This window comes from Gossypium arboreum, chromosome 5 (genome assembly GCF_025698485.1).
Source record: "Gossypium arboreum isolate Shixiya-1 chromosome 5, ASM2569848v2, whole genome shotgun sequence".
Classification (NCBI taxonomy): domain Eukaryota; kingdom Viridiplantae; phylum Streptophyta; class Magnoliopsida; order Malvales; family Malvaceae; genus Gossypium; species Gossypium arboreum.
Window position 1 is genome coordinate 36,273,175 of NC_069074.1, and position 72,089 is coordinate 36,345,263.

Below are 72,089 nucleotides of genomic sequence, written 5' to 3' on the forward strand. Positions count from 1 at the left end.
TGTGTTTGTCTCCTTTTTCAATTTTTGTAAAATCCCGCCTCCTTTTTTCTTACATGATTTTTGAATGGCTTTTTATAGCCATCTTTTACATGATTTTCTATTATTTCTTTTTCTATTTTGTAGGTGGTGGTGGTAGACAATGGATATCAAAAATGGGAGGAAAAATGGGGCAAGTGGGAAAGTGGCTAGGTGGCTAGGGTTTCTTGGTTTTTTTTTGGGGGTTAGGTTTTTCTTTTTTTTTTTGGGGGGTTAGGTTTTTTGGGGGGGGGCTTAATGGGCTTTTGAATTGGGTTTAATATTTGGATTTTGTAATGGGTTTGGGTAGATGTAAATGGGTCATGGGTTAAGGGTTTTAGTGGGTTTAGAGGTTTGGTTGGGTTTTGATGAAATCGGGCCCGGGCAATTTGGGCTTCTACACGAAGATCTTTCAACTTACCCATTCCCTTTGGCATCCTAGCTAACATTGGTCCCCTGAGATTGAGATAATTCATGTTGATTGTCGAAACCATTTTTTTGGAAAAACGGGGGTCGACTTGATTTTAGAAACGAAAACGAAAAAACAGGAGTAGCCACCAATCCTTTTTGATGAGGTGTGATCGGGTCACCTCGTAAAAGTGGTTATTTTTAATAAATGTTTTGATTTATTTAAACCACGATTTTGGTCCACGAAATTAAGAAAGATGGGTTCGGAAGTCAGTTCTGCACGAGAAAGGATTAACACCCTCATAACGCCCAAAATTAGTACCTAGTTGATTAATTAGTGTCTTAGTGTCGAAAATTTGAAAACTTGAAAGACTTTAAAATACGATCCCTCTTTTTATAAAAAACACTCGAATGTTAAAGACCTTCTCGTCTCGAAGTAATAAAATGTCACGTCCAGTAAGTTAAGACACGACATCTCGAACTTTGAGAATGAGCTTGCCTTTATTTAAAATTCGTGTAGTTTAACCCTTTTTTTAAAAGGATATTTGATTATTTAGGGTAAACGAGGAAAATCGAAACCCAGTAAGTTAGGGCACGATCTCTCGAACTTCCAAATACCGAACATTGCCTTTATTTACAAAAATCTTATCTCGAGGTAACAAGATGTCATATTCGGTAAGTTAGGGCACAACATCTCGTATTTCTGAGAATAATTATTTTATTCAAAACTCGTATTGCTATTTAAAAGAATATTATGTTATTTAGGTTAAATGAGGAAAATCGAAACCCAGTAAGTTAGGGCACGATTTTCTTGAATTTCCAAATATAGAATATTGCTTTTATGAAAGAATTATTTTTGTCGGGTAAAGGTTAATATAACATAAATTCGTAATAAAATAAAATAATGAAGAATGAACAAACAAATAAAAATTTCGATATTAACAAACATAACAGAATAAAGATAGACGCGAATGTGAATGATAATGATAAGAGCAAAAATAAAAAGAATGAATAAAACGAATAAGCTAAAATATAAAGGAAATAATAAATAAGCTAAAAATATTTGAAATTTAAAAATAAATAGTAGAAAATAAATAAATATTATGCAAAACTATTTAAAAAATGATAGTAATAGTAGTGATAATAATAATAGTATGAAAAATATAGCAATAGTAAAATAATGATATTAATACATAAATATAAATAGAGATATAATACCTAAAATATAACAATAACAAAGATACAAATAGGCAAGAAAAATAAATAGATAAATGAAAACTAAATAATAAGAAAACAAATATAGGTGAAAGTATAATAATAGTAATAATACAATAGTAATAACAATAATAAAAAGGGTAATAATAATATATTAAATAGTAAAAGAAATAATAGTAACAGTAATTTAAAAATGATAATAATAATAATAATAATAATAATAATAATAATAATAATAATAATAATAATAATAGAAATTAAGGAATAATAATTATATCAACCATATTATAAATAATAAATAAAAACAAAAATCATAACAATAAAATATAAGTAATAGTAATGATAATGGTAATAACGATAATAAATAATAGTAGTAGATAATGAAAATAATAATAGTAATAATAATAATGAAAATAGTGAAAATAATAATAGTAAGATAATAAATATAAGTAATAGTAAAATAATAATAATAATAAATAAACTAATTAATTTAATAAAAATGACTGAAATAAAAAAAAGGACTTAATTGAACTTAAAATGGAAGTTCGGGGTCAATTTGAAAATAACTAAAAGAGAAAAGGACCGATTTGAACGTGCGAATAACAAGGAGGGACTAAAGGAGAAAATATCCCCACCCCCTAAACTCAGCGTTTTACGCAAGACCAAAATGAAATCAAAACAAAATTTCGGGGAAAAATTAAAAATAACGAAAGATTTAATTATAAAACTATAAAAAAGCAGAAGGGCTAAAAGTGCAATTAGCCCTTCCACTAAAAAACACTCTGATCTTCCCTCTTAGCGGGTCGGGTCAGACGGGTTAATGCAAAACGGCACCGTTTTGGCACCTGAATATCGGGCCCAAAACGACGTCATATGGGCATTGTTATAAAACTTAAAATTTTTAACAAAAAATTCATTTTATCCTTCCAAAACAAAAAAAAAAAAACTAAAAACCCTCCCCTCTTTTCTTTCTGCAAGCCTAAGATCTGGCGAGGAATTGGTCGTCATGCCGCTGCGTTGTCATTGTCGCCGCCATCGCATTACCTGATGGCAAAAAATAAAAAAGGTATGTTTTTTTTCTTATTTTCTTTTATATATATATTTATTCTGTTTTTTTAAAAAGAAAAAATAAAGGAAATATGTATATATATATTCAAAGAAAGAAAAAAGAGAAAAGTAAACTAAAAAAATCGATACCTTTGCACTATGAATCAGTTTTTGATTAGCTTGCTGTGTTTTTTGTTTGAATCTGTTTTTTTGTATTCAAAAATGTCCAGAGAGAAAACATTTGATTTATAATGGCTTTTATAGCCATTTACAATACTTTTTAATCTATTTTATGCTTGCTGTCACTGTTGCTTGTGTGCAGGTGCAACTTGAGGGCGGTGGACATGACAAGGCGGTGCTGCAGGCAGCGGCTGGTCAGAAGACCCTAGGGGCGGCAGCGAGTAAACGAGGGGGCTAAGGTTTCTTTTCTTTGTTTAGGTTTTGGGCTTTTAGAATTTGGGTTAGGGTTTGTTTAATTTGGGCTGATAGTTGGGTTTAGGTTTGGGTTGGTTTTAGGTTTGTATTGGGTTTGTTTTAGCCCGGGCCAAAATTGGGCTCTACAGCTGCCCCTCTTTGCTTGTTGTCGTGTAACGAGAACGGAGTAAAAACTTTTAAGAAAGACTAATTTTGCCCGATCTCGCCGAGTCTTGACTTCTTAGGTGCTCTTCTTCTTCAGCTAGCCTCGTTCCAATCCACTGCGTCTTGTTGCTTCGATCCACTTCATGCAACTTTAGAGGTATAGGACTTGTTGCTTTAATCTGCTTCACTGCAACTTCAGGAAAATAAGATTTGCTATCTTTACTCTGCTACACTGCAACTTTAGGGAGATAAGACTAGTGACTTCAACCTACTCCACTGCAACTTAATGAAGATAAGGTTTGTTTTGATCTGCTCTACTAAAACTTTAGAGAGATAAGATCTGCGATTTGTAGCTTCAATTTGTTCCACTACAACTTCAGGGAAATAAGATTTTCTACCTTCAGTGCACTCCACTGCAACTTCAGGGAGATAAGACTAGTGATTTCAACCTGCTCCACTGCAACTTCAGAGAGATAAAGTTTGTTTTGATCTGCTCTATTGCAACTTCAGAGACATAAGATCTGTGATTTATAGCTTCAATCTGTTCCACTGCAACTTCAGGGAAATAAGATTTGCTATCTTCAGTCTGGTCTACTGCAACTTCAGGGAGATAAGACTAGTGATTTCAACTTGCTCCACTGCAACTTCAGGGAGATAAGTTTTTTTTTGATCTGCTCTATTGCAACTTTAGAGAGATAAGATCTATGATTTATAGCTTCAATCTGTTCCACTGCAACTTCAAGGAAATAAGATTTGCTATCTTTAGTCTGCTCCACTACAACTTCAGGGAGATAAGACTCGTAATTTTCAGCCTGCTCCACTACTGCTTAGGGAGATAAGGCTTACTGTCTGCTATCTGCTCCACTATTGTTTAGGGAGATTAAATCTGTAATTTTCAGTCTGTTACCCTACTGCTTAGGGGGTTAAGGCTCACCATCTTCGATCTGCTCCACTACTGCTTAAGGAGATAAGATCTGTAATCTTCAGCCTGTTACCTCACTGCTTAGGAAGTTAAGGCTCTTTGTCTTCGTTCCGCTCAACTACTGCTTAGGGAGATAAGATCTGTAATCTTCAGCCTGTTACCCTACTGCTTAGAGGGTTAAGGCTCTCTGTCTTCGATCCGCTCCGCTATTGCTTAGGGAGATAAGATCTGTAATCTTCAGCCTGTTACCCTACTACTTAGGGGGTTAAGGCTCACCGTATTCGATCTGCTCCATTGCTATCTTATGAAGATAAGATCTTTGAATTCATCGATGTCGCTACACCGTCCTCTAAGGATATGATTTGTAGAATTAATTTCATGGGCCTATGTTTAATGCCAAATAACTAGGATGCCATGATCAGAATGAGTCAAATGCTCCTAACTAGATGAATGATATGAATACAGAAATGTCATGAGAATGATTCCTTGTTGAGTGTTTAAGGCGTCATCGCTCATAGTTCATCAAGGCTTTATCACTGACATATTACACCGCCCTCTTGTTTGGCTAGCATTTTTGACAAAGCCCGAAGAAACAATCACATTTTGTTCAGCAAGCTTGCCCTGCTGTAATTGCAGAGTCCCTTCTAGTGTACCTTCTCGGATATAAAGTTTGTACCTCCCACTGAAACTTCAGGGGAATAACATTTGGTTTCATCCATCCATCCTATTGCAACTCAAAGGTATAGGATTTGTATCATATTATATCATTTTTCTTTTCTCGAGAATGATCCCTTTTTACACTTGGGTTGACATTGCTCGTTATTTGTTGAGGTTGTATCGCTGATGAAACATCTTGTCTTTCTGTTCAACCAATAAAAAGTCCAAAGAGATAATCATCTTTCTCCAATATCTCCAACCCTTAGGCTTGGTGAGTTCTAAACAATAATCCTGTTTCAGGTTCCTGTACCATTTAGAAACTTCTAGAGTAATACGCAGAACCTCTTTTTTGAAGGTATTATTAGTCCATTAATCATTATTTCAATACAAAATGCTTGAAAAAGATCATAACAATGGATAAGAGAGAAAATAATTGGGAGCATAGCTCGAAACAAATATGTTAATCAAAAGATAGCAAACGTAATAAGAAGGAAATTTATTGAGACGTATCTTGAAAAGAATAGGGTAATCAAAGATAGAAAATTCAAAATAGGTAAAATAAAAAGCTAGATGCCCTAGATATCGCTGCTTGAGCTTCTTTGTATGCACTTCTTGAAGACTATTTTGAGCTCAATCTGTGTTTAGGGGATCCGGAGTACTTTGTCGATGCCCCAAGCCGTAGCATACTTCTTCATTATTAATTCAAGCATAGCAAGACTACTGTATGCCCCACTTTGATCCAAATTTGAGCCGCGCTTTTTGGGTTTGCAACTCAAATCCCCTTTGGTCTCAAGGCGCCCTTTGCGGGTTTTCGCCTTGGCCTCTTCCTTTCTTCTTATTCTTTTCTATTTTTTTATTTTTAAAAAAATTGATGACTAAATCTGGATTTATGGGATTGGGTAGGTTCTTGTCATCCATCTTAGTCAAAATCAACACTTTTCCAGAGAAAACCTTCTTTATCACGTAAGGTCATTCCTGATTCAGCATCCATTTTCCTCTAAGGTCCTTTTGTATATGAAAGATCCTTTTCAAAACTAAGTCATTCTCATGGAATTCTCTGGGGCAAGCCTTCTTGCAATAAACTAGCGTCATTCGTTTCAGATACCTTTGACCATGATGGATCAGGTTTGCTTGATCATATTGCAACTAGACTCATCCAATTATTGACTTAATCGAAGCTTGGAGATAATGAATCTCGACTTCAATAGGCAAAATCACTTCTATTTCATGAGCCAATGAGAAAGGTGTTGCCTCAGCGAAGGTCTTGGCTGACGTTCGATGAGCATAAAGGATAAACGGTAACTTCTTTATGCCAATCTTTACCAGTCTCGGTTATCTTTCACGATCCTTTTTGTTGTCTTTTTTACTTTTTTCTTCTTTTTTTTATTTTTTCTTCTTTTTTGTATGTGTGTTTTTTTTAATTTGAATTTGATAACTATCGACTTTGTAATATTGGCATATGAAGTTACCTTCACCCTCTTAGTGAAGTAATCGACGACCACAAGGATGAATCGGTGTTGGCCAGAAGCTTTTGACTAGATCAGCCCCATAACATACATGCCCCACATAGAGAAAGTCTATAAAGAAATGAAGGGATATATGAATCTTGTCTCCATAAATTTGGCATTTACGACATACTGATGCAATTCCTTTCTATGGTGGGCTAGCAGAACCCGAATCTCATGATTAATCTGGCTAACATAAAACCATTAGTATGTGTCCTTATTATACTCGTATAGACCCTTTTTTGGCATCCACAGGCTTTAGTAGCCCAAGCATATCTTGATACGATCATGCGAAAATATCTTTGAATTCTTGACATCTCGCTTTGTCTCTGTAGTGGTATAAGCTCTGATCCTCATCTCTTTCTTTTCTCTTAGGTTCGCGATGTCTATTGCCCCTTTGTAAGGTAGGATCTATTTTCTATCTTGTTCTACCATCCTTAACAAATCGGGAGATAAGTTATGATCTCTGTCATTTTCAAAGTCCTGAGATCCCTCTAAACATATATCTCACCCAAAAGGAGACTCTAAGTTAGTGTCAGTGTCGCTCATGTCGTTAATATCTGGGGATCTGTTGTAGGTACGAAGGAAAATTCCAAAGAATAAATGATTCTAAGGATGATTATTTGTATGGTATGATCATGAATAAAAGAATACATGAAAAAAAGAATCTAAGAATAATTGCCTGTATAGAATAAAAGAATATTTGCTCGAAATGATAGCAAATATGCATTTTATTAAAATAAAGAATTTGGACACAAGCCTGTTTCATAAAATGATTCTTATTGCTTCTAGGCTTAAAGCAACAAGCGTGTTTTGAATATTACTCTAAATTGGCTTTAAGAAATACAGGGATCTCTTCTACAGTCCCATTGTTCAAAACACTTCCCGACTCATTAGGGCGAATGCTTGATCAATTCTATTTTCCAATTCCTTCTTTAGATATGGCATTGATGCTCCAATTTCCAAACATTCCTTCTGGGCCATTGACCTCTTCAAAGAATTCCAGCTCTTTTGATTAATGTAATGCATGTGATGAAATGCAATGCAAATGCATGGGATGAATGCAAAAAGAAAGAGAGGCGTTGATTCTGGATTCAATTCTATTAGAACAACTTTTCTAGAAAATAAATTTCTTTACATAAAACGGATTACATATGCGGCATTGCGCTCATATTCCAAGCGAAGACACCGATCCTTTTCATATCCGGATGTTATGGTCGACTCTTGCAGATTTTCCAAAAGATGTATCTATTATCTCCTTTTCGCTCGATCTGGACTGCGGCCCATTGCTCATTTATCCCTATGATGCTTGTTAACTTCTTTAAGACATGGTGGCTCTTGAATAATCTTTGTTGGCTTGAATCCTCAGGTGATGAAGCAAAGTCGTGTATTCTTTCATGAACTGTTAGCCTTCTCTTGTTGTTTACTAGGTGTTATAGGCCAATTTTGGGCCATTCATAAATTACTCAGCCCAAATACATTACATCAAACCCCAAGACCCAAACCCGGTTGGCCCATTACAAAACCCAATTATCCCTTTAACCCTGTTACAACCAATCAACCCAAACTACCCATTTAACAACCCAATAACTAAACCTACCTGAGCCCACCTAAGCTAACCCAACCTAACCCAAAACCCAGAAGCCCAAAACCCCAAGACCCAAATCAGAAACAAAAGAAAAACCTAACCCTAATCACCCTTAGCCGAACCTACCCCCTGTAACGCCCCAATTTTCAGGAATCCTGTGAATGTTGGCATAGGTTAAATTATGTTAGTGGGCCTCTAGAAAGCCCAAGCTTAAGATAGAACCTGGTAATTTTAGTTAATTTTTGTTCCATAAGAAAAAGGGGGTGAAATTATGAAATAGGACCTATGTGAAAATGTTTGAAAATGCTATAGGCTAAATTGAAGTGACCAAATAAATAGGAGTGCAAAATAGGAGGATTTGCATGACAAACCTCCCATTTTACATGAAGTGGCCAGCCATCATGTTGTTGTAGACAAAATGTACACTTGATATCCATAATTTATGGTATAAATTGATACAAATTGATAATAGGTTAGGTAAATGTTCCATGATAATGGGTTAGGTAAATGTTTCATGATAATGGGTTAGGTAAATGTTTCATGATAATGGGTTAGGTAAATGTTTAATGATAATGGGTTAGGTAAATGTTTCATGATAAGAATATCATGTCTTTTGTATTAAAGAATTAAATGGATGAAATATGAAGTTTTATTAAAAGAAAAAGGGGTGAAAAGAACAAAGTTTTGTCCATCTTTGTTCATCATAGCTGAAAGTTAGAGAAGGGAAAGGAGAGGAGAAAGCTCTTGAGTATTCGGTCATTAGGAGGAGGAAAATTGAAGGTAAGTTCTTGGTACCTTGCTTTTATTTTGAGGTTCATGAGTTCTTCTTGATTCTACCTTAACTCTTGAAGTATATTTTGATTTTTGGTTGTGTTGTGAGCATTTGGTCATGAATTAAAATAAAGGAAATGGTTGTTGTTTCATGTTCTTTTGATGAAAAATGGAAGATATGTGAAGTTGAGCCAAACAAATGAGCATGCATGTGCCTTAGATGCTAAAGGGAAAAATCGGCTAACATGTTGTGCTTTAAAATGATGAAATGGAGATTATGCTTAAGTAAAAATCATAGATATGTGATGATTGATTGGTGATATACATGTTTAAATAACATGCATGCAAGATAGGTGTATGAAAGAGTGATTTGGTAATAAATCTGCTTGGGACAGCAGCAGTAACGTGACTTTTGAAAATCACCATAAATTGTGGGAGATGAGTTAGAAGCTGCATAAATTATGTAATTAAAGCTTATTGAGTCTAGTTTCTAATGAAATAAACAAGAACATATTTTGAATTCTGTACAATGAGAAATTTGATTCGTAATGAAGAGTGGTCAGATTAGTCAAACAGTGAAACATGGGAGACTTTAAGAAAAATCTGGTATTGATTGGCCATACTAAAAATTCTGAAACTTTTATGGATAAAAGATATATGAGTCTATTTTCAGGGAAAATTAACGGCACTTGATTTGGAGTTTCGTAGCTCCAGTTATAAATAATTTAGTGACTGCTGCTCAGGAAGACAGCTTGCAGTGAAATTATGATTATGTGGTAAACATTGACAAAAATTTGTTAATGAGTTGCTTATTGATTTCTTATAAGCTCACTATGATCTGTAGGTGTGGTTGGCCGAATATTGTAAGGGGTTAATACGTAGTTTGTATTTGAATAGTTAGATTAACGTGTTAGTAATCCAATTGTAGGCGGTTCGTGTCTGGATCTCGTCAGCATATCGTCGCAAACAGGTGTGTAACTAACACCCTCTTTCTTAGCCTGGATCGGCAAAAGTCGAAAAGCCAAAATGCTGAAAACCGGTATTTTGTAGATTTGTGAGTGTGTGAATGCTCGTGAGGTAAATCGATTAATGTTTTTGGTAAGCTGCAAAATATGGACTGCAAAGTGCATGATTTCTGTGCCCTCGATATTTTTGGGCTTAATGGGCCAAAATTGGAATGATGGGCCAACGGGCCCAATTCGGTAAGAACCCTCGGTAGTGATTCTGTTAGTACGTGAAAGGTAGGAATATCCATGAAAAACTTTAAAATAGATAAATTACTGAAATACCTTTAAAAGTGAAAAATTTGCAGTTTTACCCCTAGGAGATAAATTACCGAAATACCCATAGGGTTAAATTGACCTAAATGCATGTTTGACTGTTGTTATTTACTGCATGCCATGTTGTTATTATCTGATGCATGGGACTGGGATATTGACGGAGGAAGTACTGAAAGTGGCTTGTCCACGTCTTGGAGGCTTTGCCTCAATTATTGATAATCGAGCAAGCAAGGTCTGCTCGTGGAGTGTTAATTTGGGTGGGTTGAGCTATTCCCCACATGGAGTGTATGGCTGGTACGGGTGGAGTGTAGTGGTTGGTGGGTTGAGTAGTCTCCCCAAATGGGCTTGCATATGTTTACTAATGTTGCATGTATTTTGAAATGGGCCTATGGGCCATACTGTTATCTGAATAAGGGGCTAAGGCCCAGTTTATTGTAATCTGAAAAGGGCTCTGGCCCAGTACCACTGTTACCCAAATGGGCTTGCATATGTTTACTGATGTTGCATGTATTTTGAAATGGGCCTATGGGCCATACTGTTATCTGAATAAGGGCTAAGGCCCGTTTATTGTAATCTGAAAAGGGTTACGGCCCATACCCATATTACTGAATGGGCTTAGGCCCAATAGGCTTGAGTGACTTGGGCTTTGAATGGGTTTTCCTTACACACCGAGTTTCCCAAACTCACCCCTTTATTTTCATCCATGCAGAAATCCCCAACCATAGTGGGCTTGGAGTCGTGAGGGAATTCGGAGTGGCCACCCGCTCGAAAGTTTGATTTTCTTCGGTGAACTGGACATCCTTTTAATTACGTTTGAGGTTTTGGGCTTTTAAATGTAATAAGGCCGCTTATTTATTTTTGATGGTTTTAATATGTATTACTAAGATAGGTAATACTTATTTTAACTGTTGAAATTGGATAGCTTTAGGCGCGTTTTCAAAAACAACAGTTGATTTCAAAAAACACGACAACAAGCAAAGCTTCCGCAATGAAAGTATTTTCCAAAATTAATCACTTTTCCTAAAAATGACTTAATCAAATCGGTTTCCTAGAAATATCCATGACGTTAAGGTGTGGCAATGGCGGTATGCATGTCTAGGATTGGATCCGAAGGGAGCTTGGTACTTAAGCAGTCCGATGGACTCACCACCTCTTTTCCGGTTTCCTACCTGGTGCACAGCTTCCATTCACTTTAACCTATAATGAAATTAATCTTTTGAATATCAAGTACAATTTTCTGGACTTAGAATGGAAATTTTTTTTTACGTTTTTGATGTGGCATGCCGGATCCGGCCATAACTTCTTGGCTGGGTTTGGGGTGCTACACCCCCACCTGCCCTCTGACACCAGCATCGGTCACCATCCCCTGGCGCCACTAGCTCTGCTCCACCGCCCCAACACCTACAAGATAAGACAGAAATAATAGAAAATAGATGTAAAAAAAGGGTTATAAAACCCGAATCAAAATGTTGTAAAAGAGGGACTTCTTCAATTCTTTGAAAAACAGTTGATATACAAATACTACAATCTTAACACAGAGAACAATTTTTCAAACACCACCAACATCAGAGAATCAGGAAACCAAAAATTGAAATAAAAAGAACCAAGGTGATTTTCTTTTTTTATTCTCGAATCGACTTACATTTTTTTTATTTTCTTTTCCTTTTCCATCACAAACAATACTAAAACATATAAAAATATAAAACAAATATTTAAAAAAAAAGAAAAAAATACCTTTCCGACCACTGTGTACGGTGGTCGGCGCCAGCGCCGACGGTGGTCCAGTGACAGACCGGTGACCGGCCTCCTGGCCGGAATTCCCTCTCCCTTTCCCTTTCTCTCCTTTTTTTTCTCTTCTCCCCTCTCAAATGATTTTTTTAAAAGATTTTTATCTTTTATAGGGGACCAAAACGGTGCGTTTTGGTCCCCCGGTTTAAACAAAAAAGGCGCCATTTTGGCCTCGGGTCGGGTCGATCCGACCCGCTCCAGCAAGGATCCGCGTGTTTTTAAAGCGGAAGGGCTATTTGCGCATTTAGCCCTACTGCTTTTTTGTGCGTTTACAATCAGATTTCCTTTTATTTTCAATTTAGTCCCACAATTTGTTGCGCTTTTAAATTTGGCCCCCAATGCTGCTGCGTGTTTTGATTGAAAGGGTTCATTTCCTTTTTAGTCCCCCCACTATTTGCACGCGTTGAAATAGGTTGTTCTCTTTTCTTTTTTTTTTTTATTTCAGATTTTCCCTAAACTTTGTTTTTAATTCGAATTTAGTCTTTTTTGTCATTTTTGCTCTCAAATTAAATTTGTAATATTAATTTTATTTAATATTAATATTATATTTACTATTATTATTTTAAATATTAGTGTACTTTGTATGTATATATTATTATTATGTATATTTTAGTATATAGATATATTTATGAAGTATTATTACTAGTTGTTTATAACATTATTATTCTTTAATATATTATGCATATATTTTAATACTATATTATATATGTACATTTTTATACTATGTATACATACTTTTAATATTATATTTCATATGTATATTCTTAACATCATATTATTATATATATCATGTACAAATTTTTAATACTTTATTACATATATATTCTTATATATTATATGTATATTTTAGTACTATGTTTTATATATCTATGTTTTTAATACCATACTATGTATATATTATTTATATTTATTATTAATATCAGTACATATATTTTATTACACGTATATATATATATATATATATATATATATATATATAAAACTTTTATTAGTATTATTTTGTATATCATATTATTCATTTGTATACATTATATATATATATATATATAGATATTTTTAGTACTTATTATAATGTTTTCTTATTATATTATTGTGCATATTATTTTTATTCATTTCTTCATTATTTTATTTATATTTTTAATACTCTTATATTCTTATATTATGTATATTATTATTTTATTATACATATTACGTATATATGTTCTTTTAAAATATCATACTATTCATGTATTTTATTATATATGCTTATTGTATATGTTAATTTTAAATATATTATGTATATATATATATCTATATTAGGTACCTATATTTAGAATTATTATGTAAACATCTTTCATCCCTATGCACATACATCTTTCAATATATATCATTATGAATATACTTTAACATTAATAGTTATGTAAATTTTTATCACTTCATGTATATTTGAATATTATATGTAGTATATTTCCGACATTATTACTAATTATATATATATATATATATGTATAAGTATATATTATGTACATACTCTTAATGTCATTTTTACATATGTATATTCATTGTGTTCTTGTATTTGATACTATTGTTATATTTAATATCGCGTGCATTGTCATTGTCTTTAATAGTATTGTCGTATGTATTATGTGCCTTGATGTATTTCCAACTATTATCTTTCGTTTCCCGCCCATTTTTATACATTACCTCATTGTTCATTATTTCAAAATATTTATTCGTGTTTTCATTTATTTCAATAAGCAAGGCAACGTATCGATTTAAACACTATGTCATCGATTTCATCGTTATGTTGGGTGAATATCAAGTGACTCGTGTTAAAACGATATGTCCTTCTCAAAAACATAAAAATTAAAATTTCTCATCTTTTCAATTGGATCACGATTAAATCTCACATTGAACTCGTATTTTTGAAAATCAAGACAACTCGTGTTTATAAGATACCAATTTTGGGCGTCGCGAGGGTGCTAATACCTTCCTCGCACGTAATCGACTCCCGAACCTAATTTTTATTTGGCTTTTAACGTAGACCTAAACTCGGCCTTCTTTTTGTTTTAAAAATAAATTTATTAGGTGTCCGATCATACCTATAAAAAGGATCGGTGGCGACTCCCCTCTTTATTTTAAAATCAAACTTTAGCTTTCAAGTTTTCAATAAATCGCCACAATTAGCGACCGAGATATCAAAAAAAAATTTATGTCGTTACACTCGGACCATATTCGGACAACCGTATTATATTCCACTTTATCAATAAATTCATTTTCCATGACAAGCTTTTCTATTAAGCAATCGAATGTGACTCAACACCTCCTTTCTATGATGAAAATGCAATGCAATCAACACAAAAGAAAACATGTTAGCACAGGAGAAATAAACAAGATAGAGTACCTATCCAAGTGACCGCTAGGGGTTCGAAGTGGATCTACTTAGGGTGGGCTCTTAAGGCTTGCTATATGGGGTTTGGTTCTAAAGAAAGGGTACCTGAACCAGCAGATTCCTCAATCTTCACCCATTATAGGCTCACATAGACCGAGTTTGGTTCAGGGGAATACATTTCCCTATAGATGTGTGGAGATGAAAATCTCACAAAGACATAGGTACGGATGTATCCCAGAAGCAGTCTACTAGCCCATGCGGAGGTGAAAACCTCACAAAGGCATAGCTTCTCACTCACACTTAAATGGGTAAGATCGACCAATCATGCAATGCAATATGCAGAAAGATGCCTAAACTCAAACCAACACAACAATTATAAACAACAATGATAAGGATCGTAACAAGGACGAATGAAAATGCAACGAAAGGATCTCTTACGATGAAAATGCAATGTGATCGAAGTAAAATCAATGCATTAGCACAGACGAAATAAAACAAAACAGAGCATCTATCCGGGTGACCACTAGGATTTGGTGTGCCTCTACTTAGGTTAAGCTCCGAGGGCTCTCTATATGCGGTTCAGTTTCTAAAGTAAAAGGTACCTGAACCTACAGATTCCTCGATCCTCGCCCATTATAGGCTCATATGGATCGAGTTCAGTTTAGGGGGATACATTTCCCTATGGCTGCACAGAGATGAAAATCTCACGAAGACATAAGTACAGATGTATCCCGAAAGCGATCCACTATCCTACACGGAGATGAAGACCTCATGAAGGAATAATTTCTCACTCCCACTTAAAAGGGTGTAACCGCGCAGTCATGCAATGCAATGTGCAGGGATATGCAAAAAAGCTCGAAGCAAATAAAGAAAATATGAATAAAATGATGAAGATCGTAACACGAAATGGATGAAATGCAATGAAAGGATCGTATATCAAAACCAAATTTTTAATTTTCGACAAAAAGACAAAAGTTAATCAACTTGTGGCTTGACTCTTTTATTTGTTCGCTAGTGGAGTCGCTAAGCTGTCGAAACCATTTTTTTGGAAAAACGGGGGTCGACTTGATTTTAGAAACGAAAATGAAAAAACGGGAGTCGCCACCAATCCTTTTTGATGAGGTGTGATCGGGTTACCTCGTAAAAGTGGTTATTTTTAATAAATGATTTGATTTATTTAAACCACGATTTTGGTCCACAAAATTTAGAAAGATGGGTTCGGGAGTCGGTTACGCACGAGGAAGGATTAGCACCCTCGTAACGCCCAAAATTGATAACTAGTTGATTAATTAGTGTCTTAGTGTCGAAACTTTGAAAACTTGAAAGACTTTAAAATATGATCCCTCTTTTTATAAAAACACTCGAATGTTAAAGACCTTCTCGTCTCGAAGTAATAAAATGTCACATCCAGTAAGTTAAGACATGACATCTCGAACTTTGAGAATGAGCTTGCCTTTATTTAAAATTCGTGTATTTTAACCCCTTTTTTAAAAGGATATTCGATTATTTAGGGTAAACGAGGAAAATCAAAACCCAGTAAGTTAGGGCACGATCTCTCGAACTTTCAAATACCGAACATTGCCTTTATTTACAAAAATCTTATCTCGAGGTAACAAGATGTCATGTTCGGTAAGTTAGGGCACAACATCTCGTATTTCTGAGAATAATTATTTTATTCAAAACTCGTATTGCGATTCAAAAGAATATTCCATTATTTAGGTTAAATGAGGAAAATCGAAACCCAGTAAGTTAGGGCACGATTTTCTCGAATTTCCAAATATAGAATATTGCTTTTATGAAAGAATTATTTTTGTCGGGTAAAGGTTAATATAACATAAATTAGTAATAAAATAAAATAATGAAGAATGAACAAAAAATAAAAATTTCGATATTAACAAACATAATGAATAAAGATAGACGCGAATGTGAATGATAATGATAAGAGCAAAAATAAAAAGAATGAATAAAACGAATAAGCTAAAATAAAAAGGAAATAATAAATAAGCTAAAAATATTTGAAATTAAAAATAAATAGTAGAAAATAAATAAATATTATGCAAAACTATTTAAAAATGATAGTAATAGTAGTGATAATAATAATATTATGAAAAATATAGCAATAGTAAAATAATGATATTAATACATAAATATAAATAGAGATATAATACCTAAAATATAACAATAACAAAGATACAAGTAGGCAAGAAAAATAAATAGATAAATGAAAACTAAATAATAAGAAAACAAATATAGGTGAAAGTATAATAATAGTAATAATACAATAGTAATAACAATAATAAAAGGGTAATAATAATATATTAAATAGTAAAAGAAATAATAGTAACAGTAATTTAAAAATGATAAGAATAATAATAATAACGATAATAATAATAATAATAATAATAATAATAATAATAATAATAATAATAATAATAATATAAATTAAGGAATAATAATAAAATCAACCATATTATAAATAATAAATAAAAACAAAAATCATAATAATAAAATATAAGTAATAGTAATGATAATGGTAATATCGATAATAAATAATAGTAGTAGATAATGAAAATTATAATAGTAATAATAATAATGAAAATAGTGAAAATAATAATAGTAATGATAATAAATATAAGTAATAGTAAAATAATAATTAATTAATTAATTAATTAATTAATTTAATAAAATGACCGAAATAAAAAAAGGACTTAATTGAACTTAAAATGGAAGTTCGGGGCGAATTTGAAAATAAATAAAAGAGAAAAGGACCGATTTGAACACGCGAATAACAAGGAGGGACTAAAAGAGAAAATATCCTCGCCCCCTAAACGCAGCGTTTTACGCAGGACTAAATTGAAATCATTTCAGGGCAAAATTAAAAATAATTAAAGATTTAATTATAAACTATAAAAAAACGGAAGGGCTAAAAGTGCAATTAGCCCTTCCATTAAAAAAACACGCGGATCTTCCCCCTTAGCGAGTCGAGTCAGATGGGTTAATGCAAAACGACGCCGTTTTGGCACCTGAATATCAGGCCCAAAACGACGTCATATGGGCATTGTTATAAAACTTAAAATTTTGAACAAAAAATTCATTTTATCCTTCCAAAAAAAAAAAAAAAAAACTAAAAACCCTCCCCTCTTTTCTCTCTACAAGCTTGAGATCCAAGAAGGAATCGGCGCGTCGTCCGCCGCGTTCGCCACTCTACCTGCAGTGGCGAAAAATAAAAAGGGTATGTTTTTTTCTTATTTTCTTTTATATATATATATATGCTATTTTTTAAAAAATAAAAATAATGGAAATATGTATATATATATTCGAAGAAAGAAAATAAAGAGAAAAGTAAACTAAAAAAATCAATACCTTTGCACGATGAATCGGTTTTTGATTAGCTTGCTGTGTTTTTTGTTTGAATCTATTTTTTTGTATTCAAAAATGTCCAGAGAGAAAACATTTGATTTATAATGGCTTTTATAGCCATTTGCAATACTTTTTAATCTATTTTATGCTTGCTGTCACTGTTGCTTGTGTGCAGGTGCAACTTGAGGGCAGTGGACGTGACAAGGCGGTGCTGCAGGCAGTGGCTGGTCAGAAGACCCTAGGGGCGGCAGCGAGTAGACTAAGGGGCTAGGGTTTCTTTTCTTTGTTTAGTTTTGGGCTTTTAGAATTTGGGTTAGGGTTTGTTTAATTTGGGCTGATAATTGGGTTTAGGTTTGGGTTGGTTTTGGGTCTGTATTGGGTTTGTTTTAGCTCGGGCCAAAATTGGACTCTACATTGATCAATCTCGCCATGTCTTTAGGCAGCTCAACAAAGTTACTACAATGAAACAAAGTTAACATTTGCAGATTATGCAACGTACTTAAAGAATTAGGCAAACTTTTAATTGAAGATCCTGACAGATCCAAACTTCGCAGATGCTTCAACTTAACAATTTGTTCAAGGATTTCATTGATATTACAATATTTAGCCAAAGAAAGTACTCGTAACGACGATTTCGTCAACAAATCATGCATTACCTTGTTGGTAACATAAGAATGCCAAGGCAAAGACTTAAAGCTTAGGAATGTGTGAAACTGTTTGGCTTTAGGTAAAGTCTCAAATTTCTTTTTCACATCATAATTTTCTTGGACATTGGATAAATGACGTGCCTTCTGATTTATTTCACATAATTATCACAACTTTCCAATCTGCAGAAGAACTCCCCAGCTACAGATTTAGCTAAATCACTAATTTGATTGTGCACGAAAAAACAAGATTTATCTAAACTTACCTGGTGAAAAAAAATATCTTGACGCTAAATCTTTTAAGTACTCTTTACCTTGTTCATCCATCTCTTCATTTGACTTGAAATTCAATAAAAGATCTTCATCCATCCACAATCGGACGTGTTCTTCTTTCTTGAACCCATAGTCTTTCGGAAAAAGTGAACAATATGCAAAGCAACACTTCAAATGTGAAGGAAGATAATAATCACTTAACCTTAGTGGAGGAAGGATACCATCTTTAATGTCTCACAGGTTGCTATTTGATATTTTATTCCATTCATCAACATCCAGATTACAACGCAGAAGACCTCCAAGTGCTTTTGCTGCAATTTCATCCTCAGCTTCCAACCTGGTTCGAAGTGCTTCAGTAGCAATTTCATCGCATAGGTCCTATGCGTCATAAACAACATCTCTAAGATCAGAAACCCAATCTTTGACATTTAGGTTGGTAATCTGTTTGTCTTCAGCATCATCCAACACAGCTTTAACAGACATCAGGGTTGGCTTCAGTGATAGTGCTTTAGAATAACGTATTTTTATGTATTAATCATGTGTTTATTTTGAGCTTGATCCTACTAATTTGAGCTATTTATATCTTTTTATCGATTAGGGACTGATTTGGAGGCAAAAGCAAAATTAAGGGACAAAAGTGCAAATTTGGAGACACAATGGGCTGATATGCGACACAGGAAAAAGATTGTGCCAAAAGTGCGAGCATGGAAGACACAAGGACTAAAAACGTAAAAAGAAGAGATTTTATTTTATAAGACTCCATTTTATTTATATTAGGATAATTAATATTAAGATAATTATTAGGATTATTTAATTTTAAGATTTTATTTTAATAATCTTTATTTATCTTTAATTAAATGTATTTATCTTTTTAGAATTTAAGTTAAATTAGACTATCTCCTTAGCGCTATAAATAGGGGGTGAAGTGACTCTATTTGGTGTTCATCTTTTTCTGTAAACACTCTCCCCCTGAAAGTCTAGGCTTTTGTTTCTTCATATTTTCTTTCAATAAAATTCCCTTTTCTATTTTTATATTTATTTTCTTTTCCACAATTATCATGAGCCACTAAAACCTATCTAGCCGAAAGTTGTCAATATTCCCCCAAAAGGGTTCTTGAGGCCTAGAATCCGTACTTTGCCTTCTCGCCAAGTATTCATCGTTTCTCCGCACTATGGGCTGACGCTTCCATCCATGGCCCTTAAGAAGTAAGCTTTTCAACATATGCAAAGGCGGCCGCTTTGTATGTTTTGGAAGAATTGCACAGTCGGTTCGTTAACTTACTGCGTCAGAGGTTGGAGAGCCAAAGAGACAAAATGGCGTGGGATTCGCCATTGAGAAACGTTGATGTAGCATAGATTACTGGCTAGAGTCAGGTTCCCTAAAAATCGTAAGTCTAATCTTTGGAGCTGGTGGTTGTTGGCATCCTCTTCCACTATAACTGGCTTACTTGAGTTGAGAAGGGTTATTTAAAAGCCGAGGATTGAACCCAATGTGGAATGAGAATAATCCGGTCCCTGAGGATTCGACCCTACTTCCCCTTTACTATTATTTCTATTATTTTTATTATTTTACAGGGAATAGGATATTTTTGGTGCTCTCAACGACGCATCATTCAGTTTCTTCACCAACCCTTTTCCAGTTTCTTTCCCCTAATAAAATTCAAGAATTGTTGAGAAGCCATTCTATCGAACAAAACCTGAAGGGCTACGGAGAGATAGGGTCCACCAACTAAGGGCCCTGCCATATCTGGTACTCGAAGGTAAGTTTTGAAGAAACAAGTGCAAGATGGAGAAATAAAGTCGTAATTTGTTATTGCTCTTGACTGAAATGTTTGAGCTTTTTTATTAATGGTTTTCAACAGCCAAGTTTGTCGGTCAAAAGCAACAAGAAAACCACCTCCCGGCCGAAAATAATGTGTTAAATTGTTTTTCTTTTAAGGTTAAAATATGTTACAGGTACTATTCTCTTCAAAAATTTATATATTTTTATTTTTCAAAATTTAAAATTAAAGTGTAATTGTTAATCTTGTTAATTTAAAATTCGTTTGTCGTAATTTGGTGATGATATTTCTTTAAACTCAATTTTCCTTTCTTTGTAAATTGCTCAATTTTCCTTTCTTTGTAAAATTGCATGATTTTACCTTTTAATAGAAAACACTTTTTAAAAGAATGACTAATCTACTAGTGGTATTTGTAATAGTTGAAATCATTTACTCGATCACCTTATTCAAGTGGTTTCTCTTTTTGAAATCAAATCAACTTAATTTTTACAAGTTTTCCAAACATGTTTGGAAGATCAACATTAAGGAAATGATACTTTTTTTCTTACCTCTCCTTCAATGTGACTCTTGTGGTACTTATAACTTGAGCAACAATGAGCTTTACATTTACTATCATTGACTGATTAACTTCATTATTGGTTAAAATTTTACCCTCATTGTGAGTTACTTGCTCAAGAGCTTTTTGATTTTAACAACGGTCATATTAAACTTTATGTTGCGAGCTTCAGTAACAAATTTTTGAAAGGATTTCAGTTTGATACCTTAGAGAACATAGCGCAAGCCCAAAGTCATATGCACATGTCAAATATCGTTTCATTTTAAACTTTGATTCCTTCATCGATGGATGTAATCAATAGGTGGCTCATCTTTCTTCTATTTTGAGATCGTGAGCTCAATCATGTTGACAATCTAATGAGTACTATAAAATTGATTGAGAAATTGTCACTCAAGTTCTCCCTAGCTGTGAATCATTCTAGACTCAAGACCAATATACCAATCAAAGACATTTTTTTTAATGATTGAACAAATCGTTCACTATGAGATCTTCATCAATATCGAGACTGTTATAAGTTTCCACAAAGAAAGCAATATGTTAGACATAGATTTTCTTTGCCACAAACTGTTAAAATTTTGGACAATGATAATTTTCAGGCATCTTCAAAACATGGATATATGTTATAATTTCATATGTTCTCAAAAGCTCCAACCAAGTATAGTACTTTATGGAAATGAATTTATGCAAAAGTTTACAAAAAATTAACTATAAAATAGGGAATGAAATTGTAAGTAAACTTTTGTACGGAACAAGAACCCATAAATTATAACCGACATTTGAATTCAATCACATAAGCAATTCAGTTTCAAATTCTGTAATAAGCAATGTGTTTGAAATGGATTTTTTTCCGCTTTTTTATCTTGATTAAACACATTCATATTTCACATTCACGTTCGAATCACAATAATATAACTCTTTAATGTTTAAAGAAGGATTTCTTGGCACCAGCATGGCCTTTAGATGGTGGATGGCAGTTGTTATTGACCTCTGATTTTTCCAACGAAAACGTTTACCAAGTTTTCCTCTATTCAAAAACTACAGCTTCTCCTCTTCAAGTCTTCAGAAATTTGAGGTGGATGGCATTATTGTGGATCATGGTAGCTAACACATGATTGTAAGAAATTTGAGACTGGTCTGGTGTCTGGATTTATCATTTGTCATTTTTAGCATGGAAGATCTAACAAAGGAATATTTCTAACATGGTATCTATTAAGAGTGTGTTAAAAAACATTTAAGAGAAATGACATAAGGTGCGAGTAAACATGGTATTTGTAAAGAGCATGTTCAAAAACATTTAAGAGAAATAATATAAGGTGTGAGTAAACATGGGCAGTAGTTGAAAGCCAAAATGATTTAACTAAAAACCCCTTTACAACAAAGTTTAAGCTAATTGCTTCATGTTTATGCCTGAGAAATGCATATGAGGTTGATAAAAGCAAGAACCTGTGTACAAATGATGCACAAAATGAGCTTTAAATTAACATAAACAGTTCCTCAACATTCCATAAACTCCAATTCACATAAAGCAAGAACTTGTGTACAAATGATGAACAAAATGAGCTTTAAATTAACAGAAATAGGATTCTAAGATGATCGAATTGATTTCCAAAGAAAAAACCTTCATTTGGATGACAATCATGCATCAACTACAACTTACAACCAGATAGAAGTAGGATGATGGTATGCTATAAAAACAAAATTCCATAAGTCAAACATATTTTGCAGATCTAATTCTATTTAAAAAAAAAAAGAGAAAAAAAGAAGCAAATATACATTTGTCATGAAAGTAAAAAATGAATGGAAATACCTGGGTCAGAACATTTGTTTTCTCAATCACTGCCCTTTCTATATGATAACTTGTTCATCAATTTCAATGGCAGGGATGTGGGAAATGTTGGGCCAATCTTTACCTTTATCCTTTTCATAACATTCCTTCAGAAAAGGACATTTTTCGGTGGACAAATAAGAAAGAGAGTGCGAAAGCATGATTCGGGGTATGGATTGGAGTTTGGGACAGTGTGAGATATACAAATCGCAAAGAGAGGAGAGGTGTTGAAACCCCTTATACTCCAAGCTCTTTAGATTTGGAAGATTAGAGATCCTGAGAGTTTCAAGAGATGGGGGCAGTAGATGTTCATCTGGAAAAGACTCCATCTCTACTTCTGAATATGAGATCTCGAGAATTGTAAGAGAAGGGAGTGTATGCAAACTCCATTCCCTTTTCCTAATCAAGCTCTCAATTAGTTTATCACTCATTGAGATTGTAATATCTTTTAATTTGGAGGGCAAACATTCTTTTGAAACCCTCTCTATTTCTGGACATCCAATTATTCTTAAACCCTCAAGGGATGAAAAGACAGAGTGCATTTGCTCTGGCAATGACTTTAAACTTCCGCAACCGCAAAGCGCAAGCTGGGTTAAATTAGTGACGGACAATCCATCTTCAATTTGAAAAGATATCAAATTTTGGCATGCTGTTATTCTCAAAGAATTGAGACATGTTAGATGCTAGTGGTGACAGCCCTCTAAAGCAGCAATAATAAACTTTAAGTCTTCACATCCCAAAATTTCAACATGCTTTACCATAGGAAATGATCCTAATGGGAAAGATTCTAGTGGATCACACTGCATTGCGAATTTCTGGCGAATAGTAGCATGGTCTATCACCAAGGATTCAAGGGATGTATACAAGAAGATATTGGAATAATCCAAGATTTCACACCAACTGATTCTCAATCGCTTCAGCGTGATGGGCACCCTAACTTCAGGAAGGGATCTAATATCGAAACATTTCCACAAACATAAGTTTTCAAGAAGTGTTCATCGTTCCAACATTTGTTCCAATACGGAATTATCCATATTCAAATCTTTAATATTCAACTCCCGAAGCCCACAAGCCAATGGCTCCAACTGCAATGCATTGCACTTCTTTTAAGTCAAGTTCCAAAATGCTTGGTGCTATCGGAAGCAAGCCTCCAAGCTTCTCAGAATCTTCAATCTTCAGTTTCTTTAAACAAAGGAGGTGTTTGGGTAGACATTTGGTTAGCTTGGGACAATTAACAATGCACAGCTTTTGTAGAAGAGGGAAAGCTTTATCACTCCAACAATTCCATTCCTCCCACTCTTCCATATTCTTAAAGCTTAGCATTTTAAGAGATCCAAAGGGTTTAGTCGAAGCTTGCACATACCTGTAGAACTCATCACCAACTATTAACACTCCACTCAACCCGGAAATGGAGAGAGATTTCAAAGATAATAATTGGCCCAGCGGCGGCAAGGATGTGCAAAATTTACAATCATGTAACCCCAAAAATACTATACATGAGAAGGAAGAATGCCCCACCCATTCTGGAAATCTCGTACCTTTATAACTTTGAATAACAAGATGCTTCAAATTTGTATGAGGCTTTTGTTGTTCAAGTACTTCTCTATCATGCCTTGAATCACCAATATCATCTTCACCCCATATGAACTCCAATCCTTTAAGATTTATCTTATCCTTCAAATTGGCATCTTTAGCATCATTGGCACATGCAACATTTTTAAGTCCTGAAATGGTAAGTCTTCCACGTAGATGCTTGAGCTTTCCCAACTCATTAATACTTGATCCAGTTTGCCTGTCTAAAACAAAATCTGTTACTATTAGAAGAGCTTTCAACCTACCCATTCCTTCTGGTATCCTAGCTAACTTTGTTCCCTTAATATCAAGATATAGCTGTTGAGTTTTTTACACAGGAAGAAAAAACAGATCTATTTTACCCGGGTAAAATATGAACAACTTGTTGAATTTGGAGCAACAAAGTAATATTCCCGGATAAAGTATGAAGAAGTTTTGGATTCAAAGAAAAGAGAACAGACAGAAGCAAAAAGAATGAGGAATTGAGAGAACAAGAAGATGATTCATTCATTACATTGATTCATCAAATATATGATATACATAGAGAGCTACAATAATATTTTTAACTTGTGGAAGTGAACAAACATTAAATTCATCCTAATGATAACCTAGGACCTATCTAAAACTGGAAAGTACTTGACCAACTTTATCTAGTCAAAAAGTTTCTGTCAAATCATATGCAGGTCGTCTGTTACAGCAAAACGTACTTCATCCGGATAACATACGTACATTTACAGTTGCTGTATTTCATCCAGGTAACATGCATACTGTTGTTTGTTGCCACCTTTAACACTCCTTCTTGGCTACAAAACAACAGACTCTAATTTGCTTCCTCAAATACTCGAACCTGGTGGCAGCTAACGGCTTGGTCAAAATGTCTGTCAATTGAACTTCTAAGCAGCAGTGGACCAAGTTGATCTCCTTTGACAACTCTGCCTCCCTCACAAAATGGTATTTGATCTTGAAATGCTTAGTTTTGCCATGAAACACAGGGTTCTTGGCAATTGCAATAGTTGACTGATTGTCAACTTTGATATCTGTTGCTTCAACTTGTTCTTCATTCAAGTCATACAAAAGTTTCCTAAGATTAACAGCCCCAGCAGCTGCAATATACTCTGCTTCAGCTGTTGATTGAACAACAGTTTGTTGCTTCTTTGAGCTCCAGCTAAAAAATCCTGATCCCAGAGTGAAGAAGTATCCCGATGTACTCTTCATATCATCAACCGATCCAGCCCAATCACTATCTGAATAACCGACCAGCTTCAGTTCCTCAGCTCTCTCAAACTTTACACCATAGCCTAAGGTGTCTTTAACATACCTTAAGACTCTTTTAGCAGCTTTAAAATGTGTAACATTGCAGCAGTGCATGAATCTCGATAGAAGATTAATAGCATACAAGATGTCTGGCCTTGTTGCTGTCAAGTAGAGTAGGCAACCAACCAAACTCATATACTCCTTTTCATCTATTCGATCATTCTCACTGGTGCTTGAGAGTTTTTCTCCTAGTGCAACAGGAATGCTCACAGGCTTGCACTTTGACATGCTGAATTTGCTTAAAACTTTCTGTGCAAATACTTGCTGACTTATGAAAATTCCATCAACATTCTGATTTACTTCCATGCCAAGGAAGTAGGTCATCAAACCTAAATCAGTCATCTCAAATACATCTAGCATTTGCTTCTTAAAGTCTTCAACCAACTCACCCTTGCAGCTAGTAACCAATAAGTCATCCACATAAAGTGAGACTATCAACAAGGTTTCTTTTTCAGCCTTCTTCACATAGAGTGTAGGCTCACTTATGCTCTTCTCAAATCCAAGATTCGACAGGTATGCGTCAATCCTGTCATACCAGGCCCTTGGAGCCTATTTTAGGCCATACAAAGCCTTCTTGAGCTTGTAAACCTTGTGTTATTCACCAGCAACCTTAAATCCTTCAAGCTGTTCTATGAAGATTTCTTCCTTGAGAAATCCATTTAGAAATGCTGACTTTACATCCAATTGATGCACTTTCCACTGTTTTTGAGCAGCTAAGGCAAACAACAACCTTATGGTGTCTAACCTTGCAACAGGTGCAAAGGTTTCAAAATAATCAACACCTTGCTGCTAACTGTACCCCTTCACAACTAGTCTGGCCTTATGCCTGTTCAGAGATCCATCTGTATTGTTCTTGGTCCTGAACACCCATTTGACACCTATTATCTTTCTGTTTACTGGCTTATCAACCAGCTCCCATGTGTCATTTTTATGGATCATCTCCATTTCAGCTTCCATGGCCTTCTTCCAGCATTCTTCTTTAACAGCTTCTTCAAAATTTGAAGGTTCAACTATTGCAACATTACATCTCTGGTAGATGTCTGCAATGGTTCTGGTGCCTCTCACAGGTTCTTCATCAAAGTCTTCATCAGCTGGCCCTTCTTCAGCTAGTTCCAGACTAATTTCCAGCTGATCTTCATCAGTTAACCTTGCATCAGCATCATTCCAGCTCCATATTCTGCCTTCATTAAACCTCACATCCCTACTCACCAAAATTTTCTTAGTTGAGGGATCATACACCCTGTAACCCTTATTGGTACTGCTGTAACCAACAAAGATCCCAGGCATAGATCTTTTGTCAAGTTTGGTTCTCTTTTCAGCTGGTATAAGAGTGTAGCAGACACAACCAAACACCTTTAGGTGTGAAACTGTTGGTTTAAAATCATGCCAAACTTCAAAAGGGGTTTTGTCCTTAACAGCAGTGGTAGGCAGCCTGTTGAGCAAATACACTGAAGTATTTGCTGCTTCAGCCCAAAATTTGCTTGGCAACTTGCTTTCAAATAGCAAACATCTAGCCATATCAAGTACTGTTCGATTCTTCCTCTCACATTCTCCATTTTGCTGAGGAGTATAAACTGTTGTTAGCTGATGATGAATTCCAGCTTGTTCACACAACTTTTGAAACTTCTCAGATAGATACTCAGCACCATTATCTGATCTCAAAGTTTTGATCTTGCAGCCTGACTGGTTCTCAACTAGAGCTTTAAACTTGCTGAATGCTTCAAACACTTTTGATTTTAGCTTTAAAAAATAGATCCAACAGAATCTACTGAAATCGTCAATGAACAGCACAAAGTATTTGCTATCATTCAAAAAAGAAGACTTCATTGGTCCACAAATGTCAGTGTGAACTAGTTCGAGCTTGCCTCGAGCTCTCCATGCCTTATTAACTAGAAAAGGCAGTCTTGCCTGCTTACCAAGCTGGCAGGCTTCACAAACATCATCACTGACCTCAATTTTGGACATGTCTTCAACCAAATTCAATCTGTTTAGTAAACCAAGTGACTTGTAACTGACATGGCCTAACCTCTTGTGCCATAAGCTAGCTAAGTCAGTAGCACCAGCATAGGCCTTTTTTTCTAACTAGTTTACATCTAGCATAAAGCACCTATCTGTCATTGCTACTGTGACCAACTCCTGACCATAAGAGTCTTCAACTATGCATGAGCCATTCTTAAAAGCAAGTGAGTAACCTTTTTCTACAAGCTGACCAACACTAAGCAGATTCTGATCTATGTCAGGCACAAAAAGTACATCAGAAATCACTTTGTTACTTGACTTTGTGTTGATCACCATATTGCCCCTGCCTTTGGCTTCAATCAGGTTCCCATTGCCAATCCTGATCTTTAAGGCAAAACTTCTATCAAGCTCCTTGAACAGTCTTTCATCAGCTGCCATGTGGTGTGTGCAGCCACTATCCACTAGCCAATCACAACTGACTTTGCTCGAGGTTGCAAAACAGGAGGCTGTAAAAAAATGCTCCTCCTGAGCTTGAAGATCCTCAGCAGCCTTAGCTTGCATTTGTTGCTGAGCTTGTGCCTTCCCTCTGTTTTTGCACACCCTCTCAACATGTCCCAGCTGTTTGCAGCTCCTGCACTGAACATCTGGTCTGTGCCAGCAGTTCTTCTCTAAATGTGAAGTTTTCTTTCAGTGAATGCATGGTGGAAATCTATTCTTCCCTGCATCTCTCCTTGATTTCTCCCTTCTATCGACCCAAGGTTTCTTCCCCTTTTGACTAGAACCTGAACCTTCCTTGGCCTTTGCTTGGAAAGCTCCTTCAGGATGCTCATCCTGCCTATTGGCCCTTCTTTGCTCAAGTGCATATAGGGAATTTACCAACTCAGACAGCGAGATAGCTGATAAATCCCTCGAGTCCTCCAATGAAGAAATTTTTGACTCAAACTTCTCTGGAAGAGTTGTAATGACCTTTTCAACAACTCTGCTCTCACTGAAATCATCACCAAGGAGCCTAATGTTGTTAACTATGGCCATTATTCTGTCAGAGTACTGCTTAATGGTCTCTGACTCTCTCATCTTCAGATTCTCAAAATCCCTCCTAAGATTGATCAGCTGCTGCTGCCTTGTCTTAACTGACCCTATAAACTCCTCCTTTAGCTTCTCCCATGCTTGGTTTGGTGAGTCACATGCCATTATCCTAGTAAAAATCACATCGGATACTCTATTTTGCAAGCAAGCCATTACTTTATGCTTCTTGGCACACCCTTCACTATGTTGCCTCATCTGAGCAATGGTTGGATTGGCCCTCAATGGAGGTGGTTCAGCATCATTCTCGATCACACTCCACAAATCATGTGCTTGAAGGTATGTCTTCATCTTAACTACCCAAATGTGGTAGTTTTCTCCAGCAAACACAGGTGGGGGTGGTGGTGTGAAACTCATTTTTACAGCAAACAAAACAGACCAATAAAAAAATAGCTTCTGCTTCTTTTCTCTCAAACACAACCAAAGTCCTCAAAGACTTAGGCTCTGATACCATTTGTTGAGTTTTTTACACAGAAAGAAAAAATATATCTATTTTACCCGGTAAAATATGAACAACTTGTTGAATTTGGAGCAACAAAGTAATATTCCCGGATAAAGTATAAAGAAGTTTTAGATTCAAAGAAAAGAGAACAGACAGAAGCAAAAAGAATGAGGAATTGAGAGAACAAGAAGATGATTCATTCATTACATTGGTTCATCAAATATATGATATACATAGAGAGCTTACAACAATATTTTTAACTTGTGGAAGTGAACAAACATTAAATTCATCCTAATGATAACCTAGGACCTATCTAAAACTGGAAAGTACTTGACCAACTTTATCTAGTCAAAAAGTTTCTGTCAAATCATATACAGGTCGTCTGTTATAGCAAAACATACTTGATCCGGATAACATACGTACATTTGCAGTTGTTGTATTTCATCCGGGTAACATACATACTGCTGTTTGTTGCCACCTTTAACAATAGCATGTTGATCAATCTCCTCATGTCTCTCGGCAACTCAACAAGGTATTTGCATTCCCACAATTTTAATGCTTGCAAATTATACAATGCACACAGAGAGTTTGGTAACCTTTTGATTGAAGTTTTTGAGAGATTCAAATTTCGTAAATGCTTCAAGTTACCAATATCTTCTGGTAATTCTTTAATATTTCCATAATTAGCCAAAGAAAGCACTTGAAAGCTTGATATCACCAACAAATCATGCATTAGCACATCATTGACAAATGATGACCACAACAATGACTTTGTATTTAGGAAAGTATGCAGACCATTTGCTTCACGTAAACACTGAAATTTTTGTCGCACGTCATATTTTTCTTGGACATTAGAAAAATGACGGGTCCTCTCAGTTATTACACAAGAACCACCACAACCTTCCAATCTGCAGATGAACTCTGCGGTGACAGATTTAGCCAAATCACTAATTAGATTATGCATGAAAAAACACCATTTCTTTCCTTTAGATTGTTGAAAAAATGACCTCAATCTCAAATCTTTGAAATACTCATTACGTTGTTCTTCTAGATCTCCATTGTCTTTGGAGAGCTCAAAAGACCTTCAGCCTTCCATAAGTGAATAAGTTCTTCCTTTTCAAATTCGTAATCTTTAGGGAAAATTGAACAATAAGCAAAACATCGCTTTAAAGGTGATGGAAGATAACGATAACTTAGGGTTAAAGCTGGAAGAATATTACTTGCATAATTTGGAATGTCCCAAAAATTGCTTTGTAATATTTTCTTCCACTCATCAGCATCTGGTTTGCAACGCAGAAGACCTCCAAGAGTTTTTGCAGCCAAAGGGAGACCGCCACATCTTTTAACAATTGCTTCACCGATTGCCATCAGATCTGGATGCTTGGTGGGGCTTGAACCATCAAATGCATGCTTTGCAAATAACTTCCAACAATCATCATCTGATAACACATATAAATAATAAGTTGCAACGTTCCTCATGATTGCTGCAACGTTTCAATCACGTGTTGTTACAATAATCTTGCTATTCTTGGCCCCAGAAGTGAAGGGACTTGCAAGCTCTTTCCAATGAACATAATTCTTGTTCCAAACATCATCCAATATGATTAGATATTTTTCTCCCGACAGCTGCTCTTTGAGTTTAAAATTGCAATATAAAAGTATTCAAACCTATTGATAATTTTTAAATATTCAAACTTTAAATTAAAATATCAATTAATTTTATTGATTGTATTATTTTATTAAAATTATTATTTATGTAAAATTGTTTTATTTAATATTTTATTCTTCTATTTAATATTTTTATTATATTTTCCTTTTAAATGTATATATGATTTAATTAGATTTTTTTACTTCAAAATTTTTGGACTAAATTTTATATCAAAATAATTTTAAAATTAAAATTTCAAATTGTAAAAATATTTTATTAAATTAAAATATTAATTAATTTTATTGGTGATATTATTTCATCAATATTTTTATTAATGTGAAATTATTCTAATTAATATTTTTAATTGTATATTTTGTCTAAACATCGAAGAAAGTATAATGTCAAATTTAGCCTTTGTGTACATTTTTTTGTCAATTTGACTTATTTTTTAGCTAAATTTGGTTCTCAACCTTTTAAAAGAGTTGATTTGCTATTTTATAGAAATATTGACTAAAATGTTAAATTTTTAAACATGCAAGTTGAATGACAATCCACTGTGTGAATAAATGAAGTAATTGCATTTAAACATTTACAAAACAACATAAAATAAGATAAAAACAGATAAAATAACATATAACATATAAAAGAGAAAATATTAATAATAATTAATAAAAAAATAAAAAAATGAATTCTTTTTTTTTCATTGTATTTTTGTAGTCTTTTTATATTCTTTATTCTTTTTCAACTCTTCCATGTTATTTTGTTTTGAATTTTTATACTTTTTTAATACTTTTGAGGTATTTTATTTTAAATATTTTATAATTATTAAATTATTGTTGAAGTAACGTATAAGAAAAAAAAGTGTCATGTCAGTATGAAGTTGTAACATCCTAAATTTGGCCTAGACGTTACGGCCAAATCTAGGAATGTTACGAAGGAAAATTATAAATTCGACCTTATCATTTTGAAAACATCGTATATTTTTGTTACCAAAAGAGTTCAGTTATTTTTAAAAAAATGTGTTGTTATACTTATTAGTTAAACCATCAATTGTTTACATTTTCAAGTTAAACAAATAATTTGTAGCGAAAGTTCTTAAGTCGTTAAGTTTTGAAAAGTCGATTTTTTTTTAAAACGGTTAATTTCGTAAATCGTTTCGTCACATGTCATGCAAGATATTCCAAATTAAAAATCCAAATCTAAAATTAAACCCAAATGTCCAGAGAGTTTCAAAATTACAAAACTCTCAAAACCAGAAAATTAAGCAAATTTTATAGAAATAGAGTTTTACGGAATAGTGGTCACATTCAAGCTTCCGTCGCACCGACCCACCTAAGTCTGAGGGTTACCTGAATGAAATAAACAAATAAAGGGCGAGTTCTGATAACTTAGTGTGTAACTCATACATAAACAGAAATTCAGACTCAATCTTATGACACTACAGATACAGACGTAAATCTTTTGCAGGACCAGAATTATACAGAATCATATAGATACAAATATGCATAATCCTACCCCCAATCCTCTACACACCAACTCCAACCATTCCAATACACCTCGTGGGGTATAAAATATCCACCCATCCTTACACACCACATAGTATTCATACAACACTTTTCAGAACAGTAATAGCATTGCTGCCAGTATATTGACGAAATTTTGCCTTTCACAAAATACTTCCTCCTCATAATACATAACCTGCCCAATAGCTAGATACAGATAGAGCATAAGATAAAACATAATAACAGATACCAAAATGTATATCATGTGCATGCTCGTATAACAAATGCTAAACATGTTCATTCATAGTAGAATAGTTCATTCATATCATTTCACACAATACTCAAGTAGATGTAATTTATGCCAATTTCAATCTAATAGAGTGATAGATTTCATGTTTTAAAGTTTATGCCAAACATACTGACCCTACAGAAAGCCTACAGTCGATCGAGACGATATGTACAATCTTAAGAAAAAATTCTAAAATTTGGACCCACATGCCCAAAATGGCCTAGCCCGTGTGGCCTACAGTGCTCAAAATAGCCTAGATTGTGTGTCGCACACGCCATGTGGCATCGACAGGCCCTAATTTTGGCTTTCGCTGATTGCCTTTTTTTTCAAGTTTATTATTACACACCTGACTCGATTTTGATGCTAACACTACTATAAGGTAACCAGAAACTAAAATAGACAATAGAAAGTCTAGAATCAATATCCATTCTAGAATTTTAATTGAATAACCTCTCGACTACAACGCAACCAAAATCAATTTCAACTAAATACTGCACGCACAACCGCTTCAAAACTTACCCACGTCCACGACAACCCCTAAGCTCTAATTCGCAACCGAAGAATTTTGAATTCCTTGAACTTCACCTAAGAATATAACAAAAAAAAAAAACAGTGAATTCATACTCCCTACATAAAAAAGATTGCTCACCGGAAAGAGATTCTCTAAATCGAGATTCGAGAAAGACAAAAAGAATACGGAACATCACTTACGCAATAGTCCAATCGCTCACTAGCAACACTAAAAACCCATACAACGGAAAATGGCATGAACTGCCGTTGAACCACCAAGAAAGAAGAAGTGGAAAAATTGGAAAAACTTACGAAAAAAAAAGGAAATTGGAAAATGAATATCTTTTTTACTTATGAAAAAAAAGGAATTTTGGGAAAGGAAAAATAAAAATAATAACCAAAATAGATGAATTAGATATTTTGATAACCACCAACTCAATTGGATAGCTACCCAGATTTTTTCAAAATTTTAAATTTTATACAAAACCTATTCACTTAACATTTGCCTATGAGAAAGCTTGAGCCTACGACTTTAAATACTAAATTAAGACACTTAACCATTGATACAAATACTAATTTGTAATAAAATTTGTAAAAACAAAATTAAGAAATCAAGGTGTTACAAAAGTACATGTGGGCTGCCACACAAGTTCTACGCCAATATTATTAAAATTAATATTTTAATCAGCATTTTCATTAAAAATGATTTGATTATTTTTGAAATGTTCATAGTTAAATTTAGCTAAAAGAAGAATAAGAGTAAAATTGATAAAAAATATAAATATTTGAACTAAAATTATCATTATGCCTTAAAAATTTAACGGGCATGATTATTTTTAGTCAACCTAAATATTAATGAAGATAAAAATTAATGACTTTTTATCCTAAAATATTATTTATTTAGTACATAATCAGTATATATTTTTGTTAGAGATCTCAGAATGCCCCAATTTTCGGAATTCGTGAATGTTGGCATAGGTTTAATTTTGTTAGTGGGCCTCTAGAAGGCCCAAGCTTAAGATAGAACCCGTAATTTTAGTTAATTTTTGTTCCATAAGAAAAAGGGAGTGAAATTATGAAATAGGACCTATGTGAAAATGTTTGAAAATGCTATAGGCTAAATTGAAGTGGCCAAATAAATAGGAGTGCAAAATAGGAGGATTTGCATGACAAACCTCCCATTTTACATGAAGTGGCCAGCCATCATGTTGTTGTAGACAAAATGTGCACTTGATATCCATAATTTATGGTACAAATTGATACAAATTGATAATAGGTTAGGTAAATGTTCCATGATAATGGGTTAGGTAAATGTTTCATGATAATGGGTTAGGTAAATGTTTCATGATAAGAATTTCATGTCTTTTGTATTAAAGAATTAAATGGATGAAATATGAAGTTTTATTAAAAGAAAAAGGGGTGAAAAGAACAAAGTTTTGTCCATCTTTGTTCATCATAGCTGAAAGTTAGAGAAGAGAAAGGAGAGGAGAAAGCTCTTGAATGTTCGGTCACTTGGGGAAGAAAATTGAAGGTAAGTTCATGGTAGTTGGCTTCTACCTTGATGTTCATGAGTTCTTCTTGATTCTACCTTAACTCTTGAAGCATATTTTGGTTTTTAGTTGTGTTGTGAGCATTTAGTTATGAATTAAAATGAAGGAAATGGTTGTTGTTTCATGTTCTTTTGATGAAAAAAATGGAAGATAGGTGAAGTTGAGCCAAACAAATGAGCATGCATGTGCCTTAGATGTTAAAGGAAAAAAATCAGCTAACATGTTGTTCTTTAAAATGATGAAATGGAGATTATTCTTAAGTAAAATCATAGATATGTGATGATTGATTGGTGATATACATGTTTAAATAACATGCATGCAAGGTATGTGTGAAAGAGTGATTTGGTAATAAATCTGCTTGGGACAGCAGCAGTAATGTGACTTTGGAAAATCACCATAAATTGTGGGAGATGAATTAGAAGCTGAATAAATTATGTAATTAAAGATTATTGAGTCTAGTTTCTAATGAAATAAACAAGAACATATTTTGAATTATGTACAATGAGAAATTTGATTCGTAATGAAGAGTGGTCAGATTAGTCAAACAGTGAAACATGGGAAACTTTGAGAAAAATCTGGTATTGATTGGCTAAACCAAAAATTATGAAAATTTTATGGATAGAAGATATATGAGTCTATTTTCAGGAAAAATTAACGGAACTTGATTTGGAGTTTCGTAGCTCCAGTTATAAATGATTTAGTGACTGTTGCTCAGGAAGACAGCTTGGAGTGAAATTATGATTATGTGGTAAACATTGACAAAAATTTGTTAATGAGTTGCTTATTGATTTCTTATAAGCTTACTATGATTTGTAGGTGTGGTTGGCCGAATATTGTAAGGGGTTAATACGTAGTTTGTATTTGAATAGTTAGATTAACGTGTTAGTAATCCAATTGTAGGCGGTTCGTGTGTGGATCTCAATCAAGATATCGTCGCAAAGCAGTGTGTAACTAACACCCTCTTTCTTAGTCTAGATCAGCAAAAGCCGAAAAGTCGAAATGCCGAAAACCGGTATTTTGTAGATTTGCGAGTGTGCGAATGCTCGTGTGGTAAATCGATTAATGTTTTTGGTAAGCTGCAATGTTTGGACTGCAAAGTGCATGATTTACGTGCCCTCGATATTTTTGGGCTTAATGGGCCAAAATTGGAATGATGGGCCAACGGCCCAATTCGTAAGAACCCTCGGTATGTGATTCTCATTAGTACGTGAAAGGTAGGAATATGCATGAAAAACCCTAAAATAGATAAATTCTGAAATACCTTTAAAAGTGGAAAATTTACGTTTTACCGTAGGAGATAAATTACGAAATACCTCTAGGTTAAATTGACCTAAATGCATGTTTGATTGTTGTTATTTCTTGCATGCCATGTTGTTATTATCGATGCATGGGGCGGGATATTGACGAGGAAGTACTGAAATTGGCTTGTCCACGTATTGGAGGCTTTACCTCAATTTATTGTTAAGCGAGCGACAAAGGTCGCAAGCTGTGGAGTGTTAAATTTGGGTGGGTTGAGCTATTCCCACATGGAGTGTATGGCTGGTACGGTGGAGTGTAGTGGTTGGTGGGTTGAGTAGTCTCCCAAATGGGCTTGCATATGTTTACTAATGTTGCATGTATTTTGAAATGGGCCTATGGGCCATATCATTATCTGAATAAAGGGCTAAGGCCCGGTTATTATGTCTGAAAAGGGCTCGCCCAGTACCATTATTACTGAATGGGCTTAGGCCCAATGGGCTTGAGTGACTTGGGCTTTGAATGGGTTTTCCTTACACACTGAGTTTCCCCAAACTCACCCCTTTTATTTTCATCCATGCAGGAAATCCCCAACCATAGTGGGCTTGGAGCTGTGAGGGAATTCGGAGTGGCCACCCGTTCTGAAAGTTTGATTTTCTTCTGGTGAATTGGACATCCTTTTAATTACGTGTGAGGTTTTGGGCTTTTAATGTAATAAGGCCGCTTATTTATTTTGATGGTTTTAATATGTATTACTAAGATAGGTAATACTTATTTTAAGCTGTTGAAATTGGATAGCTTTAGGCACACGTTTTCAAAAACAACAATTGATTTCAAAATAACACGACAACAAGCAAAGCTTCCGCAATGAAAGTATTTTCCAAAATTAATCACTTTTCCTAAAAATGACTTAATCAAATCGGTTTCCTAGAAATATCCATGACGTTAAGGTGTGGCAATGGTGGTATGCATGTCTAGGATTGGATCCGAAGGGAGCTTGGTACTTAAGTAGTCCAATGGACTCACCACTTCTTTTCCGGTTTCTTACCTGGTGCACAGCTTCCATTCACTTTAACCCTTAATGAATTAATCTTTTGAACATCAAGTACGATTTTCTGGACTTAGAATGGAAATTTTTTTTTTACGTTTTTGATGTGGCATGCCGGATCCGGCTATAACTTCTGGGCCAAGTTTGGGGTGCTACATTTAGTGGTATCAGAGCCTAGGTTGTGACAACTCGACTGTGGAATGGGTTTACAAAAACAAAGATTTTCGAAAACGAAAATTTTATAAAGAATGCGAAAACTCGATTTTCAAAATTTAGATCTTTAGAAGGTGGCATTCCGAATCTCCGGCTCAAGTCTGTAAGTATTACTCGAACTTTTCGAATATTTTTTGAATTATCTGTTCATCTTGAAACCCTACTAGGATACTCTAGATAGGATGATTCGAAACCATAGGAAAATCGATAAGAGATCAAAGCGTAGCTAGACTTGATTCTACGAAAACAAACTTTGAATTCTCGTCGATTCATAAAACATCGTAATAAACACGGAATATTGAATTGATGCATAAAAATTCGTAATCAAGATAAATCGATATGAGTACGAGAGCTACTCGGGGAAGAGGCCGTGGTCGAGGCTGAGGTAGTACTCAAGCTGGATCTTCGTCTTCTGAACACATACCCACTGGAGTAGCACGACCACCACCGATGGATGAGAATGGGCCGTATGATAAGGCCGCCGAGGATGATGCCCTGTCACAGGCAATGCTTCGTGTTCTGGAAAGGGTTGCCAGAGCAAGTTCGGGCAACGAAATTTAGGGATCTATTTCTGAATGACTTCGGGACTAACAGAACGGAGATCTTTAAGGGCGTGTCTGGTATAGCCCCGAATGTGGCGGAATATTGGTTGGAGGCCACAAAACGGATTATGGACGACTTGGACTGCTCTGAGGAGATTGTGAGTGGGGTATCTGTACTAAGTCCCTTGGGTCACTCGGTTAAGGTAGACAAACTGTATAGGAATGTACCCTTAGAAACTCAAGGCAAGGTTTTTCTGGAGATCGATGGAGTTACTGTTCGGAGAGTTTGACCTCATTTTGGGAATGGATTGGCTTGTTAAGCATAAGGCGACTCGGATTGTCTTGCTAAGCGAATGGTGTTAAGAACTACAAAGGATGAGGAGGTTATGGTGATAGGTGAGAGAAGAGATTATTTGTCCAATGTGGTGTCGGCATTAAGAACCGAAAAGTGGATTCGGAAAGGTTGTGAGGCCTAATTGGTATTTGTAAGTTAGTCGGAAGAGGAGGGACTGACAGTGGATAAGGTTAGGACCGTAAAGGAGTTTCAAGTTGTTTTCTGGAGGAGCTTCTAGGATTGCCTCCGAACCGAGAAGTTGAGTTTGGAATAGACTTGTTGCCTGGAATGGCACCTGTGTCTATCGCACCATATAGGATGGCACCGAAGGAGTTAGTAGAGTTAAATGCTCAAATTCAAGAGTTGTTGGATAGGGGCTTTATTAGGCCAAGCGTGTCTTCATGGGGAGCACCAGTGCTATTCATGAAAAAGAAGGATGGTACGATGCAGATGTGCATTGATTATCGCTAGTTGAACAAACTGACGATTAAAAATAAGTATCCACTGCCAAGGATTGACGATCTGTTCGACCAACTTAGAGGAGCTTCTGTATTTTCCAAGATCGACCTTTGATCTAGATATCATCAGTTAAGGGTCAAGGAGGCAGATATCCATAAGATAGCATTCAGGACTCGGAATGGTCATTATGAGTTTCTGGTTATGCCATTTGGACTAACGAACACTCCTGCAGCGTTTATGGATCTGATGAATCGTGTGTTCTAACCATTTTTGGATCAGTTCGTAGTCGTCTTTATTGACGATATCCTAGTATATTCTGAAACGAACGAAACATGATGAGCATCTCCGTATAGTGCTGTAAGTATTAAGGGAGAAGGAACTCTTTGCGAAGTTCAGCAAGTGTGAATTTTGGTTGAGGGAGGTAACCTTCTTAGGACATGTGGTCTCTGCCGAAGGGATTAAGGTGGGCCCTCGAAAGATTGAAGCAATTTTGGAGTGGAAGCCACCTAGGACGGTGTCGGAAATTCGAAGTTTCCTAGGGTTGGCAAGATACTACAGAAGGTTTGTGGAAGGTTTTTCTGTGATGGCAGCACCTCTGACAAAACACATAAGGAAAGGAGTACCGTTTGTATGGACTAAGAAACAACAAGAAGCTTTTGAGAAGTTGAAGAAAGTTCTGACTGAAGCACTTGTGTTAATTCAGTAGAGTCTGGGAATGATTTTCTTGTGTGCGATGGACGCATCACACGTGGGTTTAGGCTGCGTGTTAATGCAAGAGGGTAAGGTGGTTGCATATGCATCACGATAGCTTAAGCCTCATGAGGGAAACTATTTGACTCATGATTTAGAGTTGGCGCAGTGATATTTGCACTTAAGATTTAGAGACATTACTTGTGCGGAGAAAGGTGTATTATATACACCGACCATAAGAGTTTTAAGTATTTGTTGACACAGAAGGAGCTGAACCTTAGGCAAAGGAGATGGATTGAGTTGCTTAAGGATTATGACTATTCGATCGAGTATCACCCAAGCAAGGCTAATGTGGTAGCCGATGCTCTAAGTCGTAGAGTCAGATGTCGATCCGAGAGAATTGTTTGCTCGTCTGAGTCTCAGATGATGATGGAAGTCTGTTGGCTGAGTTGTAAGTGAGGCCAACCTGGGTGGATCATATTAAGGAAAAACAGTTGAACGATGAGTCTTTGGTCGCTCGTTTTCAACAAGTTAAGAAAGGGGAAACTTCTGAGTTTGGGAGCCAGAAGAGACGATGCAACAGCAATACCCTCATCTGTTTGGATTAGGTAAATTTCGAGGACGAAATTTCTTTTAAGAGGGTAGAGTTGTAACGCCCCAATTTTCGGGAATTCTGTGAATGTTGGCATAGGTTTAATTATGTTAGTGGGCCTCTAGAAGGCCCAAGCTTAAGATAGAACCCGGTAATTTTAGTTAATTTTTGTTCCATAAGAAAAAGGGAGTGAAATTATGAAATAGGACCTATGTGAAAATGTTTGAAAATGCTATAGGCTAAATTGAAGTGGCCAAATAAATAGGAGTGCAAAATAGGAGGATTTGCATGAAAAACCTCCCATTTTACATGAAGTGGCCAGCCATCATGTTGTTGTAGACAAAATGTGCACTTGATATCCATAATTTATAGTACAAATTGATACAAATTGATAATAGGTTAGGTAAATGTTCCATGATAATGGGTTAGGTAAATGTTTCATGATAAGAATTTCATGTCTTTTGTATTAAAGAATTAAATGGATGAAATATGAAGTTTTATTAAAAGAAAAAGGGGTGAAAAGAACAAAGTTTTGTCCATCTTTGCTCATCATAGCTGAAAGTTAGAGAAGAGAAAGGAGAGGAGAAAGCTCTTGAGTGTTCGGTCACTTGGGGAAGAAAATTGAAGGTAAGTTCATGGTAGTTGGCTTCTATCTTGATGTTCATGAGTTCTTCTTGATTCTACCTTAACTCTTGAAGCATATTTTGGTTTTTAGTTGTGTTGTGAGCATTTAGTCATGAATTAAAATGAAGGAAATGGTTGTTGTTTCATGTTCTTTTGATGAAAAAAATGGAAGATAGGTGAAGTTGCCAAACAAATGAGCATGCATGTGCCTTAGATGTTAAAGGAAAAAAAATCAGCTAACATGTTGTGCTTTAAAATGATGAAATGGAGATTATTCTTAAGTAAAATCATAGATATGTGATGATTGATTGGTGATATACATGTTTAAATAACATGCATGCAAGGTATGTGTGAAAGAGTGATTTGGTAATAAATCTGCTTGGGACAGCAGCAGTAATGTGACTTTGGAAAATCACCATAAATTGTGGGAGATGAATTAGAAGCTGAATAAATTATGTAATTAAAGCTTATTGAGTCTAGTTTCTAATGAAATAAACAAGAACATATTTTGAATTATGTACAATGAGAAATTTGATTCGTAATGAAGAGTGGTCAAATTAGTCAAATAGTGAAACATGGGAAACTTTGAGAAAAATCTGGTATTGATTGGCTAAACCAAAAATTCTGAAAAATTTTATAGATAGAAGATATATGAGTCTATTTTGAGGAAAATTATCGAACTTGATTTGAAGTTTCGTAGCTCGATTATAAATGATTTAGTGACTGTTGCTCGGGAAGACAACTTGCAGTGAAATTATGATTATGTGGTAAACATTGACAAAAATTTGTTAATGAGTTGCTTATTGATTTCTTATAAGCTTACTATGATCTGTAGGTGTGGTTGGCGAATATTGTAAGGGGTTAATCGTAGTTTGTATTTGAATAGTTAGATTAACGTGTTAGTAATCCAATTGTAGGCGGTTCGTGTGTGGATCTCGTCAAGATATCGTCGCAAGCATGTGTGTAACTAACACCCTCTTTCTTAGTCTAGATCGGCAAAAGCGAAATGCCGAAAATCGGTATTTTGTAGATTTATGAAAAGCGAATGCTCGTGAGGTAAATCGATTAATGTTTTTGGTAAGCTGTAATGTTTGGACCGCAAAGTGCATGATTTACGTGCCCTCGATATTTTTGGGCTTAATGGGCCAAAATTGGAATGATGGGCCAACGGCCCAATTCGGTAAGAACCCTCGATGCGTGATTACGTTAGTACGTGAAAGGTAGGAATATGCATGAAAAACCCTAAAATAGATAAATTACTGAAATACCTTTAAAAGTGAAAAATTTACGCTTTACCCTAGGAGATAAATTACCAAATACCTCTAGGGTTAAATTGACCTAAATGCATGTTTGATTGTTGTTATTTCTTGCATGCCATGTTGTTATTATCGATGCATGGGATGGGATATTGACGGAGGAATCTGAAAGTGACTTGTCCACGTCTTGGAGGCTTTGCCTCATTTTCGTTAAGCTGAGCGCAAAGGTGCAAGCTGTGGAGTGTTAAATTTGGGTGGGTTGAGCTATTCCCACATGGAGTGTATGGATGGTGCAGGTGGAGTGTAGTGGTTGGTGGGTTGAGTAGTCTCCCAAATGGGCTTGCATATGTTTCTTGATGTTGCATGTATTTTGAAATGGGCCTATGGGCCATGTTGTTATCTGAATAAGGGCTAAGGCCCGGTTATTGTAATCGAAAAGGGCTCGCCCGATACCATGTTACTTGAATGGGCTTAGCCCAATGGGCTTGAGTGACTTGGGCTTTGAATGGGTTTTCCTTACACACCGAGTTTCCCCAAACTCACCCCTTTTATTTTCATCCACGCAGAAATCCCCAACCATAGTGGGCTTGGAGTCGTGAGGGAATTGAGTGGCCACCCGCTCGAAAGTTTGATTTTCTTCCGTGAGCAGGACATCCTTTTAATTACGTTTGAGGTTTTGGGCTTTTAAATGTAATAAGGCCGCTTATTTATTTTTGATGGTTTTTAATAAGTATTACTAAGATAGGTGATACTTATTTTAACTATTGAAATTGGATAGCTTTAGGGTGCGTTTTTAAAAACAACAGTTGATTTCAAAATAACACGACAACAAGCAAAGCTTCCGCAATGAAAGTATTTTCCAAAATTAATCACTTTTCCTAAAAATGACTTAATCAAATCGGTTTCCTAGAAATATCCATGACGTTAAGGTGTGGCAATGGCGGTATGCATGTCTAGGATTGGATCCGAAGGAGCTTGGTACTTAGCGATCCTATGGACTCACCACCTCTTTTCCGGTTTCCTACGGTGCATGACTTCCATTCACTTTAACCCTTAATGAATTAATCTTTTGAACATCAAGTACGATTTTCTGGACTTAGAATGGAAAATTTTTTTTTTTACGTTTTTGATGTGGCATGCCGGATCCGGCTATAACTTCTGGGCCGGGTTTGGGGTGCTACAGATCTAAATTGTGCACTACAAATATAGTAAAAAAAAACAAGCTTTCATCGTACAATTTGTAGAATTTAAAATTATATTCAAGCATCTGAAATACCACGGAACTGGTAAAACCAAACTACACAAACACATCATTAATATTATTGACTTAATATTGTTACAATTATATATTTAATTTTTATGTGTTTATAAAAATAACATAATATAAAGCATTATTAACTTAAAAAGGGGTTCGGGCCTTGAATGTTTAAGTCTGAGCTTGACCTATATTTTAAATTGTCTTATTTTTTTATCCAACCCAATTTTTCAGGCATAATATTATTGCCCAAACCCTATTAAATTTCGAGTAGGTCTTTGAACTTGAGCGGATAGTTCGACTCATGAACAAGTCTAGTTATGGTTTCTAAATTGGGTAAACTACCAGAATAGTCACTTTTGTTTCCCTCAAGTTACATTTTGGTCATTTATGTTTGAAATGTTACATTTTAGTCACTTACATTGATGTGTTGTAACATTTTAGTCATTGAGCCATTAATTGCCGTTAACGGTAAGTTGACGTGGCACGTTCAATAATCATTTCAAACAAAAATTTTAGGTTAAATTATACAATTAGTTCCTATATTTTTTTGGAGCAATTTATTTTTTTCTTTTATGTTCTTTTAACTTTTTTTTCTATTCTTTTTTGCTTCTACCTCTATTTTCCTCCCTTCTTCATCCCTTTTAATGTAAAAGAAAAAAATTAATTTGCTCAAAATAAAAAAAGATATAGGGACCAATTGTATAATTTAACCTAAAATTTTCATTTATGATGATTTAATGTGCCATGTTAGCTTACCATTACATCGTTAACAATAATTAACACTCAATAACTAAAATGTTACAACAAGATAACGTAAGTGACTAAAACGTAACACTTCAAACATAAGTGACTAAAATGTAACTTGAGGAAAACAAAAGTGACTACTTTGGTAGTTTACCCTTCTAAATTATACATACTAATTTTTTTTAGCATCCCATCCTCAAGAAAGGGATAACTACCATCTCTAAAATATTTGTGTGTTAATTTGGAACATTAAGATCACAATGCTTGATTATTTCAAAAATTATAGCGCAATTAAAATTTTTAGTTTTGTCCTTTGACGATTATGGAAATATTAAATTTAAATTTAAATATTGATGTTGCCAAAGTGACCTTTGTTATGTATGTCGTAACCATTTTTTTTGAAAAAAACGAGAATCGACTTGGATTTGAAAATGAAAACGAAAAAACGAGAGTCGCCACCAATCCTTTTTGATGAGGTGTGATCGAGTCACCTCAAATTAATCATCAAATTAATCATTTTAATAAGAGTTAAGATTTACTAAAATGATAATATCTGGTCTACGAAAATCAGAAAATGAGTTCGAGAGTCGGTTACGCAGAGGAAGGATTAGCACCCTCGATACGCCCAAAAATTGGTACCTAGTTGATTAATTAGTGTTTTAGTGTCGAAAAATAAAAAAACTTGAAAGACTTTGAAATACAATCCTTCTTTGTAAAACATTAAAATGTTAAAGACATTCTCGTCTCGAGGCAACGATACATCATATCCAGTGAGTTAGGATACGGCATCTCGAACTTTTGAGAATGAGCTTGCCTTTTATTTAAAATCGATGTATTTTAACCTCTTTTAAAAGGATATTCGGTTAGTTAGGGCGGACGAGGAAAATCGAAACCCAGTAAGTTAGGGCACGTTTCCTCGAATTTCCGAACCTCGAACATTGCCTTTATTTGCAAAAGATCTTATTTCGAGATATCAAAATGTCATACCCGGTAAGTTAGGGCACCACATCTCGAAGCTCCGAAAATAAGCATTTTTAGACTCATGTTGTGATTTAAAAGAATATTTTGCATTTAGATTGAATGAGAAAAGTCGAGGCCCAGTAAGTTAGGGCACGATTATCTCGAATTTTTTAGAGCGACCTTGCCTTTTGTATAAAATTTACGTCTTTTAATTTGTTAGAAGGGTATTCGGTTATTTAGAGTAAACGGGAAAAATCGAAACCCAGTAAGTTAGGGTATGTTTTCTGAGTTCTCAAACACCGAATATTGCCTTTGTTTTAAAACAAGTTCATATTTCTAGGTGACGAAATATCATACCCGGTAAGTTAGGGCACAACACTTCGTATTTCCGAGAATGAGCATTTTCAAAATTCGTATAGCAATTTAAAAGAGTATTCCGTTATTTAAATTAAATGAGAAAAATCGAAACCCAGTAAGTTAGGGCACGATTATCTCAAATTACCAAATACGAAATATCACTTTTATGAAAGAATTATTTTAAAGTATTGAGTAAAAACATAATGTGATTCATAGTAATATATAAAAACAGATCATGATATTAATAATAACGTGTAATAATGAATGACAATAACAAGCAATTATAAAAAGATGACATAAAAGCAAGGTTAGTAATACGTAAATATAGACTAATGCGTGAGGGAAGTGAAATGGTCGAATACGCAAGCAAATAGATAAATAAATAAATAATGGCAAAATGAAATGACAATTATGGCGATGATAACGATATAAAAGTATATACATATGTGTATTAAGGTACATACGTAGTAATGAGAAGTATATAAAGGAAAAATATATATATATAATAATGGTATAATATTAAAAGATACATATGTATAGTATAAAAATGTATACGTAATAAAATTACATAGTATATATATGTTAGTAATAATAATTATGATGATACAAATAATGAATGATTTAAGGTTTGAAAGAATTTACAAAGGTATAAATAAATAGGTGATTAAACGATAATAATGGGAATAATGATATATAAGTGGCATAAGTGCGCTAAAATACGATATATATTTTAAATTAGCTAGTATAAAAACAATAGCATATAGGTAATTACATATAAAAAGTTATAGTAATAAAATAATAATGCAATAATGATAAAAAGTGAGAGGCATAATAGTAATTATAGTAAAATGCAAAAATAATGATAATAATAAAAATATTATATAAATATATGGAAAATAAATATATGATAAAATCAAATGTATATACATAACATATACGTGTAATACGAACAAAATATACACATAATATATTAAAACATATACATAATATACATGGTAAAACATAATATGATATTTATAATGTATAAAACTATAATAAAATGATATACACGATTTAATTTACATGGGCATAATATGAAGTATAAAATATATTAAAATTATGTATATAGGACACATATGTACTAACAAAATAATAATGCCAAAACTAATAATAATATGAAAATACATACGACTACGTAATAATAATAATAACAATAGAAATACAAAATGCAAGTATAATAATAATAATAGAAGTATTAAATTAAAGTAAAGAAGAAAAAATATTATAGATAAAATATATATATACACGTATATATACATAAAAATATGTGCCAATATATAATGGTAATAGTGATAATAATAAAATAGTGACAATGATAATAATAACGGTGTTTTAGATTAATTAATTTAATTGAAATATCAGAAATAACAAAGAACTGGGATTAAATTATGAAGAAACAAAAGTATGAGTATAGATTTTAAAATAAAAATAGAGAGATGCGGATTGAGGGGGCTAAAATGAATCGCATGTGGAGATAGAGGGGCCCAAATAGGAAATTAATCCAAACCCTGAAAACGATGTCGCTGGAAAGAGGACCGAATTGAAAACGAAATAACTTTTAGGGTCAAATTCAAATTAAATAAAACTTAATTACAAAACGTCAAAAAAAACGAAAGGGTCTTCAGCGCAATTAGACCCTTGAACGAAAACTCGCGGATCCTGGGACGGGTTGGAGCTGGTTCTCGGGTCAGGGTAGCTAAACGACGTCGTTCTGGGGATTGAGTGTTCACCCCAAAACGACGTCGTACCGAGGGCGTATAAAAACCAAATTTTTCTGAAAAATTTCATTTGGTCTGAGAGTGAGGGAAAAAAAAAAGAGAGAGGGGGAGTGGGGTGATTTTCGGTCCCAAGGCCGGTCACCGGCTGACCGCCGTGCGCCACCGTCGCCGGCCACGGTTCGAAAAGGTATTTTTTTGTATTTTTTTTACATCTTTATAATACGTGTATTCATGTGAGTAAATAGATTCTAAAATAAAAAGAAAAATAAAACGAAAACGAAAAAGTTAAAGCCATACAAGAGCTATCCCCGCCGCGCACTCAAAAACAAGTTCGAGGCTTTCTAGGAAGATTAAATTACATTGCTCGATTTATTTCACAACTGACCGAGAAATGTGACCCTGTCTTTCGCCTCCTCAAGAAACATAACCCAAGAGAATGGGATAAAGAATGCCAAAGGGCTTTCAACAAGGTCAAACAGTACTTATCCAACGCCCTGGTGCTGATGCCACCTAACCTCGATAAGCCATTGATACTGTATTTGGCAGTATTCAAAAACTCCATGGGATGCGTATTGGGTCAGCATGATGAGTCAGGAAGGAAAGAGAAAGCTATTTACTATCTTAGTAAAAAGTTCACGGAATGTGAGACAAGGTACCCACCGGTAGAGAAGTTGTGTTGTGCCCTAATCTGGACAACTCGCAGGCTGAGGCAGTATATGTTGTATCACACCACTTGGCTTATATCAAAATTGGACCCCTTAAAGTACATGATGGAGTCAACAGCCTTGAATGGAAGGATGGCTCGATGGCAGATTCTGCTTTCTGAATTCGACATAGTCTATGTGAACCAGAAAGCAGTAAAAGGAAGTACAATAGCAAACTTTCTGGCCAGTAGAGCTTTGGAAGACTACGAGCCTTTGAACTTCGAATTCCCGAATGAAGACCTAATGTGTATTGCTACCACTGAAGAAAGTGCTCTAGAAGAAATTCCTTGGAAATTGAACTTCGATGGGGCATCAAATGCTGTGGGCAATAGAATCGGGGCCGTCTTGGTATCCCTAAACGGAGATCATTATCCATTTACTAGTAAATTGGGTTTTGATTGTACAAACAATATGGCGGAATACGAAGTGTGCATCATGGGTATCCGCGCAGCCATAGAACGCAAGATTAAAGTGCTAGAGGTGTATAGGGACTCTGCGCTAGTGATTTATCAACTCAAGGGAGAATGGGAAACCAGAGACCCCAAGTTAATCGATTATCGGAAGCTGGTCCTAGAATTAATTAAAGAGTTTGATGACATTGCCTTCCACTACCTTCCACGAGACGAAAATTAAATGGCTGATGCTTTGGCTACCTTAGCCTCCATGATCAAGGTGAACAAACAAGATGTCAAACCCATCCGGATGAGCATTGATGAAGTTTCGGCCTACTGCTACAATATTGAAGAAGATGAAGAGAAAGATGATCACTCTTGGTATCACGATATATTGCAATACGTAAAGAATCGTGAATACCCGGACCAGGCAAGCGAGAATGACAAAAGAACGCTAAGAAGATTGGCCATCGACTATGTCCTAGATGGGGATATCCTGTACAAAAGAAGAAAGGATCAAGTGCTACTAAGATGTGTAGACGCTGTAGAGGCTAGGAAAATCTTGGAAGAAGTCCACGAAGGTGTCTGTGGGACACATGCTAATAGCTTTACAATGGCCAGGCAAATTATGAGATTCGGGTACTATTGGTCCACCATGGAAGGAGACTGTGTCAACTACGCTAAGAGATGCCATAAGTGCCAAATCTACGGAGACAAAATTCATGTGCCTCCTTCACCGCTGCATGTAATGGTTTCTCCATTGCCATTCTCTATGTGGGGCATGGATGTGATTGGACCAATATCGCCAAAAGCTTCCAATGGGCATCGTTTCATCTTTGTGGTTATCGACTATTTCACCAAATGGGTAGAAGCCGCTTCGTATGCTAGTATTACGAAGTCAGCAGTAAGCAGGTTCCTGAAAAAAGAGATCATATGTCGATATGGAATGCCAGAGAGAATCATATCTGACAATGCATTAAACCTGAACAATAGTACGATAGCAGAAGTCTGCAGTCAATTCAAGATCAGACATCACAACTCGTCACCATATCGCCCGAAGATGAATGGGGCGGTGGAAGCGGCTAATAAAAATATTAAGAAGATTGTGGGAAAGATGACCGAAACCTACAGAGACTGGCATGAGAAGCTACTATTTTCCCTCTTTGCGTATCGAACATCAGTCAGAACTTCAACTGGGGCAACCCCTTTCTCCCTGGTCTACGGAATGGAAGCGGTGTTGCCAATCAAAGTCGAGATCCTATCTCTTCGAGTGTTGTTGGAGTTAAAGTTAGAAGAAGTTGAGTGGATCCAGTCTCGATATGATCAATTGAACCTAATTGAGGAAAAGAGGTTAAGAGCTACCTGTCATGGTCAGATGTACCAAAAGCGAATGATGCGGGCTTATGACAAAAAGGTTCGCCCTAGAGAATTCCACGAAGGAGACTTGGTTTTGAAAAAGATCATTCCCATACAGAAGGACTTTCGAGGGAAATGGATGCCTAATTGGGAAGGGCCTTACGTGGTGAAGAAAGCTTTCTCTGGAGGAGCATTGATTCTAGCTGAGATGGACGGTAGAAACTTGCCCAATCCTGTAAACTCAGATTCTGTCAAGAAGTATTTTACCTGAAGAAAGGGCGGCCAAAGTGAAAACCCGCAAAGGGCGCTCTGAGATTATCAAAAAAAAAAAACGGAGAGGCCAAGGTGAAAACCCGCAAAGGGCACTTTGGAACCAAAGGGGCTTTTGAGTTGAAAACTCAAAAACGGACAGCTCAAATTTTGAATATGGGGTATATAGTAGTCTTGTCCTTCCAAAATCAACAAGACAGAAGAACAGTACACCTTGGAGCATCAACAAAATACGCAGGATCTCTTAAATACACATTTTGGTTCGAAGGAGCCTTTGAGGAATTAGAATAGTGAAACTCGTGCTGCGATATCTGGGGCACCTCTTTTCTCATTTTTATTTTGCACCTTATCAGATTCGTTATCCTATGTATTCACATCAAATTTTGCTTAATAAATTTCCATTTGTCCATTATGATAATCACTTTCAAGCATTTTGTTGAAATCGAAATTTTTGAACATGTAATATCTACACACAAGATGATATGCATATTACTCTAGAAAAGTCTCTAAATAGTACAAGAACCTGAAACAGGGCCACAAGTCAGGACTAACCGGGTTCAAAGTTGGAAAATATTGGAAAAAGAGAAATCCAAATTAGGACTATTTCTTCAAATTTTCTGTCAGAGATAACGGCTAAGTAAGAAGACGCGATAGCACATCAATGATGGAACCCGGACGAGTTATGAGCAATAATGCCTTAAGCATTTAAAAAGAAATCACTCTCATAACATTTCTACATTCATAATCATTCATTTAGTTAGGAACACTTGATTCATCTCGATCATAGCATCCTAGTTATTTGACATACGCAGATATAGGAAACCCATTTTACACGTCATGTCTTTAGAAGACAGTATGGTGACATTGGTGAATCCTGCAGATTTGGCGTCTCTGTATTGGCGGAGAGCAGATCGAAGATAGCAGATTTGGCATCTCTGTATTGGCGGAGAGTAGATCAAAGATAGCAGATTTGGCGTCTCTGTATTGGCGGAGAGCAAATCGAAGATAGCAGATTTGGCGTCTTTGTATTGGCGGAGAGCAGATCAAAGATAGCAGATTTAGCGTCTCTGTATTGGCGGAAAGCAGATCGAAGATAGCAGATTTGTCGTCTCTGTATTGGCGGAGAGCAGATCGAAGATAGCAGATTTGGCATCTCTGTATTGGCGGAAAGTAGATCGAAGATAGCAGATTTGGCGTTTCTGTATTGCGGAGATCAGATCGAAGATAGCAGATTTGGAGTTCTTGAGTTTTCAAGAAGCAAGTTGAGGATAGCCAATTTGCCACTCCTGAAGACATCAGAATACCTTTGAGGGAGATGAGGGCCAAGATTTTGAGACTTAGCCAGACCGGGCAAATTTGTTCCTTTTTATAGTCTTTGCTCTATTCTCGTTACACGACAATGAGCAAAGAGGGACAGCTGTAACGGGCCAAATCTGCCCGGGGCCCAACAACAAAAAAAAAACAAACAAACCAAAGTTAAAAACAAAACAAAAAATATAATAAAAACCCAATAACATATAGTCCATTAAATGTCTATTTACAGACTTTAGCCCGAAACATTACAAACCCAAACCCAATTTTTAGACCCAAAACCAAATTAACCCCAATGCCCAAACTAATGCCCTACGGTCCAATTACAAAAATTATGGCCCAACTACTAGAATAGGCCAGAAAAGCCCAAATTGTCAATGTTCCAGAAACCCTAGGGCTCTCCCTCACTTTGCCTGTAACCGAGCCCCCCCTCAGTACCTCCGTACGCTCCAGTCTCCGGCAACCATGCCAACATAGCCCCGTACGCCTCATGCCAAGGGCCAGCGCACGCCCGTACTCTACCTGCAAGAAGGACAATCCACACAGCAGCAAACACAAACAAAAATAGTAGAACAACAAATGAAAAAATGGCATTTTTAATTTATTTTCCTTTTTTCTTTTTTCCTTCGGCTATAAAGCCATAGTTCTTAGTCCATGTAAAGGTTATGAACGCCTACACATTTTTACGCAAGATATACGAGCAATACAAAAAGTACACAATATCGGAAGGTGATTTTTCGATCTAAATCTCCGGGCTTTCTTTCTTTGCGATTATTCTCTTGTCTTTTTTATTTTACTTTGAAAGCAAATAAAGTAAAGAGGAAAGGATCTACCTGCGCATATGAGCCATTGGAGACCATCTCTTATTCGTTGAGATCGAAGCTTAAGAAAGGTTTTTGGGCTAAAAATCTTACCTTTTGGGGCGGGGTTTAAAGTAGGAAAATGAAACGACTTCATGGTGAGCTATCTTCCATCGGTTTCAATGGTGGAATATGGTAGTCAAATGGTCTAACAGAGGGTTAGGGAAGCATCGAAATCAGCTGTGTTGAAACCCTAATAATTGGGTTCTCTGCTTATGGCTAAAAGGGACAGCAAGCTGCCATTCAATGGCCTTTAATCTTAGGAATTAGACGAAACGGCGCCGTTTGGGATATGGGAGGTCCGCGCGTCAACCCGGATAGCAACTCGGATCCGCGCCTTTTCATTCGAAATGGGAAATTTGCGCGCTGGGTCCTCCGTATTCGCGCGAGCCTTCGATTGCGCCTTATGCGCCTTGTTTTTTTTATTATTTAGGCTTATAATTTGTGCTTTGTTGCAATCTGACCCACGCCTAAACGCATCATTTTGGGTTCTGGTATATTGCCAGTTTTAGTCCCTTGCATTCGCGCGCGCGTCAAAAATTAGTCCTTTTCCTAATTTCAGCAACTGACTTTATCTATCAATGATCCTTTTAGTTTCATTTTTGTTTCAATTGAGTTTTTCTTTGTTATTTTCAGCATTTTTTATTCTTTGAAACCCTTCTATTTTTGAGACTTACTTATTATTCACCATTTAATATATTATTTTGGAATATTTTATCAAGTTTTGCATGGTTTGTTATTCGTACTTTTATTTATATGTAAATACATCTGTACATGTAACTATATATATATATATATATATACATATATACATCTATCTATTTTCTTTTAAATTTGTTTGTTTAAACTCCTATATACATATATACATTTTATAATAAGGTTACTTTTATTTTACGCATGTTATTAATCTTACATTATTCTATACATATAGTTTCTTTTAAATATATTCTCGTCTTTTATTATATAATCTCTTATAACATGGTTTTTAAATTATTATGGTATATATATATATATGTGTGTGTTTTTTATTAACACCTATGCTTAATCTATTTATATATATATGTTACTAAATCCATGTATTTATACCCGTAGTTTTCTTTATATATATATATATATATATATATATATATATATGAGCATGTTAAGTAAAACTATTATGTAGTTTATAATAAAATTAATTTAGCCCTATACATAATATTTAAACGTTTTTGCATGTATTTGCCTTTAGATTTATATGTATGTATATGTATATATCTTATTATTAATCTTATTTTTTTACAATAAACCTACGTATACACATGTTTTATAAATTTATTTTGTGCATTATGTCTTGTCATATATCTCCACTATTCTTTTGTATTGTATATATTTTAAATTATCGCATACTTTTGTCAACTTTTAAATAAATTTGTGCTGAAATAATTTTACATTTAATTTAATTCAAATTTTCATTTCTAATATCTATTTCAATAATTATATATATTCTTATTTTTATGCAAATCATCAATTCATACATTGTGTTTTAAAATATTCATTCTACGATATATATATTTTAATGATTGCATGTGTATATTAGGTTTGTCATTGTTTTACAATAATCTTATACCATGTTTCTTCTTTGGATTGCATTTTATTTTATGCCTCTAATAATTTTATTATGTCACGTATGCCGTCGTTGCATTTTATTTATTCATTGTTGCCATGTTAATCATTCACCATGCATTATTTGTAATCGGGTTGCATTTTTTAGGTTAGCTATATTTAATTGTTAGTTTGTTAATTGATTTTATCCCGTATGTGGACGCTTACCCCATTCATCGTTTTTACTTGACTCTTGAAATGTGGTCTTATGAAACCTATTTTTTATAATTAATTTCATCTTATTTCAAATCGAATTAATGCGTTTTAAGCTAGCTTCATGATTATTTAAAATTCTTCAAAACGAAGACGAAATTTGATGTTTGGCATTAGCGGAATCGTGCCCTAACGTGTTGGGTTGCAATTTCGCATTTGCTCAAAATAATCGAATATCACTTTAAAATTTCGCTCGTGTCTTTTAAAATCCCTAAAATGAAGGCGATATCTGGTATTTGGCAATTCGTGGGATCGTGTCCTAACGTGTTGGGTAGCAATTTCTCGATTGTTTAAAATAATCAAATATCCCTTCAAAATTTCACTCGGCTCTTCTAAAAATCCTTTAAAACGAGGGCAATACTCGGTGTTCGACAATTCGGGAATCATGCCTTATCATGCTGGGTTGTGATTTTCTCGTTTGTTCAAAACAATCGAGTATTCCTTTAGGTCTTTATTCATAATTATTAAAAACCTATCAAAATGAAGGTGATGTTCTATGTTTGGCAATTTGAGAATCGAGCCCTATCGTGCTGGGTTGCGCTTTTTCATTTGCTCAAAACCATCAAAGATCCCTTCGGGATTTCACCCTTATTTTCTAAGGTAAGGCAATGGACAATGTTTGGAAATTCGAGGAATCGTGCCCTACTGTGCTGGGTTTCGACTTTTCGTTGGACCAAACAGTTGGGCATCCTTTTGTTAATTTCAAATTGTAGACTTTCGGACGTCAAAACAAGAAGATTTTGGTAACCCACTCGGGTTATTTAAACGTTATTGATAAGAACCACATTTCAAAAACAATTTTTTAAGCTTTGACATAAGGACAGTATTCAATCGATTTGGTACCAATTTTAGGCGTAGTGAGGGTGCTAATACTTCCTCATGCGTAACCGACTCCCGAACCCATTTTCTCACATTTTCGTAAGACCAAAATCGCAATTTAATAAACCAAAAATGTTTTATTAAATTAACCTTATTTTTTAAGTGATCCAATCACACTAAAATAGAAGATCAGTGGCGACTCCATATTTCTGTTTTTCAAAAGTCGATTTCCCCCTTTTTTAAAAAACTAAAATTTTTAAATCGAAAGGGTGGCTTCGACAATGTATATATGCGTTCTGCAAAAGGATAGACTTTTTGTACATTAACTCATCTCAACACTCTTTTTTTTTTAAGTTTTTAAAATAATAATTAAGCTTTGTAACAATAATATCATCATCCTACTTCCTATTGTTTCCACTCTTACCTTCATGTTCAAAATTTTTAAAAATAACAAAAATAAAGAAGTTAAATATACCTTCACATGCTCATAATTAGCATTTGCCTAAGTCCGAGTAATATATCCTTCATCTAAGTTTCAATAACATCATAGACAAGATTTTAAGATTGAATATGTCATTCTCCAAATTGAGGCATAACAGGCGTCACACATTCGAGAGATAGAATCTCACGAATATGCAATACTATCACTAAGTAACTGAAATTCAACTTAGCCAAAACTTTTTACATAAGAATTATAGGATCATAACTCAAAAAACTTTTATAAAATTTGATTTGAAAATAAGTTTCAAGTAGTAAATTAATTAACCTTGAAAAACCAACTTAAACTTTTATAAGTCTAGTGGTATTGAAAATTTATAAAAATAAAAATAAAAATGAAACATCTCGAAAGATTTAATGAAATGCAATAATATACAAAACTGTCACTTTTTAGACTTCTCATGTTCACGAACATAATAAGAACCTGTAAAAAAGTATTATAAGAGTGAATGAGTTTCACCATTCGATAAGTGATAGGCATTTCCCTTGGTTGCGTTAAGCAAACACGAAAGTATTTAAACCAAATATTTAGTTAAAATACATAATTGTAAAATTTATTGGTAATTCATAATAAATATTTCAAAGCATATTTTGTGTCAAAACTGTAATAAAGACAAACTAATATTTTTTGAAATACCAATCAACCCCTTTTTTTTATAACTATGGTCGCCCTTAACTTCGGTTACAAAGGTCAAAACCACAATTAACCCCAATGATAATGGATCGGAACAAAAGCCACAACTAACCCCATGGCAGTGGGTTGAAAGAAAAAACATAAATCACTCCAACAACAATAGGTCAAAAACCACTATTCTAAGCCAGTAGAACAGTTGAAATAAGTTTTTAAGCACAAAATACATGTTGACATGACCAACATTTAACCCCTATTGACAAGGTTGGAACAGAACATTTTAGAAGCAAGTTCAAAATCAGAAAATTGGATTAGAAAAATGACTCAAAAACATACAAAACATACTTAATACACAAAAACATAATTTAATAGTGTACTTTTTCAAAACATATCATTTATATATATAACAATTAAAATATAATTTGAGTAGCATAAGTATACCAAAAACATAGTCCGATAAGATATTTCTCTAAAAATAAATATACTAGCATGCTTAACTCAATTTTCATAAAATATGAACAAAAATATTATATATCACGAATATAACATAAAATATTGAAGACTGATTTTTGGGGAATTAAACACCAAAAGAATGTTGAGTCACTTGCCTAGTCTACTCAATCTACACTTCAGCAAAGATTTTAAAAATTTCATAGTAGCCCAAAATTTTAGACTAATGGAACTTGAAAATAAAAAATTGATCAATTAATTAGAGGCTTAGAAGGTACAAATCTCCGTGGTGATCCTAAGACATTTCGGTTTTGCGGCAATCAACCTAACAAACTAAGACACAATTGTACAATTTAATTGAACTATATTTTAAATCAAAATAAGTAAATCCAATTTAATAAAATACATACATATTGTAATAACTCAAATAAATTAATGAAAATCAATTTAGTATGATTTTGCAACCAAATAATATGTATTCGGATAAAAATATTTTGAAACGTAATTAAAATCAAATTTTCAATATAATCTAAACTTCATGATCGTTTGGTTAACTTGAAGTCATTTGAACTAAAAATTTACTTAGTATTTTGGTAGTGTAAAAACATGAATTTAAAGAATAAATTAAATACTAAAACTTAGAAACTTGTTTCACCAAATTTAGTTACCAAAAGCCTTATTTTTAAAAGCCAAAATATAAGAATTTATCACAAACTATCCGAATTTTTAGGTTAACAGTTTCAAGTAGCTTACTTTGGCTTTCATATCTTTCAACAAAAAATTCATATAACCAAGATATTAATACCAAATGAAAGTTAATAACTTCATACTATGAAAAACATCTAAATTTCAGAACAAATGAACATTTATAGATAGATTTCTAGTGCGTCAAAGTTGATTATACGAAACTGTCAAAACTCATATGACAAAAACTTCAAAAATTATTTTCTCCTAATATAATTGATCAAAAAGGATGCCAAACGTACCATTTGAAAAATCTTGAAGAGAAACTTCATTTGGTACCAAGAATGTTGCTAGAATCCCATTGGGAAGTCAATGGGATTTGACAAACTATAAAACTAACCCAAATGAAATACATGAGTTTTAAGAAAAACAGCTTAAAACCATTGACTAAGAAAAATAGTGTAAAGAGATTCTCTCTCTTCTTTTCCTTCTATTATTTTATTTTTTTTAGAAAAACCTATAAAATACATGTAATGATTTGAAAGTCAGTAGTGTCAAAAAATATGATCTCGAAATCCCATTCCTGTCAAAAATATTTACAGAGTTATGTTATAAGTGAATTGAACTTTGAATAAGTAATTTAGCTGAATTAGTGATTAATTAAGGTACAGAGACTAAATTGTAAAAAAGTTATCACTATAGGTTTTAATTAAGAAATGAGTTGAGGACGTAAATTGCCATTCAACTAAGGATTAAAATAGTAAATATATCATCTTAAAAATGATAGTGGACGGTAGGGAGTTTAGCCTATTAAATTGATTAAAATAAATATTTTTTATTAAATTTAAGTAAATAAATTAATATTATATGAATATGATTAGAGAAATGGAGGAAGGGATGAACATATCATTTTCTTCCTCACATACCAAAACAATAAAAAAATAAAAGAAGGCTTGATGCAATTTAGGGATCTTAGAACCTTTAGCCTTAAATTCAAGTAAATCATAAAATATTTTCTTGTAATTTTTTTTTGTTTTTGAGATCATGAGAGTTTAATCTAGCTAGTCTATGTACTAATTTGTAAAATTGTTAAAGTTTTAGAAAGTTACCATTGTCGATTTCTTGGAAATTAAGGTGTTAAAAAAGGGACTAAATTGTGAAGTTATTTGATAATTTCGTACATTAGAAACTAAACTAAATAAATTGTAAAATTGACTGTTGAAATAAGAAACAGGAGGTCACTAATGGATTATAATAAAACTGGACTTCAAAATGGAGTTTTAAATTGAAAGTTATGCTAGTCCCGATTTTAGGGACTAAATTGAATAAAATGTAAACTTTATATAAAAACGATAATTGAGTGTGAAATTGATTGAATCTTGGTGACATAGTATGTTTATGTTAATTCGTAGCTAACGTCGACCCGAATTCCTCAAGAGGGAAGGGAAAACTTAAAGTCGTCGATAAATAGCTCAAAGTTTTTAGTTTGTATTTCTACAATTCGAATTATTTAAATTGTTGCATAACTGCATAGTATAACATGATAAGACATTGATGTGAGTTGGGATTGATTAGTTAATTTTTATTGGTATGGAAATGTTGATTTTCGAAATAAATGACTAAATTGAATAAAAGTGAAAATAGTGTAAATTGATGAAAATGTGAAAATTGAATTGGATTTGGACTGATTCATTCTATTATTGAAATGGCCTAAATTCAAGGTTATCGGAATAGTGGTTTCGTAACCACAAAATCCAATTTAAAGAGAAATTTATTTCAATATTTTTGCATGAAAATTGATATGATAGGAAAATCGTATGAAAATATTGATAGAAAAAAACTTTACCAATTTAGTGATTAGATAGAAAAAGAAATTATTGAAGAAATTGGGTAAAAACAAAGTATCGAGACCTCTATCTCGTAAAAACGAGTCAAAAATAATTTTATAAATATTTATGAAATGTTATTAATTTGGTATTAAAATTTCGTTAGGAAATTTTAATGTTTGGGTAGTCAATTAAATAAAAAGGACTAAATTGTAATAGGTGTAAAAGTTGCTAGAATGATTAAATAGCTTAAGAGTCTAATGAGAAAGGATTTAAAAGACAATTAGACCCAAAAGTTATTTGGGCTGGACGGCAAGGGTATGAAATCAGCAGAAAAATTGATAAATTAAGGGTAAAATTGGAATATTGCAAAATTAACTAAATAAAGCTAGGACTAAATAGGAAATATCTAGATTTCTCTTCATTTCTCTTCAATTCCAGCAGCTAAAAACGCCATAGGAGGGTCCTCTAAGCTGGTATTTCATAATTTTTGCACCAAGTGAGTTAATCCTTGCCTTTTTCTTGTAATTTTTGTGTTTCTAAGACTTTTACAACTAGGTCCTACTATTAAATTCATTAGTTTTGGATTTCATGGATGAAATTAAAAGTCACCATGGTTGAGTTCTGTAAGTTTATGATGAAATAGAATGAAATTAAATCTTTAATTTGTTTATGAGATGATTTTATTAGGTAATTTCAATAGAAATTGATTTTTAGGACCTAATTGTGAAAATGCTTGGAATTAAAGTCTATTGCTGAAATTCTGATTCCTAAAGGTTGTAAACTAGTTTAAGGTGATAGACTAAAATGTTAATTGAGAAAAATCAGCTCAATTGAGAGGCTAATTGAGTAGGGACGAAATTATCATTTATTAAAAGCTTAGGGGAAAATGGTAATAAACAGCTTGCACAAAAATAGTTTGGACAGCAACAGTAGACTAACTTTGAAAAATCACCATAAATTGTAGAAATCGAATTAGAAGATGAAAAAAATATGGAATTAAATTTTATTGAGTCTAGTTTCTCATAGAAGAAATAGTGTAAGAAATGAATTTGTAAATTTTGATATATAATGAATTTTGTGAGACAAGGTCAGAATGAATTCAGGTTCCCCTGTTCTGACTTTAAAAAATAATAAAAAATTGAAGAAAAACAATTATGGGCTTAAATTTATATTTATAGAATCCTTAATGAGTATATTTTTAATAAAAACAAACAAGAACATCATTTGAATTCTGTATGAAGAGATAATTAATTTTTAGTGAAGAAGGGTCAGAACTGTCAACAGCAGAATAGGGGTGACTTTAAAGAATAAACTGTACTTATTGGCTATACCAAAAATTCTGAAAATTTTATGGTAAAAATATATATGAGTCTAGTTTCAAGAAAAATTAACGGATCTTAATTTGGATTCCGTAGCTCAAGTTATAAATAATTTAGTGACTATGACTCAAGTAGACAGCTTTGAAGGAACTATAAATAATAGTTGAATTATAGAGAATGTTGCATATGAACATGAAATGTATTAAATTGATAATTAAATTTATTTATTTAGATCCGGAAGATTCAAATACGAAGCTAGATCGAGGAAAGGAAAAAGTTCGGGATTAGTAGATTTTTATTGTTTACAAACAAGTATCAAGGTAAGTTCATGTAACTTGAATTATATTCTTAAATGCTTGAGATTGTATGTTATTTATGTGAAAATGATTTGAATGCTCATTATATGAAATTTATGAAACATTGATATATTTGATAAAATGGGAAGAAATCCCGGTTGAATGAAAAAAAAAATTCGATGGATCTCTAAAAAGGAATTGACGTTAGAAAGGATCTAGCCCGGACGGGTGATCCTAACCTGATATAGCCCTCTCGAAGAATATGTGGAAAATGGATTTAGCCTGGACGGGTAATCCGAATTAGGGTCTGAGTTTAGCCTGGAATGGTAATTCAGATCCAAGCTCATTAGAATAATTATCGTTGCAGGGGATTTAGCTTGGACTGGTAATCCCGACAATACTCTATGAGTTTATATTGCGAGATTTAGCTCGGTGGTAATCCCGCTGCAAGGTTGAGGTTCGCGGGAGTGTGCTCTCTGAAATGGATATGTGCGCACATGAATATGAATTGACGGACCCGGAAATGTACACTAAAAGTGTACCTCTGAAAATCCATCGAAAACTCCAAGAAATTCAACGGGATAAATATGGAAAAATAACAAGGAAATGGAAATCATGGTATTGACGAGCTCATCAATCATGGTCTATATTATTGATACATGGAAATTATTGTACTAACTTGAATGTTGAGTTTGTGCATGTTAGGGTAATAATGCATTGAATGGATATATGAATGTTTATTATATTGTATTGAAAATATTAGGTAAGTATAATTCTTGTTACATGAGCTTACTAAGCACAAAGCGCTTACCCCGTTTCCTTTTTCCCTGTTTTGTAGTGTTAAGAGCTCAGAGGTCGGATTTGGTCGGAGACACATCACACTATCAACCTCAGGATTTCGGTATATAAAGAAACTTTATTTTGGAAATCAATGGCATGTAAAGCTAACAAAGTAAATGTTAACGTGAAATGAATGTAAAGTTAGCCATTAGTATGGTTAACAAACCTGGTTTTAGATATGTGATGACGTTATCTTATCTTATAAATATGCATGAATTTATCTTGAAAATATGTTGAATTGATTTGGTTGATGTGGATTGGTCTCGATTTAATATTGCAGGGAAGGTTAGATATTTATAAAGGGGCTATATTGAAGATAAAAAAAAATTTAATTCGTAAACTCCGGTAATGCCTCGTACCCTATTCCGGCAATGAATATGGGTAGGGGTATTACAATTATATGAATGAAATTGTAATTTGATTGATTAATTGAATATGATAAATTGTGAATTGATTATAATTGTAAATTGAATGGTTATTACCCTATTAACTATTTGAAAAGAGTCGGATATAATTGTTATGCCATAGGATAGATCGAGTACGGGATAGTACGTGTTATTTCGACTAGGGTCGATGAGTATTGGGCACATTTATGCTTTGGTTATACTGATGAGCGTAGTGCGCAACTTAATTACTTTGGCATCGTTTGATGAGGCATTAGGTGTCAAATTGGTGTGTTGGTTGGATTCACGTATCTATTTGAGTTCGAGTCAGGATAATAGTGACTGAAAATAAAAATGTGAAAATGATATTTGAAATGAACTACTACTATGAAATATCATGTGAATCGGATTGAAAACTGGAAGATTAGTATATGGTGAATGAATCAATTGACCTTATTTGGAATTTGAGATGTTAATGTGATTATTCCCAACTTAACCTTTGTTGTGTGGATTGAATCATATGACTTGCATTGCTATTTGATTTTTTGAAATACAACTGAGTTTATTACTCAGCATATAGTTTTGCTTTCTGTGCACAGGTTAGGTTAATACAAGATCTTGAGTATTGACATCAGCATCTAGACGAAATCCCAGACTCAGAAAAGTTGGTGATATTCTTTTGTTATTTTTCACATGTACGTAGTGAAGTCTTTTATATTTTGCTATGTTGTAATGTTTAATTTAGAATGTGGTTAATGGCATATAACTATGTTTTGCAAGTTGGTATTTGAAGTGGTATGTCTTGATTTTATGTTAAATATTGAAAGTTGATAAATTAGAAATATGCAAGAATAAAATGGGAATATGGTATGAATGAGTTAGAATGTCAAGATGATAGAATTGAATGGTGTGATTAAGTGATTATTTAGTGAATGAATACTTTGGTTGATTGAAAAATGGTTGGTTTAGATGTGAAATACATTTTGAATTGCTTGTGTAAGTTTTTCAGTGTGCATTTGGGCACCAAACTGAATAGGTTTGGTTTGGACATGAAATGGGTATCAAAATGGAGGATTTTGACAATTTTTGGCACTAAAGTACCTATACCCTGGTAAAGATATCGATACTTAGCTCTTTTCAAGAAAATTTACAAGAAATAGAATCTCAAAATGGTATTGATATCAGACTAAAGTATCAATAATCTATACTAGAGTATTGATACTTTATAAGAGTGTCCATGTAATTGGTTTTATTCATTTTTGTTTTTGACAAAACATCGAACCTTAAAATGGTATTGATACCAAGGTATCAATATCGATACTTAAAAATAAGGATCGATACTGTAGTCTTAGTATCGATACGTTTCGATTTAAATTGATTTTTTGGAACATCAAATCTAAAAACAGTTTCGGTACCTATTAAGGGTATCGATACTTGATTATAAACTTTGAAAATTTTGCAATTTGGTTCTATTTTAGGTTCAGATTAGTAATTGAGTTTTCATAAGTTCTATTGAGGCTATGAAATGTTTGTTTAATGTATAATGTTTGTATTATGAAGTGTTTAAGTGTTCAAATGATCTTAAATTCAGTGTTTTAGACTATAGTTACTCTAACAATAAATGTGATATTCTGTAACGCCCCAAAACCCGACCAAGACGTTTAAACCGAATCTCAGAGGTTACCTTGATCACTGAAATGATCGGAAATAAAAAATTTAATTCAAACCAAGAACTAAAAATTCGACTAAGGCAAGCGCACCTATCAAACAGTAGTATAGTTATAGTGAGACCGGAAATATCATATCCACAAGGACTAAAAGTACTAGTAATTACTATCTTTTTATTATCTAACCTAATAATTAAAGAAATGTTTTATACTAAGACTAATTATCTAATTGTCTAAGATTACAACAGAGATAAAAGTTGAAAAATACTGTGTAGAAAACCGATGGAGAAGACAATACCCAAGGAAGAATCCACCTAGACTTCACTTTTTACTACTGCATTAGATGATTTATTTACTTGACTTAATCCGTAAATATCTCTCTCGAGACTAAAAACAACTGACTCTAGGTTGATTAATCGAAATCTCTTTCTAATTAAAACCCCTATTGTTGCATTAACTCGATCTATGGATTCCCTTATTAGATTTGACTCTAATCTGGCAGATTTATGTCGTCCTATCTCTAGGATTACATGCAACTCCGCTTAATTATGGGAGATCAACTCTTAAATAGGGACTTTTTCTCCACTGAATAAGTACATCAAAACCTAAATTAATATCCTGGAATATTAAATCAATGATTAAAACTCACAAATAAGAATAAGAACAAGTATTTATCATATAATGAAAATAGTAATAAGATTCGTCTTAGGTTTCATCTCCCTTTAGGGGGTTTAGTTCATAATGATGGGGGAAAACATCTAAAAATTGGGAAAACAGCAAAACATAAAGAAACCCAAAGAACTTCTAAAGAAATTGAATGGAGATCTTAAATCTTGAAGTAAATCCTGCTTTCGAGCTCTTCCAATGGCTATCATTCAATATTTTCTGCCTTTTGCTCTACGTGTCCCTTTTAATCCTCTTCTAGGGTGTTTTTATAGACTTTGGAATGCTTCAAAACCATCAAAATTAGTCTTTTTCGAGTAGAATTAGACTTGGGCTCGATAGGGACACAGCCGTGTGCCACACCTGTGTAAAGGTGCTCAAGCCGTGTGTAATGCTGAGTTGGTTTTTAGTTGACACAGCTATGACACACAGGCGTGTGGCCTACCCGTGTGCCTCACATGGGCATGTGGCTTACCCGTGTGGAAGTGCCTAGGCCGTATGAAATACTGAGATAACCCATTTTGTCCCTTTTTTGGCCCGTTTCTTGCACTTTTCACCTTTCTATACTCACCTAAGTATAAAACATGAATTTAAAGGATTAGGAGCATCAAATTCACTAAATCTTATGATAAATCATCCAAAAATATGTCAAGCATAGGATAAAAATATGTATATATTATGGTTTATCATTCGTTGTGTAAACTTTTTTGTTCTTTGTGTTTGAAACAATATTAAATCGGTGTCAAACATTCGGAAATAAAATCCACAGCTTTTAAAATTCAGTCCAAATAACACCTTACGAAAGTCCAACATAAAAACTTGTACCATAGTTTATATAATCGTTTTACAAATCGACTTAAAATTAACCGTATAAAACTTATGAGATTTTACTTAAATCGAATTAAACCGTAACTTTCTCAGACCTCTGGTATACCGAGTCCAGCTCCAAAACACAGAAAGTACCTGAAAGGAAAGACACTATAGAGATGAGCTACATAAGCTCAATGTGAGTCCGAAACATTAATACTTCAGACAAGCATGTAAATAAAAATACAACTTATGAAAATCTCAATCGGTATGTCAAGTACAATATCAAACCACAGAAATGATTTTCCAGTCGTACGCAATAATCAGATCATATTACATGACATTAACTATATTGTCAATAACGAGAAGTTCACACAAACAGACAGAATGTTCTGACAAACAGACATATATTCAGATGCGAATAGATGCACAAGTCAAAATCCAACCCCCACCAACCAAACACCACTTCGTCCATCCAACACACCTCATAAAGGCTATGGTAGGCCCATCCACCATGCACACCACATAGCACCATAATAGGTTCATCCACCAAACACACCATAACGTGGAACTATGCCACTTAAGTAACTGTATACAGCTGAGCTGATATACGTATAGGATAGTACGGTAAACTACTGTACAAAAGTATCGCAATTAAAACTACTAATTCTGTCTTCCTTCTCTTCATAGTCAGATCCCAAAATTTTCATGCTATGCAACAATGTACACATTATGCAGATATTATACAGAAACAAACATTAGCATTTCCAGTTGAATAGATTTAGATTTAATCACACTTGTATTCAAATATTCAGTTACGACAACAATAATAAACTCATACTTATTCATCACATAAATGAGCAATAAAATTAAAGCCCATAAACGTACATATATATACGAATCAAACTAAACCAAGTCTCAAACACACTTACTGAGGCTTGACCGAGGGTTAGATTACGTAGAAACATAAATCAGAAAATTTATGACTCAAAACAAAAATTCTGCAAAATAAGGCCACATGGCCATGTGCCCTGACCGTGTGGATGTGCCCAGACTGTGTGGGGGTCTACATGCCCACATAGAGGCCACACACGCCCGTGTGGAGGGGGCACACACCCGTGTGAGCACCCCGTGTAACTCGCTATCCAAAAATGCCAAAAATAAAGAGTAGAGACGAGACGGCCATGTGGAGATCTCACACGCCCATGTGGGTCACATGCCCGTGTGGCCAGGCTATGTAGAACTAAAATTCACCCTAAAACCCTAATTCCCAATTTCATACGGTAGTGTAAGCCACCCATGTGGGGCACACGCCCTTGTGGCCACCCATGTGGTCACGAAACCACACCAAAACAGCCTGAAATTCGTGATTTTGATGTTGAGACGATTCCCAACACTTGGTAACGCAAAATTATGCCAAAACATACAGAATCCCATGCAATTCAGTAACAATATGATACTTAAAATAATCAATTTCATAAACACATAAGACATTATCGAATTTCACTGAAGTCTACACTAAAGTTAAACCGTTTCAGAACACACACCTTAGAACGCGATATCAAGCAGCACCTCTAATAAACGAAACGCACAAGGACAATCTCCTTTGAAAAAACGATAAATAAATTACACAAAACCGAAAAAGTAAAAACAAATGCAATTAAAATTGGAAAGAACAGAAAAAGGAAACGATATGGGAGAAAAAGAAAAGTAAAAGAAAAATGACGAACGTAACTTTATTTTTCTATTTAAAAAGTAACTTCCTCTTTAAATTAAACATAAACATAGATAAATATCAAAACACAGGATTCAAACTCAGAACCCAAAGACACACTAACACACAACTAACCACCACACCAGCAGGCTTATTCTAATATTAAAACGTGAAATTGAATCCAAAAGTTCAATGCACTCACTGACCTTAACCACAAACCTCAAAACTTCTAGCCCCAAATTCCGGAATATTACATATTCTGTTACTCGGACCCAACGACTGGGTAAGTTGACTTGATAAAAATGGGCTAATGGACCATATAATTAATTAGGCACTTAAAATAATTCCCATTTAAAAATTGTGGGTATCATTCATATATATATATATATATACATGTTCTAATAAGGTATACTTGCAAATTTGAAAAGTTTAAGTTCTTGGATAGTTCTGATGCTGGCAAGTGGCACCATTGGTTGTTTGACACCTCAACTTTTAAATATTATGATTAGTGGACCCATTAGTATTTAATAAATTACTTTACTTTTACTGTTTTAAGTAAATATTATTTTTCATATATGATAATTTATGGACACCTATCATGGTTAATTTTGAAATCAAATAATTATATTGGCATTTAAAATTTACGTAAATTGGCCACTTATATTACAATTTAGCGAATGCGATATACTTGATTTACTAAAAGTACGAGATTTTCAACCTTAATTTTAGTTTGTCAATTCTCTAGTGGATTAGTTGTTAATCTTGGATGCTATAAAAGAATTTAAACAAAGAAAACATTGAATTATAAAAATAATTACCAACATCAAAATTTGCCATCAATTTTAGGTTTTCAAAGAAACAACAAACTATTTTTTATATTCTTCTACTATTAATACTACATGTAACTATTTAAATTATAATTATTTTAACTTACCAAAATTTTTGTGTACAATTAAAATAAAAGCAATTTTAATTTAATAAATAATAAATTTCAAAATAAAATAGCATATATTAAGACATGCTACATAAATCAATAAATAAAATTGAATTACCAACCTTTTCTATTACAATTATGAATATCATTACAATTTAATGAAAATTTATTCCTTAATTTCATACCTTAATTTCTGCAACCACATATTTAACTTAAATATTCAATTAGTTCTACTAATAAATAAGTTTTTCTCCTATGAACAAATTAATCCTTTGCAAGTCTTAACCTAAAAGAAAACACTCTACAACTATTTTACAATTCATGTCCCATCCCGAAAATCGGGTTGAAAAAAATTGGGTTACTGAAAACTAGAGGGGTCACATTGTGATTTTTAAGTTAAGATTTTGAAACTATGCTAAGTAGTTTGTTATGGTTAAGTGGTTAGAGCTTGTACTTGTGTGAGAAGGTTCTGGATTTGAATCCTTTCACTTGTAATTTTTCCAATTTTGTCTAAATCTCTAGTTTTTGGTATTTGGTTTAAGAAATACTTGAGTGCATCTATTGATAAGAATGAGCTTGTTGGTTTGGTGGTAAGGTGATTGTTAGCTTACCCTTTGGTCCTATGTTTGAGTCCTTGTGTGTGCAAGTGGAAAATGTTTTTCTTTTGAACTATGAGGGAATTTGGTGGGTGGTTAATTGTGGGACTTAGTTGTCTCTCCCACTCTCGTGTTCTTTTCTTCCCCTCTTCTCCATTTTCTTCTTTTTATTTTATTTTATTTTCTTTTTTCCATTTCCATTGGTTTTACTTGCTGTCGTTTCAATTTTCTTATGTGTACGTGTGTAAGATTCACTGTTTGATCATAGTTCAAAATGTGGTGTAAGTTTGTCATGCTATTTTTCTATTATTTTAGCTTTAATTTGTTCTTGACTAAGATTTGAGGTGTTGGTGTTTAGTTTTCATTCCACCTTGTGTTAAGTTGTTCATGATTTTAATTAGGCGAAAGGTATGAAAACCAAAACCCTCTAGTGGAGTAGATACGATTTTGAAGTTATTTCGGACAAGTAAGTGTTTGAATTTTGTATTAGGGGCTAAACGTTTGATTTATGGATGCTATTTTTTGGATGAGTTTTGATGATTAATAGTGAGGTCTGATGAATAATTGTAGGATCTGGAGTGCAATATTTGAGTGGTTTATCAAAATTATCATCAAGTGTATGATTCTAACCCGAAACGTCATTTAGAACTAAAAAAATTCAAGAAAACTGAGGCTATTTCAAGATTGTTGTTCATCACAAAGCCAAATGTCAAGCCATGTGGAGCACACGGACGTATGTGATTACATGGGCAACTTGGGTAGGCCGTGTGGGGCCCACGGGCGTGTGTGATCACATGGGATGGTTAGGTAGGCTGTATGGGTCCATTTTTTGAAAAAATTTCACTTAGGCCCATTTGACATAGAAATACGTAATTAGATCTTTTGTGGGGTTCTTTTGGCTTAAATAAGACCCGAAATATGACAGTTGTCAATATGTGTTAGTACATGACATGGTTAAGGTATGTGAAAAATGTAAGTATGATCTATGTTTTGGTAACTCTGAAAACATAATTATGTGTTTGATTACGTGTAACACCCCAAACTCGGCCTAGAAGTTATGGCCGAATCTGGCAATGTCACATGGAATGGAATTTGAAATCGAGTTTATCAAGTTAAAATTGTTTCCGTTTATTAGCTTTCATTTATCTTTCGTCAAATTCAAAACTTTTTTCTCGTTTAATTTGACCCATTTAAAAACATTTTCTGTAGCGAAAGCTTTTAAAATCTTGAAATTTGAAGAAAAACTGTTGAGTTTTTCAGTTTAAAAGTCCATGAAAATAGTTAAATCCAAAATAAATGCAAAACGTCCAAAAGTCTCAAATTACATAAAATAACCCATAAGAATAGAAAATAAAAATCATAAACGAAGTTTAAGCAGTGCGCTAAACATGTGGTCACCGTTGAGGCCTCCGCCGTACCAATCCATCTAAGTCTGGGGATTACCTGTACAGTTAAAACATAAAAGGGTGAGTTTACGTAAACTCAGTGTATAATCCCCACAGAAAACATGCACATAGTTAAATATTAGTTAACAGTCAAATGCAGTCTGGACCTAAGCCCATTACAGATTCCGATACAGTTAGGGCCTTAGCCCATTTAAATCAGTTTCAGATATAACTTAGGCCCTTAGCCCATCTCAGATACAGTATGTATACAGTAACAGAAATTAATATCCTACCCACCAGCCTCTACACACCATCTTCGACCATCCCTACACACCATGTGGGGTTTAAAACACCCACCCAACCCTACACACCCAGTCGTACCGAATGCGGCACATATCAGTAATATTGTAGCTGAGCTACCAGATAGTAGGCATGAAAGCCTTTTAGTACACTTCCTCTAATAATCAATCATCCCACCCCAATGTAAATGCAACTAAACATGCTCAATGTAAATATATAGAATTACATGCTTATATGCTAAAATTTAGTTATCAGTCATACATATAAGTCAGTAAACGTACATAAATTAACATGCTCAATACATACACCAAATATTTAGATCACACGATTTAGGGTCTAAGTAGCGGTTATTGACCATACAGTAGGTTCACAGTCGACTTGGGCCACCCGTGCAACCCAAGGAAATGTTTCAGCTAAATAGGCCCACACGCCCATACGGCTTGCCCATGTGGACCCACACGCTAGAGTAGACTTGACCCATGTGGATCACACGTCCTAGCCCAAATTCCCACATGCTCATGTGGCTCACACAGCCCAATTCGATCAGGCCCGTGTGTCGCACACGGCCCGTGTCTAGTGTACGGCCTAGCCTTCGTCAACCATATGCCTGTGCCGTTGCACACGGCCTACCACACGGTTGTGTGGCATCAATAGAAGGTTTTCAGCTTTTGCTGAAAATGCATTTTCTTGTGATTCGAGTATACACCTGGTACGATTTTGATGCTACTGTAACTACAAACACTCTAAAACCTAAAAATCAGTATACCAACACTCAGAATCAAACATAATACACAGTTAATCTAAACCATGAAGCCGATAACAGTTCAATGTACAAAAGCCATCACTTACCCCAACACTCTGAACTTTTCGATTACGATTCCATAAGATAAGAGCCTCGTTCCTCACGATTTGTTGCTGCCAAAATCCAGAAATTAGACTAACGAAATCAACATCTCAGCTTAGAATGGCACTATATGGAAACCCTCTCTTAACTTGATCAAAAACTTACTACCAAATACGAAATCCAAAAGCGAACATACCAAAAATCAAAGAAGAAACTAAAAGAGATTGAATAAAGAGGGGAAAAATGGCAGCAAGCAAGAGGGAAAAGAAACGTCAAAACCTTGGGTATTTTTCAGAAATAGAGAAGAAAATATTTTGAAAAAAAATAAAATAAAAAAATATATATGGGATATGATACCAAATCCCTAAATTCTCTCCTCTTACCCACTACAGATAACCACCTCAGAGATTCTGTTCACTCGAAACTCTCTCGGCCAAACCAGCAAAAATAAACTCCCACGCTCGCGCAGGGACTCGAACACAAGACCTTTCAGCAACCTAACACTCAACTTAACCACCAGACCAACAAGCCTATTCTGATGTGCTTTTACAAATAATTTAATATAAGCCCGCTGAACAAGCATAATACTTAAGTTAGAAAAATACCAAAATTTACCAAATGTGAGGCTTAAACTTGGGACCACACATACACACTCAGAACACTTAGCCACTAAAGCAGATACACACTTGTGTCACATTTTCACAAAAGCTAAAATAGAAATTTTGGGGCATTAGAACTTTACCTCCTAAAAGAAAATTTAAGCCTCAAAATTTACCTGATCAGAACAGGTGAGGATACTGCTGATGTATCACATCCTTAAGCTTTCACATAGCTTCCTCAGTGCTATGGTTATACCACAGCACCTTCACTAAAGGTATAAACTTCTTCTGAAGAACCTTTACATCGCGATCCAAAATCTGAACCGGCTCATCCTCGAAGGTCAAATCTGGCCTAACCTCAATTTTCTCAACAGGGACAACATGAGTAGGATCAGAGCAATAATGCCTTAACATCGAGATGTGGAATATGTCATGAATACAGTCTAGCTCTGGAGGTAATTCCAACTAATAAGCGACCGGTCCCACTCGTTTCAAAATTTGATAAGGCCCAACAAACCTAGAGCTCAACTTACCCTTACAACCAAACCATAGAACCTTCTTTCATAGAGAGACCTTAAGAAACACGAAGCCCCCCACTGAATATTCAATCTCATACCTCTTCAGGTCTGCATAAGACTTCTGTCTGTTAGAAGCCTCCTTCAGATGATCCCTAATCAGTCGAACCTTATCCTCAGCCTTAAAAACCAACTCAGGACCCAAAACTCGACGTTCACCCAACTCAATCTAACACAAAGAAGTACGACACTTATAACCATATAGAGCCTCATAACGTGCTATCTGAATACTCAACTAGAAACTGTTCTATCCAAGTCGGTTTAACCTGTAGCTCAGCCATAAACTTTCGTCATCGAACAAACTTAGCCTAGCAAACATCACTCTCAGATCAGTCATCGCCCTACGGCTCAACACATCGGCCACCACATTGGCCTTGCCAGGATGGTACTCAATAGTACAGTTATAGTCCTTAAACAGTTCAATCTATCTATGCTGCCTAAGACTCAACTCCTTCGGAGCCAAGAAGTACCTGAGGCTTTTGTGATCAGTGTAGATAATACACTTCTCACCATACAAATAGTGCCTCTAAATTTTCAAAGCAAAGACTATGGCAACCAACTCCAAATAATAAATCGGATAGTTTACCTCATGCGTCTTGAACTGACGAGACGCATATATCACAACCTTACCGTCTTGCATCAGAACACAACCCAAACCCACATGCGACGCATCACTGTAAATCATAAACTCCTTCTCAAGTTCAGGCTGTATCAAAATAGGAGCCTCAGTCAGAACAGTCTTGAGCTTCTCGAGGCTCTCCTACTGCACATCAGTCTAAGCAAACGGAACACCCTTACATAGCAGCTTAGTTAAGGGCACTGCAATCAATGAGAAACCACAAAAAGTTGATAATAATTCGCCAGACCCAGAAAACTACGAATCTCAGACACATTCTTAAGTTGTTTCCAATCCAGTACAACCTCAATCTTCCTAGGATCTACTCAGATCCCCTCAGCAGACACTATGTGCCCCAGAAAAGTGACT

The 72,089-nt window shown here is 34.4% G+C and overlaps 2 long non-coding RNA genes and 1 pseudogene across 2 annotated transcripts; 2 read left to right on the top strand and 1 right to left on the bottom strand.

Annotated features, from left to right (window-relative positions):
- The first annotated feature begins 8,567 nt into the window (after positions 1–8,567).
- On the top strand, positions 8,568–10,150 carry LOC128293224 (uncharacterized). The gene is made up of 3 exons (XR_008283348.1): positions 8,568–8,716; positions 9,636–9,677; positions 9,758–10,150. It is a non-coding gene; the product is annotated as an uncharacterized LOC128293224 (long non-coding RNA).
- A 19,190-nt stretch (positions 10,151–29,340) lies between these two features.
- Positions 29,341–32,822, bottom strand: LOC108451531 (putative disease resistance RPP13-like protein 1; annotated as a pseudogene).
- A 3,385-nt stretch (positions 32,823–36,207) lies between these two features.
- Positions 36,208–42,269, top strand: LOC128293225 (uncharacterized). The gene is made up of 2 exons (XR_008283350.1): positions 36,208–36,385; positions 42,122–42,269. It is a non-coding gene; the product is annotated as an uncharacterized LOC128293225 (long non-coding RNA).
- Positions 42,270–72,089: the final 29,820 nt, after the last annotated feature.